Raw genomic sequence first — 72,089 nt, forward strand, 5'->3', positions numbered from 1 at the left:
TATTTCTGTTTTTTTTCAATTAAAAAATGGCATAAAACACCATTTAACTAGTTGCCAACTGATGTCTCATGCTTACTAAGCCAGTTCTATGATTGAAAATCTTACATTAATTCTGTGCAAAGTGTTAATTTACATAGCCTCCTGTTCTTATCGTTGACTAAAAGGGCTTATTTCACAACTGCCAAATGGCAAAGGGTTTTTGGCTCTTTCCATTAAGTATTAATAAAACATTCTGTAATACAGATTCCCTTCACCTGGCTCATCTGGGAGTTGTTTGGAAGAGATCCATTTATTTCACTTAAAGTTTGTTACATTCTTCCATTTCCGTGGCAAGTCCCAGGGCACCACCATGGCCCAGAAAGGTTGGTGTTCATTTGTTTAGAAACTTAAGAAAGATTACTCTTTGCTATCAGTGTCAGAATGTGTCAAAAGCAGGGTCCCTCTTTTATTTTTCCTTGGCAACCCCAAGAATGAAGACAATCCGATGTTTCTAATGAAAGTGACTTCTATAAACAGGTCATCTCCCACTGCTTGCCTGACGAAATACCAAGGCAGTCCTAGGAAAAATTGAGAAGCTGAGAAAGTTTGTTTTTTGTTCTTGCCCAGCATTGTTTTCTGAGCCACATTGCCTTCTTGGAAAACATCCCTTATTGCACAACGTGCTTATTCCTTCCCTCTCTGCCCTTCTGCCCAGGTCTACCCTCTGCCTTTTTTTCTGGAGCCATCTCTCTCTCCCTTGACTTTTCTCCGTTCCTGCTACCTTAATGTAGAGGTAAATAAGTAATATATCCTGATCTCTTACCATGACCCTGGCACTGTGCTAAGCACCTAATGTGTATTATCTCATCTGTCCTCAAAGTAATCCCATGAGGTGGCTTTTATTATTACCATCATTTTACAAATGAAGTAAAAGTCTTTGTGAGTTTAAAAGATTTACCTGAGGTCACACAGCAAGTATGGTAGATGGTTATTTCCACAGATGTCTGCATCAATATCTCTCATTCTGCATGTTTTTTGAAACGTGACCTTGTGACTTCTTCCATTAAAGAATCAGACCTATGTCCCTTCCCTTTGATTCTGGGTTACTTATGAGCACCTCACCTAACAGAGTATGGCTGACGTTTCCATACTTGGCTTCTGCATCTGGAACAAAAAAGGCAATGTGGCTTCTGCCTTGATCACTGAAACACTTGTGTTTAGAGCCCTGAACTGCCATGTGAGAAGTCTGATTACCCTGAGGAGTCCATATTGTGAAGAAACCAAGTTACACAGAGAGGTCATGTGTGAATGCTCTGGTAGGCAATCTGAGTCTTTGAGTCATTTTATGTCCAGTAACAAACTTGTGAATAAAACTGTCTTGAACCCTCCAGACCAGCTCATCTGCCAGCTGAGAATTACTGAGTGATCTTAGTCAATGCTACAGGGAGCAAAAGGATCACTGAGACGAGCAATTCCCAAGATTCTTGACCCACACGATCTATCAGAAAATAAAATGGTTGGTGTCTTCAGTCTAAGTTTTAAAGTACTTTTTAATAGAACAAAAGTATTAGTAAATGGTAGACACAGTATGGGAGCTACACCTTCTGACTCCAGAACTCTCACATAAAGCTCTACATATTAAGGATGAGCTAACCCTCAATAACATGTGACATTCTTTCTACCAGGATCCTGCCTAAACCACAAAGGCTGATTTCTAATGGTGAAATTTCTGGCACCATTAGAAATGTTGATGAGATTCCTCAAATCAAAGTACTCATTACCTATTTCACAGTTGAGAAACAGCCTTCATCACTGAATACCGAACATAAGTTGTTCTATTTTTATTTCGCGTCTATTGGAAAACAAGTTCTCGACATTTTTGTTGGAGTGTAACACACAGACAGAATAATGCACAAAACATAAGTGTATGGTTCAATAAACTGCCATAAAGTGAACTCCTCCATGTAATGACCACCCAGGGCAAGAAATAGAATATTGCTAGCCTCCAGAATCCTCCCTTGAGCCACCTTAAAATTCCTTTCCTCTTCCTCTTCCTCAGTGGTAGCTACTACCCTGATTTCTGAAGTCATAAATTAGCGTAGGCTGCTTATGAACTTCATGTAAATGCAGCCATACTTCATCATGATGTTTTTGAAATTGACCCATGTTGGTGAAGGTCGTGGTAGCTCATTTATTCTTAGTGTCTATTCCATGGAATATCCATGGGATGAATAGATCACAATCCAGTCTTTGTTTATCCAGTCTACTGTATACTTAAGTCAGAAAAAAAATTAGTTTTCTTTTAAGTTTTTACTTAAATTTCAGTTAGTTAACATTAGTTTTTTTTAAAAAGCTCTTTGTCAAGTTATAAATATAGAAGGAACATAACATGTGAGAAATAACCACCAAATGAAATAAAACATCCATCCATTTTTATCCCAGAGGCAAATGAGAATAAAGGTATGTGAGCACAGAGGGAGTATTCATAAGATCTTGGAGGAAGGCCAAGATATGGCCTGACAGGTTTATGGAGGTGGGGAGGATAACAGAGTACATATGTGTGGGGGGAATGGACAGGTCTCCATGAGGGCAATGGAGTAGTCAAGTCCTGCATCCAAAAGTAGATTTACAGCTACTGTGAAGGTGGAAGATGAAATTCAACGGGAGAGATGGGGCAGGGTCTTCAGCAGAGGCCTCACGGTGGGTGGTACTGTTGGTAGGCTGTGCTGTTGTTCTGGGTGATGAGCAGTTCAGTATAGGACCCATGCCAGAAACTGCAGGTCTGGGGCAATGACTGCCAGCTCCAATACCATAAGCAGGAAGAACCAGGGAGAGCTGGAAAGGATTGGAGTCTGTGTCGAAGTGGCTGCAAGCTCAGTGCAGCCCTCTAGAGGTCATCTGGAACTTCAGGCAGAGAATACAAAGCAAACGTGGTAGGAGGTAAGGAATAATGGGGAACTGGAATGAAGTGGCTGCCTAAACTTCCTTCCCAGCTTCTGCCCGCATTTGTTCTGATTGGTTGGTGCTCAGGGTGTACACCCTGTTAATGTTTTGATTATCACTCTTTGGGCTTCAGGCAGGGAAGAAGTATAAGTAACAATTATAACTATTGTTGTAAACTTATCCAAAATGTTCTTTTTGAGATCTCAGACTGGAGAATGTTAGAAATAAATCAGTGCTTTCCTTTGCCTTTGATTTTTACCTTTGTTGTTATTGGGTTTGAATGTGAAGTGGCAAAGAAGAAGAAAATTAACCGTGAGTCATTATACCTGGATCTGATTTTACTTCCACTACCATACATTTAGCTTATGTGGCAGACAAAGAGCAAATCTGGGTCTTATTGGCTCTTTCTCAAACGGTCATCAAAACATGTGTGTTTGATGGAACTGCAAGTGCTGAGCCATCCCTTCAGTCTCAAAGCCTGAGGAGGACAAGGGGCCCTATCTCTTGGGGTTTACAATGGATCACTTCAGCTACTGGTCTACTCACAAACATCAAAATTCACATTAGCCAAAGAATGTGGATTTAAAGATATCTCAGGGGGGATTTGATTCCATTAAGAGTTTGTAAGGCATCGCAGTTCAAGAGGATGAGCCAAGAGCTGAAGTAACAGGACTATGGATTTAATTGCCTCTCTCCCATTAACTCACTGGGGCACAAACTCTCTGTGGTCTAATCAAACACAGGTGGAAAAATGTTGACTTCCTCCATATGATATTCTAGACAATAGAGACAGATACACTGGTCATTTTGTCCAAGAGAAATATAATGCAACACACAGCTCAAGTCAGATGCTAAGTGTTCATGAAAAATAGTTGATCTGTATTTAGATTTCCAAAAGGTCTATTGAAACAGTTAACCCAAGTTGTATCAAATACATTTTAAAGTTTTCCAATCACTGAAGTGCGTATCTGCTTTTAAGCTTAAATTTTAACTCGAACATAAATAAAGCTAAAGAGTCATGTCCTCAGTCATAATAACCACATTTCAAGTGCTCAATAGCCACATGTGTGTAGTGGCTTCTGTATTGGACAGTGCAGGTCTAGACCACATGTGTAAATATTATATACATGCTGGAACAGAAATCCAGAGAAGTGAGAACTTCAGCTATGCAAATATATAGGGAATATGCTATTCTTTTTTTTTTTTTTTTTAAGATTTTATTTATTTAGGGGCGCCTGGGTGGCGCAGTCGTTAAGCGTCTGCCTTTGGCTCAGGGCGTGATCCCGGCGTTCTGGGATCTAGTCCCACATCAGGCTCCTCCGCTGGGAGCCTGCTTCTTCCTCTTCCACTCCCCCTGCCTGTGTTCCCTCTCTCGCTGGCTGTCTCGTCAAATAAATAAATAAAAATCTTTAAAAAAAAAAAAAAGATTTTATTTATTTATTTGACAGAGAGCTAGAGAGAGAGAGCACAAGTAGGAAGAGCAGTAGGCAGAGGGAGAGGGAGAAGCAGGCTCTCCGCTGAGCAGGGAGCCCGACGTGGGGCTCAATTCCAGGACCCTGGTATAATAACCTGAGCCGAAGGCAGCCGCTTAACCGACTGAGCCACCCAGGCACCCTAGGAAATATGCTATTGTTTTTAGATTATTTTCTCTCATTTGCTGAATATTTATCCCTTAAGTACCCAAATTCTTTCTAATTCTGGATAGACTCTTTGTAGTACACTTTACAAAATTTCCTGACTTCTTAAATGGAGAACACCAACTATAATTAAAATATTTCTTGCTGAGCAAAGCTCATAATTATAAATGTCAGTTATGGTATTGTGTTTTAATACAGCACCCCCTTCAGGGGGCATTAGACGAGGATAGTAACCTACAGCTGGGACCAATGTGGCCCTCTATCTGCTCTGTAAATAAAGCCTCATTGGAACATAGTCATGCCCATTCATTTGTGTATACTGTGTGCCTGCCTTATGCTACAATGGTGGAGTTGAGTAGTTGTGACAGATACTGTACAGCCTACAAAGCCTAAAATACTTACTATCTGGCCTTTATAGAAAAAGTTTGTCAGTTTATGGAGTAGATTATATTCAGTGACCCAAACTGCAGAGTATTTAGGTCCTTATGTCTGCTGTTTATCCTTCCTTACTCCCCTTGTTAGCAAGAAGTTGTCTCTTCATTGCTATCAGGGCTCCTACATATAACAACTAACTCATTGACTTGAACTCTCATAGATATAAGAAAAGTAACAAAATGTGTTGACTTTTTTTTATACTTGAAGTAAATTAACCGTCTTAGATTTGGCTTTGGGTTTTGTGGCATCTACTTGGCTATACAGAAATTTTATCTATATGTCCAAGTTTTCAAACATACTGGCCTCTGCTCAGCCTGCGTACCTCCTGATCCACCAGCTCCCACTTCAAATAGCATGCTCTCCTTGAGCCAGGTACTTAGTTTGCACCTTGCATATTTACCACCTCCCACATCAACCATGAGTTCCTGTCTTAGAACACCTTATCCTGCCTCTTGTCCTTGTTAATGCTGCTCCACCATTCTCACCTCTGGAAGATCTTCCCTGACCTCTCATCCCCCAATCCCCATCCCCACTCAAGCTCCCAGTGACACCAGGGTCATGTGAAATCACCCTCCTCAGGACTTTCTGAACATATCTGATTATCTCAACTGCAATGTTTTTCATTCTGGTTTGCCATTATCTGTACACATTTCTACCTGTCAAAGAAAGTATGGGCCCCTAGAAGGCAGGACTTAGCTGGGGTGTTTCCTGACACACAACAGGAAATCAACAAATACTTATTGAACTGCTGGAGTCATTACAATAAGAGTATATCCTTTTTTATAAATAAATCACAAATTATAGAATAATCATTAGGTATGAAGAACCTCCACTCAAGTAATTTTTTTTGTTTTTTGTCGGTTTTGTTTTGTTTTTTAGGGCAAAAGTGGGGAGGGGCAGGGGGCGAGGGTGAGAGAGACTCTTAAGCAGGCTCCACGCCCAGTTCAGAGTCAGGCACAGGGCTCAATCTCACAACTCTGAGATCATGACCTGAGCTGAAATCAAGAGTCAGATGCTTAACCAACTGAGCCACCCAGGTGCCCCTCAAGCAATATTTAAAAGATATTTTGCAACTTAAAAATCTGCTTAATGTAGTCAACTAAAATATCAGACTAAATGTTACCTATAGCATGTTAATATAAAACTACCATATTTTCTCCTCCACTAAAACAGGTCAAATATTAGTTTGGTAAAAAGATCTGTAACATGGGAATCTTGTATTCTTCTGGTGTGTAATGTGTATGTCTAAATTTCATCAACTGGTGAGAATAAAGTGTGGGCCTATTTAAATGAGGTCACATTTCCCTTAATATAGAAATTATAATGACTTTGGATACCTGCTTTCCAATACAGATACTCAAAACATTTCCGCATTTCCCTATGTCTCAAAGTTTCCTCTGAAAACAGTTTTCTTCTTCAGTCTTGGGCCCACCGGCACAGGTTGTCCAACAGCTACTTGTCTTCTCCCATCCTTCCTTCCCTTTTCCCTTCCTTCCCCACCCCTCCCATCTTACCTCTGTCCCTCCCAGACTCCCAGAACAGGCACAGGGAAACTCAGTCCATACTAAGAAAATGAACATTTCTCTGAAGGGAATATAACTTGCCAAGATCCAACACTGTCTCTACAAGAAGCAGCTTTATACTACCACCCAGAACAGTTTAGCTCTTTGTAGATGCTAGTCTCAAACATCTCCATTTCAGAAGAGCGTCTATGCATGTTTGAAAAACTGAAAATTTGGATGATTTTCCTGGAACACAAGGAATAGTCTGCCCCGAAAACAGTATCAAAGAGTATTAAATATTGCTTTTAAATGGTAATTTTCCCAGCTACTTTATTTAAGATTTTAAACATCTTTAGGGTTCAGTTTTAGCAATGGCACCCCAATTCCATGTGGGGCAGAGAAAAACATTGTGTAACGTATATATTCCCAGGAGTCTGTCTTCTGTTGTATTGTGAATATTCCCTCAACTATTACAAGGAAATGTTAATGGAGGAATATGAACTAATCCCTTGGTAATTTTGTAAAAAATTCACATTGAATTAAGCTTTTCATAAATCCATTTACTTCTTGGCATGGAGAAGAAATTTCATATACATGGGACATTAAAACTTCAAGGTACTGGGAAAACTGCATTACAATAACAAGTTGAAATCAAGAAGTTTAAGGCAGGTTCATTTTCAACGACCAGAGCCCCGAATGCTTTCTGTCTGGAGAAGCAGCTTCTCAGAGTGGATTTTAGGATTTTCTCCGCATAAGTAGATGTCTCCTCCCTAAATCCCTGCATATGGTTGAGGATCAAAGTCAGGGTTCTGAGAAGGTTTATGATCTGAATACCACCATTTTCTGGTAATAAATAATTCCTTATTTAGATCAGAAATATAATAGAACAAAAAGGTTAGAACTGCTGAGCTCTGTAATCGGACACAGAAGAAAACCTCATTCTTCAAATTGTTGCTCACCAGTCTTTTAGATGCAGCTTGAAAGATTTTGTTTGCAAAAAGCTGTTGAGGGGTTAGAAGGTCATCCCTAGCTACAAAGCTCCTTAGGGTTTTCAAAGTGCTTACCCATTCCCTGAAAGTGCCCTTTCCCTGGGAGTGTTCAAAGCTTCCCTAGAAGATTCTTCAATATTTCTTTTCCTACAATCAAACTAGGCTCATTGTTTAGAAGAAATGGATTGGATGAGTGTCTTTAAACTGCACTTTGAATGGACTATGAAGTCAAGTGGCTTTAAACAGATACATATAAGCAATTTATAGTAAAGATGGATTTAAAAAATGTTAGCTATCATGATGGGGGGGGAATGTCATTGGGGTGGAGGTATATTGTGTCAGCTAAAAAGTGAACATGCCTTGTTGGGAGAGCCAGATTTCAAGGGTTTTATCCTGTATTTTCCACCTATGGCTTGACTCCTGGTCATTGGCCAACCCTGCCTTTTTGAAGTGTTGCTCTTTAATTCACGGTAGCTCTTATGTTCTAACAGCCACATGTACAGAATGGAGATTTAAAGCACTATCAGGACTGGTCAGGCCAAAAGATCCACTGCTACCAAATAACTTACTAGTAAATACTTATTGAGCACGAACTATGGTCAACAGAACTTTGTGCTTTGTGGTCCTGTTTCTCTAAATCCAAGTCTCATTCTGCACTTTCCAAGGCTTGGTAAAAGAAAGACACGTCTCAGATTTGTGTAATTAGAGGCGAATCGGGCTAACTTTACCAACCAAGTTTTCACAGGATTGCATCAGACCAGTAATTGGTGTGTTTATATCTGCAGCTGTAGAGAGTTACAAGTAATGCAGCTTCTATGACATGAGATAATTCAGAAAACCTTTCTCCTTGCCTTTGTTGCTCAAATTAGTGCTGTCACATACAAAAGGTCCTAAGTTTTAGAAATTAAAAGACAAAATAAAATTGAAGAAAGCAGATTTGAAGTGAATCTCCATCTGTAATTTTAGCAATAGGAGATAAAAGTTCTCTTACCTTTCCAAAAAGCTTGGACACAGTTTTATAAATACTTACCTAGTTATTTTCAACTTTTCACATCCTTCGGAGCAGATCATACACCACATGAATAAATTATGGATAATGCACATGAGCACTCATGTGCCTACACTCACACACACTTACTTTGTTCTCACCACTCACTGTGGGGATGCAGGGAAGAGGACAGGACAGCGGTCTAGTTGTAGACTTATCAAACAAGAAATCATTTGTTCTGACTGTCATTTTGTTCATGGAACTCTGAAGTGTGAAGTCTGAATTGTGCAAAAGCAGTCAGTTATCTGGGGGCAGAACTAAGACCAGACGCAGGGATCCTGACTCCCAGTTGAGTTTTATTTTTCTCTGTCACTTTTCATTCAAACCCAGTTCACACCACAGGTAAAAGTTGAAGACAAAGAAAAGCAAGAATCTAATTCTAAGTTTCTCCAGTTTGAGATCAACACTTCCAATGGTGCCAGAAATTTCGCCATTAGAAAATCAGCTCTTGTGGTTAAGACAGAATCCTGTTCTATGCAAACACTGGTAGAAAGTGTCACGGATTTTTGGGAGTTAGCTCATCATTGCAGGGTAGGGCTTTAGTGGGAGCGCTCTAGTCAGAATGCCTGGCTCACATTCTGGTTTTACTGTTTATTAGCTATGCCAGTATTTCAAAACACACACATCCTGATGACCCTTTGAGAAAGAGCCAAGAAGACCCAGCTTTGCTCTCATGTGTTTGAACATTCCCCCACATAAGCAAAATGTATGACAAAGGGCAAGACCCTTTGTTGTTGTTGTAGATGAAGAAGAAACCACAATTTTACCCCACCTTCCTTTTCTTCCCACTAGTGACTTTTAGTCATAACTATGCATGTAAAGATGCAATATTCCTGTTGGTGGAGCTACAGTCAATAATCTGTCCATTCTTCCTGTGTCATGTTGCAAGTATGACAAATAAGCAGAAACACTAGTATGCGAATCCAATTTTATAAGGTGATGAATTTCACTGTGTTGTCCATAACCTAAATAATAACAATAATAATAAATTACGTGCCACAAAATCACATGGAGACAATCCATTCACACAGCACAAATTTTACAGGTGAAGAAATTCCTCCATATATTTTTCTTAAAGCCTTTGTTCACTTTTTTATTCAATACTGTATTAAGACATACAAGGGCATTTTGAAATATGCTTGAGTTTGTAGCACTATTTCTCTCTCAAAAATAAATAAATTAATTAATAAATAAACCCAAAACTGTCAGAACCAAGTTTGTGAGTTATTGCTTAAACATCTTGTAAACTTCCATTCTCATATGAAAATTTCTCATGGGAAAAGACAGATGTATAGTGGTTAAACTTGAATCTGAAAGCAACTTTCATAATCTTTTCCTCCTCTTTTATCTTTACCACATGTGAGGCAGTGCAGGAACATTGGGAGCAAGGACTGGTGGGTACTCCATTCCCTGTGCCCCGTGGCTTAGTCCTCCCAAGGTGGTAAAGAGGATTATGAAGAAATGGAAACTGCAGGAGTGGGAATGGGATGAGGAGAAGTTTGACTGCAGATTAATCAGTTGAGGGAAACTAAAGGGCAAAATATGATGGAGAATCAAATGAGCCAAAAGTCAGTTAAATATGTAATATTATAAAATAATATTTATATTAAAATAGCTTTTGATGATTTAAAAATAAATAACAATGCTCACCTTATAATTATTTGTAAAGCACAAAAAAGTATAAAGAAGAAAATAAAAATCACTGGAAAGTCCTATTGAGATAAGCATGGTGACATTTTGTGGTGTTTTCTTTCCTTCTTTTATCCACACTTTTATATACAAAATATATGTGTGTGTCCTTTACTGAAATGAAGCCAGTGTCTACATACAGTTTTATGTCTTGCTTTTTCAGTACACCTCTCATGAGCATTTTCCCTGTGTCATGAAACATTTCTTAAAAATGATTTTTATTTTCTATATATTATTCTCTTCTATGGAATTCTAGAATTCAACACTTTTCTGCACATAACTTATCAATTAAAGGGAGTTTTCCATTTGGAATACCTCAATTAGCCAGTGGCATCCAATTAACAAAATTACTTCACTGAAGTATTGGTTTTCTGTAGCAGGGCTCACAGGGTCTCTCTATACCCTTTCAGAGGGGGAATTGGTGGTAAAGGTGCAGGTGGCTCCATCAGCTGGGGATGAAAATGACCAAGCCTCCGGAATGGTGATTCAAACCTTAATTCTCTCTGAATGGATGCATAAGCCTTATCTGCCCCATCTCAAACTTCAGAATCTTTCTTCAAAGCACTCTGGATATCCATGAACCGATTCTTTTCCTTTTCAAAACATGAAAGGATATCCTCTACACCCACATTCTAAGTTTTCTGGTTTACTTTTCTACCTCATTCACACAAATTACTCACATCCTACCTTAATCTAGATCATTCCCCAAATGCCTGAAATAGTAATGAATTTTGCTAGAATGAAAGTTTTGTAACTTTTCTTGCCACCAAAAAAAAAAAAAATCAGTTTCCTCTTGATATTCAGAGTGTAAATGTTTGCTATATTATGTATGTCTCTCATGTGTCTTCACTTGTCTGCATCTTAATGTTCTGCCTTTGCTGCATAAGCAAAGACAGGGCCTACATACCATACAGTGAGTAGATTTGTGCCGCAATGAAAACGCTGGTCTGCACTGCTGTGTGTGTGTATACATGCGTGCATACCAAAAGCTCCCTTTTAATCCCTTTCCTCATTTTTTTTCTCTCAAATATCCTTTACAGTTATATTTTCACAAATTATCTTTGGTCTCAAAAGCATTGTACAAAGTCTTCTTTGTGTTAGAACTAAGCAGGGGTGAGGCTGGAGCTAAGGATAGGCATTAATGTGGAGGCCAAATTTGGACTAAAATGGAAATGCCTTTCTTGATCGAGTAGACATTTTAAGATACTGAATGCTCCACTCTGCAATGAGTATTTGTCTAGTCAGTTTGACCATATGACCAAATCACTTATGACTGACATTGGTTGAAGTTGTCGAATGTATTTATTGAATCCTCTCAATGGACATGTGATTATATGCTATGTCTGGTTGCTAGCAAGAAGGAATTGGGAGATAGGCTCTACGGTCATTATCCTTAAGTGAGTTCGAAAAATATAATCATACAAGATTTACCTGAGAGAACATTATGTGTATCATTTATTAATGAAAAATATCCCTAATATACGGACAACTCCTGTACATTAAATATAATAATGGGTAGAAACTATGAAAAGTGGTCCTTTCAAGGAGAAAAGCAAAAGGACAATGAGACCTGCCTTCACTAGCAGTCAATAAATGCAAAACAAAAGTGTGAGATACCATTTTTTGCTCTAATCCTGATCCTAACCCTTTTGTCTTGCTAAATATCAAAAAGGTTGATAATATTAGTGTTGTCAAGAGTGTGAGGAGGTAGACTTTGAAATATGCAAATAATAGAATGACTTACTAAATATTTTGGAAAAGAAAACTGGAAGTATCTTTAGTAATTCAATTTTGCAAGACAACCTTTTACTCCACAGTCTTACTCTGGGACTTTACAAAGAAATAAAAACGTAAGTACAAAATGACATGGATAAATTTATTTATTGTTATATTGGTTATCATGTTGGAATAAGTGGCAGCAAGGGAAATGACTAAATAAATTGTGATACAACTACATGATGGAATTTTACCCAACTATTTGAAAGCATGAGTTGAAATCTATAGGTATGGTTGTGTAAAAAAGAAGCTATAGACTAAAATGTATAACAAATAGGTAAATATCCTCATATATTTTAGTGTATATGTTTATGTGTTTTGTAGGAACACTGGACCGGAACACCCTATAGGGCTCCTTTAATTCCTGCCTCCTTGGCTGCTAAAATAAGCAGGGGTGAACCATGCTGGTCAAATTTTGCCATTCTCCTTCCAGTTCATTATGATTACAAAGACCCAGCCTCAATTAAGTAATTTGCTCTGTAATGGGAGGGGGTCATTTTGTGAGTGGATTTGAATGTCTGCATAGATCAGCATTATTGTTAATCATATCTGCACTTACATATATTTATATGCACACTCACAAGTGCAAAGATGCAGTTTCAAACTTAATTAAAAATAGAAAGCAACCTAAAGTGTGCTAGCATTTCCCCTGACTTCAGCATGATCTACCACTTTGACAAAATTTCATAAATCTCCTGCAATAGAAAATTCTACCGCACAGAACCATTTTATGCAGCAATATAGGTACTTAAAATATTCAACAACTTTCATCATGTTTTGCCTCTTGGTACATGGGATTTTTATGTATTTAATAGTTACATATGTTATATATTTTAAACAGTATTTTTTACTAATAGTCCCCCACAGTACATTTTTCTGAAACTCTAACATCTGTGTTTTGTTCTTGTAGCTCATGATAATAATCTTAAATTGAGCACATCCAACCACAGAGGACGGATTAGTTGGCTATTTTTTTTTAAAGGTGTCTGGATCCAGTGATGTAAGCGTCAAAACTTATCAAGTCTTGGTGACAGAAATGCCTCCCCCCTCACTTTTTGAAGAGCAGTTCCGGCTCTGGCATCCGCGCGGCTCCTGCTGTTGCCAGGCCTGTAGCAGGTACACAGAAATTCAGAGGAGAGGAACCATGGGGAATGTTCATTTGTTATTTATTTATAAACTTGCCGTGCCACATCATGTAAAATTAACACCTTTAATGGGCTCCTGCCTCAGTTGCTTGAAGGACGGGCTTTCACCGGCCAAGGCCACCCACCGGTTTCCAGGCAGTGTTGCTGTGTGTTTGCTTTGGGCTGCGAGCTTTGTGGAATCTACCTGCTGAAGTCATCCTTGTGCTAAACAGGTCACCAAAGGTCTGTCCCATTAGACAGGACGTTCAGGAAGCGAAGTCTTTGGGGCTTTTGTGGCTGAAGAGACGAGTGATTACTTTGGAGCGTAAATTCCTTTCTCTATCTGGTTAATGAAGAGATTTACTCCAACATTCATTTATTATAAATTGGGGGGGATGGCTTCTCCCATGTGCCAGCATCCAGAGGGTCCCTTTCCTATAAGAGTTCATAAATAATCAACGTTTACAATGAAAAGGTTTTGTAAGCATTATCTTTTCCTGTCACAAAAATTCCCTCATGCTTCTAAGGGAAGACCAATATAATTTGCCGGCAATGATTCTGGAACCAAAATGGCTTTATGCATAGAGTAGATGTGTTTGGGGATTTGGGAGAAATATCTCACTTTTCACCCACACTACCTCACTGCTCCTGCTTCAGTGCCTAAAATTTCAGTCTAATTTTATAGCAATATTCAAATACAAATGATGTCTGGGAAGGGGAAACACATTAAGTCGTTCAACAAACATTTGTCAGCTTACTATGTGCTGAGTATTGCAATTGGTAGAAATATAGACTCCTGAAGAATTCATGATCTAATGGAAGAGAGAAACAAGTGATAGACAATTATAAGCCAATTGAAAGTATTATAGTTGAAGTGCTGAGTGCTGGGGAGAGGCAGAGGAAGGAGGAATTTTCATTGCCTGAAGAAATCAGGAGAGCGTTCACAAAGGAAGTGATATTCAAGCTTGAAGAATGGATATGCACTTACCAAGATGAGAGGAAAAAAATAATTCCAGGTAGTTTTCAAGGGAACAACATGGGCACAGGAATAATAGCGACTTGTTTTTGAAGGCCTGCCAGGTGCCGGTTGCCGTGTAAAGTACCAGGCACTGGGCGGCATGCTTTGGATAGATCATCTAGCCCAATTCATATATTATCACTTTCTTATGTGAAAAAACAGAGGAAGTTAAATAGTTTGACCAATTTGGGAATTCAAACAGGTCTATCTGTGCCCAAGCTCATGCCCTTGCTTTGCCCTTGCAGCATTCATGACTACCTTTTTGCACAGCCATAAGGGAACACGGACTGCTGAAGAAGGCTGAGATCCAGTGTGGTTGTGAGGTAAGAGGGAAAGGGCTCAGGCAAGCCACGTTGTGGCCAGATTGTGATGAGCCTTGAATGCTGTAAGAGATCTGAACTGCACCCTGTATCCAGTAGACAATGGGAAACCAGCCATGGAAGTCTGAAGTGTGTGTGTGTGTGTGTGTGTGTGTGTGTGTGTGTGTGTGGTGACCATGTGGCAGATGAACACAGAGGAGGATAGTGGGTGGTGGGTGGGTGGAATGGGGAGGGCAATCCTTCTGTGAGATGTAACACAGGCCTAAGCATAGGGCTTCGTTAGCAGCAGTATAGAAAAGTTGACCACCTTAGTATGTAAGGGTATTCAGATTTGGGAAGTGCACAGGCCTGCGGCGTACTAGCTGTGCGGCCCCGGCAAACCCGGGCAAATGGCAAACCATTTGACCTTCCTTCACATAGTCCAAAATCATAGACTGCATTTAGCCTCTTCATATATAAAAAGAGGTTGATAAGATCCTCCTCACAACACTGTCATGAAGACCGATAACATAACACACGCAGCACATTTGTCCCATGCTTGTCATTGCAAATTCCTGATTACCAATGGCTATTACTCTGTGAACACCCTCCAAGGAGTTACTTTATCAGACTATCATCTCGTGAGTTACCCACGAAGGCCCTGAGTAAATGGGGTTTGGACACTCACTGCTGTGTGCAGTGGGGTGCCAGGTGCCTGGAGGGTAGAGAAAAGTGAGAAGAGCCTAGAGCATTTTCCCAGAGTGGGAGTTGGGTCTGGCTTCTGTAGCCCAGAGTGGGATGAGAAAGAGGAAACCAAAAGTAGACTGAGGGCAAGTAGTCCTTCCCAAAGTGGCGCTTGAGATGAACTTCGTACGCAGGTAAATCTTTGCCTTTTAATAGTGCTATATTCATTTTAGTGGCGAAAATTAAATCCACCTTTTCCCCTTCCATTCACTGTGATGGTATCAAGTGGGTCTCTTTAAAGATAAATATTAAATAAATAACAGTGCAGGTGACACGTGGAGATAGCAAAAATTGTGAATATGGCTGAAAGTTGAGAGGCATATGGCAGTAATGAATGTGGCCTTCTCCAGGGCAGGGCCCTCTTTGTTTCACCAAACCATGTGCCCTGCTGGTGCTCTGGGAGCACTTTGATTGAGTTTTAGCATCAAGCTTTGTGTGCTACTGGCATCTTAGAGATCATTTCTTGCCCTCTTTGCCCTGAAACAGAGGCATTTCCACTAACAATGTGAATTCTAAATTCATAATATGTACTTGCTGAATTTCCAGTGAATTCATGATGGAGGCACATAATGCTCTGTGTCGTATTCAGCAGGGAATTATAATAAATGATTGAGAGCACAGGTTTGGAGTCCCTGTTCTACCGGTTACTAGCCACGGAATCTTGGATAATTCATGTAACCACTCGGAGACCCAGGTTCCTCATCTGTAAAGTAGGGATCTGATAACAAGAGCACCGAACTCACAAGGCTCTTATGGCCATGAGATGATACAAATGATGCAGAATACGTTGCATATGGCTTGTCAGAAATATTTAATAAATATTTATTATTATCCTATTAATATCATGCTAGCTAGGACCACTGAAAGTGGGTTTTGTAGGTATGGTACAGTTTGTGTCTGCTTTGGGAGAACGTTCCTCTATTGCTTAGCACACGTCCTGCCACATAAACATTTGATGAATAAATGGACAAGTGAGTAAGTCTTGGAAGAAGAAGTGGGTTGATTTGGGGGCAATTAGAAGACATTTTGTTCTATATGTTTTAACCAGCTTGATATGCAAGATGGCTTGTATTTGCTGAGGCAAAAGTAAACGCCTCTCCTCCTTTTAAAGGGTGGTAGTTCGTCAGCATGCACATCAGCCAATATCACCTTTGTTTTTTTCACTTCCAGGGATATCTTGGGTGAAACCAGGACAGAGGTGGGGCTCCTCAGAAGTAAAAAGCACTTGGGGCAATGCAGGACTTGGCAATTATAACGCAGCTCACACTGTGTTATAATCCCAGAGTCTGAGAGGTTGAATTATTTCACTCATCTAAGAACCGCAATAATTCCCTCTAAATATGCTGCCTGAAGAATAACATTACTCATAAAATTTGAAGTGATTTTTAACCGAGATGGCCGAATGTTCTGTTCAGCTTGACTAACCTTTAGACAGGCTTCTTTCTGACTTGAGGCCCTTGACCTCCCTTTTCTTAGAGCATTTACTTTAGAAAACTTGCATTTGTTTACATGTGGAACCTAAAAACCTAAAAAACAGAACAAATGAATAAACAAACAAACAAAAAATAGAACCAGACCTAGGAATACAGAGAACAAACAGATGGTTGCCGGAGGGGGTGGGGTGGGGGATGGTCAAATGGGTGAAGGGGAGTGGGAGATACAGGCTTCTGGCTATGGAATGAATAAATCAGGGGAAGAAAGGGTACAGCATAAGAACTCTACTCACTGGTATTGTAATAGTGTTGCATGGTGACAGATGGTAGCTACACTTGCGGTGAGCATAACATAATGTATAGATTTGTGGAATCACTGTATTGAAACTCATGTAACACTGTCTGTTAACGAACACAAAAAATGTATTACAAAAAAATTATAGTTGTAAATTCTTTCTCTGTCTCTTTGAGATGTAAATCTTCTGCAACTTAGAAAAATTTCTCAAGGACTGAGGTCTTGTAACCATAACTGACATGTAACCATTGAAGGAGACAGTACCCCTGTGTCCCCAACTTTGTGGGACAGAGCCTCACTTCAATAAGGGCCAGTTAGCAAATACAGGTAGCCTAACCACATTGACCAGGCTCCCCACTAAAAGTTCTCCACTACTTTTCCATTAGCCCACCTCAGGGTTAAAAAAATTCCTCACACCTTTAATTTCAGTAGCGTTGGGTTCAATGTCTCTCCTATTGCAGTAGTCCTGGCCCCTATTGCAATAGTCTTGAATAAAGTCATCATCGACATTTATTACAAATGTCTGGTACAATTTTTCTTTTACAGTTCTATGATTTAAAAAGGGGAGATGGAGACTCACTCTGTGAATTTACTGGCTATCATGGAAGTGGGCATTGTACCTATTACAATTAGACAGGTCTCATAATGCCCAAAGTTAATGCTGAAGTTCATGATCAATTATGAATAAGGTGTGGATTGCTTGGCTTTAACGTGCACTGAAGATGGGGGTGACGGGTCTCAGGATGAAGCCCCAGCACCATGCGGGTAGCTGGTGCAGAATTAATGCTCCTTAACTTCCCCAAGTGAAGGCTTGACTAATGTTTTTTAAAAGCATTCTGCTCTAAGAGAGTTAAGTAATTGAGATGCAGGTCTGAGGTAGGACTGAAGGCAGGACATTTTGGTATTTTCACCATGTTGGGCTCAAAGAATTCTGGAAATCAGATAATTGATTTTACCAATTAGTTTTTATCATTTTTTTCAGATCTATTTTGTGGCTGCATTAACAAGTTCTTTTTATTGAGTTATAATTAACATATACCTTAGTTTTAGGAGCACAACATAATGATTTGGTACATATATACATTAAGAAATGATCATCATGTTAAATTCAGTTAACGTCTATCACCTCACATAGTTTAATTTTTTTTTAAAGATTTTGCTTATTTATTTGACAGAGAGAGAGACAGCCAGTGAGAGAGGGAACACAAGCAGGGGGAGTGGGAGAGGAAGAAGCAGCCTCCTAGCAGAGGAGCCTGATGTGGGACTCGATCCCATAACGCCGGGATCACGCCCTGAGCTGAAGGCAGACGCTTAACAACTGCGCCACCCAGGCGCCCCAGTTTAATTTTTTCTCTGAGGATGAGAACTTTTAAGATCTACTCTTAGCAACTTGCAAATATACAATACAGTATTGTTAACTACAGTCACCATACTATACATTATATTCCCAGAATTTATCTGTCTTACAATGGAAGTTTGTACCCTTTGACCACCTTCTCCTGTTTCAGCCACCCCTTCCCCCTCACCTCTGGCAACCACCCATCTGTTCTCTGAAATAACTTAAGTTCTGAGGGTCACATACTCCTTTCCCCAGAACCTCTGATAAATTCCCTTTGACTTAAGGATATCATGTAGCCGCCTTAAAATGGCATGGCTTTGTCTCTATCTCTCCATTCTTACTGCTCCCCTTCTCATGCCTTGCTATTCAACCACGTTGAACTGTTTCATATTCTCCGGACAGACCATGTGCTCTGCCCACATGAATGCATTTGCTATCAGCTCTCTCTTAAATGCTCTTCCACCATTCTTCACCCGGCCAACCTAGCTCTTCCTCTTGGAAGCCTCCCCTCACCTCATAGAACAGGGTTAGGGTCTCCTTCTTGGTGCCCTCAAACTATCCTGTTTATATCTCTGTGACAAGGGACTTATGAAATATGTCATTATTGCCTTTTTATTCATCTGTATGCTCCACTAGGGCAAGAACTCTGCCTTGTACATCCTCTGTAGCCCCAGGAGAGTTGCCTGACCCAGAAGAAATATAGATAATATTTTCTGAAGTCACTGTCAAGAATTCAGGCTGAGTTTACAAACTGCAGAGAAAGATGGGTCTGCATCTAGTGCTAGTATAAAGTATACCAAATTAGAATCAAACGCTAGTAGCAGTAACAATAAGAGTAGCAGTCTCCACAGGGCTTCTTGAGGTTGGCTAGGTTTTAGGAAGCCTCCTCTTACTCCAGTAAATCAGAAAAGTACAAGTTATGATTTTTTCTAGATCCAGGGGAGGGGCAGGGAGGAGGGCAGACCGATTTTTTATTGACCATAGGGATTCTGAGAGCACCTAGAAAATGAACTTAGAGGACTGAGATTGGGATCAGGCGGGTTGGTCAGTGTGATGCTTAGGTGATAAAGAGACCCATTTTACCAGAATAGCGAGATCTACTTTCAGATCTTGGTGCTTGACGGGGCTTGTCTCTGAGCCAATCTGGATCATCGCGCCCAGGCAGGCCATGCCTGCTGGCCCCGGGGCCTGCTGGGGGAGTTCAGCTGGCTGCTGCATACTTTTCTTTGCTCTTCAATTTCCTTTCCTGCCATAACCCCCATCCCCATTCTGAAAGACTTACCCCTGCCCTCCATTCTTCTCTGTCCCTCCACTCTGGTGGATCTTCAGTCATTTTACGGAAGAACTCCTGCTCTGTACACCGAGGTTGGCCATCCCTGTGAGAAAGAACACCCCAGCTTCAGTGCCATGCTGGGTTCTCTTCTGTTGTGTTCAGGCGGCTTGCTTGCAGCTCTGCGGCTCTGCTTGGGATGATGCTTCATGGCCCTGGGCAGGGCAAGCAAGGGGGTTCTTTGTGGCAGCTCCAAAGCGATGCCTGACCTGGCATTGCAGCGGGTCCCCTTGTTCCGGCACTTTCTCAGTTCGAGCTCGTGGTGGTGGTTAGGTGTCTTCGATGTGACGACTGGGTGGTTAAAAGAAAGACGAATGAGTCAGCGCTTTTATAAAATAAGATTTCACCAGTGAATATTGATTTAAAGAAAAAGAAAAGATTGATGCTCTAAGTTTTAAGTGGTATCTTGGATCAAACTCTACCTGCCCTACATGAAAATGCATTCGAGGTGTGCCCACCTGTGCACATCTGTATCAGAGGTAGACAGTCATCCCGAGACCACATGGGCTGTCAGTGTCCTCAGTCAAGGCCTGATGCTTCAATGGGGAAGAGATGCGGAGCGCTTGGTCTGAGGTGGGAGTTGTCTATTTCTTCAGCCTTACTGGTCAGCATTCCCTCCTCCAGCCTGCCTCCTTAGCTGCGAAATCCCTCTCAACATCCTGTCCCCAAGGGTCCCCCCAAATCCTCCCACAGGACCCTCCCAGCACAGAGGACACCGCATGGTAATTGTATATTTACTGTCCTCTCTTCACAGGACGGGGAACGCCCTTGAGAGCAGGGGCTGTATCTCATTTATCTCTAAATCCTCAGAAACTAGAAAATGTTTCAAGGTTAGCACTCAGTGAATCCATTTTTAAAAGACTAGTGAATGGGAAATATTATTTTTAGTTCAACAATAGATTTGCATATATTGTCTTTAATATTATTTTGAACATCTAATGATCAAATATTCACAAATTAAAATACAATTTTGTAAAAATTTTTTAAAAAGCACAAAAGCTTTCATAAAATAGAGAAAAGAAAAAAATATTCCTATTCCCAGTTTTCTTTTTTCTTTTAGCAGTATTTTAAACACTTTCCCAGAATTATTTCAGAATAGTTTGTCAAATTTGTTTTTTTCTGAATTTGTTTTCCTAAAAATTCCCACTGGGACTAGAAATGCATTAAATGTAGAATAGATCTGGGGAGACCTGTTTACTGATTTTAGTGTTTTTGTGTTTCATGTTTACTGGTTTTTGTTTTTGTGTTTCTTTGGGGTTTTTTTTAGTCTTCCTTAACATGATCGCTCGTGCCAGTTATGCAAGTCCTCTTTTTTTTTTTTTTTTTCATTTAAGATGTTCGGGAGTTTTGTTCACTGAGATTATTTCAAGGTATATTGTTTTCCATAGTTTTGAGTTCAGATTAAAAATATCATTATGTTGGCCAGGATGTGGAGAAAATGTAACGCTTGTACTTTATTGGTGGGAATGTAAATTGGTGTAGTCTCTATGGAACACAGTATGAAGGTTCCTCAAAAAATTAAAAGTAGAACTACCATATCATCTAGCAATTTTGCTTCTGGGTATTTACTCCAAAGAATTGATATCGGGTTCTTGAAGAGATACCTGCATTCCCATGTTCACTGTAGCATTATTCACAGCAGGCAAGATAGGGAAACAACATAAATGTCCACTGGTGGATGAATAGATAAAGGAAATGTGGTATATATGTGCAATGAACTATTACTCACATTTAAAAAGAAGGAAATCCTGCCATATGTGACAACATGGATGAACCCTGAGAACATTATGTTAAGTGAAATATGCCAGTAACAGGATAAATACTGTATGATTCCACATATATGAGGTATTTAAAATAGTCAAACTCATAGAAACAGAGGGCAGAATAGTTGTTGCCAGGGACTGGGGAAGGCGGAAATGGGAAGTTGCTATTTGTTGGGTATGTAGTTTCCTTTATGCAAGATGAATAACTTCTAGAGATCTGCTGTACAACATTATGGCTATGGTTAATAATACTTTTTTGAAAAACGAATTTATTTATTTGAGAGAGAGAGTGGGGGTGGGTAGGAGGGGCAGAGGAAGAGGGAGAAGCAGACTCCCTGCTGAGCAGGGAGCCCTGTGTGGGGCTTGATCCCAGGACCCCGAGATCATGACCTGAGCTGAAGACAGATGCTTAACCAACTGAGCCACCCAGGTGCCCCTGGTTAACAATACTTTATTGTACACTTAAAAATTTAAGAATGTAGATCTCATGCTACATGTTCTTAGCACAACCAACCAACCAAACAAACAAACAAAAAGAAAGCCAAGCTGAAGAGAGTTACTGGAATGTACTTAGTACTTGTCTTATCCTGAATAACTTCCTAACGTATAAGTGCGTCTATGATACAGCAGAAGTTTTCTAAGTTCAGTTTTCTTGTCTGCAAAACATATAAATAAGTGAGCAAACAAACAAAAAGGATATCAAGACTAAATATTAAACAAAACAAAACAAAACCCCATGGCCTCAAATTTCAGCACTCTGTCCCCAGTAATCCAGTGTTGAAGTACAGTCTTGTGCTTCTCCACTTCCTCCCCAATCTCCAGTCTACTTGTGCGAGTGTCAGGACTCCAGAAGAGAATGGGAAAGCTGTGTGAATCCACACCTTGTTGGGCCCTTGTTCCTTCTTCCTTGTTCCTTCTTCACTACTCTGCTCAATAGAAGTTGGAGACAAACAGTAGTTTGTAAGACTCTTTTACCCTGTTTCTGGTTTCTTGTCCTGGAGAGCAAAGAAGGGCCTGCAATTGGGAGGGGCTTAGGCATAAAGGAATAACTGATCCCTGCCTCTTATTTACAGGACTGGGAAACAATAATGGATAAAGACTGAGCAGAAAACTTGTGTCCCAACCTTGGCAGTCTACTTGTGTTTTTTTCCCCTAAGCCTTCCACAGTGTATAGATCTGATTTTTTTTTTTCTTTAAAGAAATCAATTCGCTCCACTACACAGATTCCATTTCTCCAGCAAGTGCAGGCATTGTTGTCAAATCACACTTTCTTCAAAGATCATAAGAGATAACTCAGACATGCTTTTCTGATTCAACTGCTGAGCCCCACCTACACTGCCAATCTGAAGATACATGAGCAGATAAATAGTTGTAGTTTTAAGTCACTTGAACTTTGTTGTAGTTTGTTATGCAGCAATAGCTAGCTGATACATACTCCTTATTTTCAACAACGCTCCATAGTCCATGAGAAGTTAATATTTAAAAAAATAATAGTCATTTAATACATTTTTGGGGGATGGGATAAGTATTTAAATAAGTGAATGAATGAATGAATGAATGCAAGAAACAGTATAGTCATATTTTTCTCTTAGTCAAATTTCCTATTTAAAAAAGTCTACTTTGGTGCCTTTATTTTTTATTTTTTTAGAGATTTTATTTATTAATTTGACAGAGAGAGAGACAGCCAGCGAGAGGGAACACAAGCAGGGAGAGTGGGAGACGAAGAAGCAAGCTCCCAGTGGAGCAGGGAGCCCGAAGCGGGGCTCGATCCCAGGACCCCAGCAACACACCCTGAGCTGAAGGCAGACACTTAATGACTGAGCCACGCAGGCGCCCCTACTTCGGTGCCTTTAATGTTGGTTTTCTCTCCACTGCTCTATCACTTAGCATACACCTTTCTAACAGCAGAAATTGCGCTGAGTTGCAGTTATTTATGTGTGTGTTTCATTAGATTATATGCAATTTAAGGGCCAGGGCTGTTTACTAGTCCTCCCTGTATCATTAGTGCTCATATACCCAATGTATTTAAAAGGTGATTCGTTTGGATTTTAAAAGAATGTATGAAGTTTTGGCCTCTGGAAACTGGATGGCAGTCCTATGGGTATCAGTGATTTTAGACCACAGCTGAAAATTAAAATAATTTGAAAAGCTTCAAAACCATCATAGTTCAGCCTCACTTCGGGCCAATTCACAATGCCCAGGGGTAGGACTAGGCAATGCTAATGTGCAGCCAGGGTTGAGAACCTCTGAGTTCAAATGTCCTTAAAGTTTATTAGTATTCTAGCACCCAGAAATGACCTTCTCCTGCAACAAGGGGAACCTATTAAGAAATAATTTGGAATCACTAAATATTCTAATTTTCAAAGTTAAAATATGGGTGATAATTGAAGTGCTATATTATGAAAGCATGAATTGTGTAAATAAATAGGGTAATTCATATCAAACTGCTGTTGTTTTAATTTTTCCTTTATTTTTTTCACCAAAGCTCTAATATATTTATCAGAGATTTTTTTTGTTTTGTTTTTTGACAAATACCGATTTCATCTTTCCATTTTATTTTCAGCTAAGACTTTTAAAATATTTTAGTGTTTATGCCTTGGTTTTAATTTGGAATAATTTGAAATGGCTCATTTAAAAAAGTTTTTGTTCAACAATAGCTCGTCTAGAACAAGTCACTCAAGATTACCTCCCACATGAATATTTATACCTTAAGGTCTCAATTTGATAACATTAAGCTCTGTATTCTTATTTCTTAAACAATCAAAACATATTTATAGATTGATTTTAATGCACTTTTTTCCCCATTTGAATACACTATGATTAAAAGTTCACAGCGCTGGTTACATTATATAATTTGAGAAATAACCAACAATGTCCCTAGTGATTAAATATTCAAGTTTGCAATTATTTTGTAACTTTTGTTCTGCTCTTCGCTCACTCTAAAAATTATCATAAAATTTTGAAAGATGTCCTCAGTGTAGAATATGTCCATAAAATATTAAATATTCAATTTTCCTCTATCATGGCTTGAAAAATTCATAATTACATGATGATCCACATAATAACTCATTCTGAAAAGTCATATATGGCACTCCCTCTGTGACTGAGTTAATAATTTACTGCTGTGTGGGATTTTCACTCTGCACTGTTAGTCTTGGGAACATTTATTAAGCAAATGTTCATTTGCAAAGATCAGGATGTGAATGAAGAGGGTAAGAATTTAATGAGGAGTGACAGACAGGTGAACTGATTCCATATAGAACTTTAGTACAAGGGAAAGCAGAGAGCTTTATCTTTCGTTGCCTCGATAGACACCTGAAATGAAATATAGAAGACAGAAGGCAGGAGGAAAAAAATGATGCTCTCCTTCAGGGGCCAACAGGGGGATAAATCAAGGAAAGCGAGGAATACAATGCAGGCCATTTGAAAAGATGCCATCGAGTGTGATGCTTTGAGCTTATATAGTAGAGGGGATGCTGACTTTTTATTTTAAAGTCACCAAATGTTGCCAAAGAGAAGATTTCATCTCTTCTCTTTTTTTCCTCCGATACTCCAAATTTACATTGACAATAGCTTGAGTCCATTTGAAAGATGGGCAGGTGGAGTAAGAAGCTTCTCTAGGACTGGTTTTCTTAGGGCCTAGAATTGCTTACAGAGACTTTGGGAAAACCATGTGACTTAAATAAAGGCCTACAATTTTTATGTAATATCTACGAATAAAGCTTAGAAATGAATAATCCATATTTTCTTAATTGGGGAAGTTCTTTAGGGATGGAAGCAACATAAGTGAAACGAGCAGTTTGTGTTTGATTTATTGCATAATTGTATTATGTGGTAACTGTGACTTCACCTTTCCATGTCGTCTTGGGCAGATATTGGAATATTCAGAGCAGTGATGGATCACCAGGACAAGTCCTCAGATGCGATGAAGAAGGAAAACTGCCCAGTTGCCTTATTCTATTAATTTTTGACTGATGCATGTTGAGGTTTGACAGAAGGAGTAGAGAACCCATCCTAGGTAATTTCTATGCCATTTTAATTTCTTTTTGGAATATGGTGAAGGTTAAGTAAATACATAAATGAATAAAATGAAAATAAATTTACAATAAAAAGTAAGAGGCCATAATATAAACTAATGATTTAAATTTATTGAAGCTTTCTCTGTAGCCACCTGTTCTAACATCTCCGCACTTTAGCTGTTTGTCTGTAATGGTCACTTATGAAAACCATATTGGGCCACCGAGGAAGATATGAAGAATCAAATTTTGTTGATTGAAAATAGATTTAATTTGGTTTGTTTCCCTTTAAAAGCAAAGGCTACATTTGATATCTTTGGCAATGTTGAACTTTGCCTGAGCCAGGTGGTCCTGAAAAATAGCAGAACTTAAGATATACATAGATACAAGCAGACCCTGGTTCAAGTCCTGACTTTGCCATTGGTTGGCTATGTGATGTTAGACACATGACAACAACTCTGAGTTTGTATCCTCAAATGTGAAGATGTGTGTCATAGAGTAGATAGTCTCTTCAAAATTCTTACAGCTCTAAAATTTCATAGTTAGAGAATGATACTGGCGTTTCCATATAGGTTGATAATGACAATTCTAAAATACTTTTTCCTTTTTGCCATCCCATTAATTTTTTCAGAGACATAGTTTGATAGGTCTAATGTTTTGTTTTAATTCTTTTTATCCATATGAAGATGCTATGGATTCTTGAATTAGAGCATTTATTCTGAGGGTAAACCAGAAATATTTGTGCTAAAATATATCTTTGTACTTCCATTCCATTGCCTGGAAATATTTGCCATTTTAACCAATAATGAATACCAGAGATTTCCCTCCTGTGAAATTCCCTGGGGCTTCAAATTTATATATGACCTTGGGTGAACTGCCTAGGTGTTATCATTTCAAATAATCAGGTACTTTGAGGAGACTTGTCTTCAGTATTTTCTTCTTCGTGGAGATGTGAATAGAAGCTGGCCTTAATTAGCACTCAGTGGGGAATCAGTGAAATATTTTTTTACGATGTAAGGAAAGGCTTGGCTTCTGGTTTTAACATAGGCCCAGCTTTTTAAGCAAGGTTCTTCCATTTTAAAAATAGAGAACAATAATTTTTACAATGGTATATTTCACAGGTATTTTGAATAGGCTAGGGAGCCTGTGCTCTCTATACATGTTCTAGGAGGAGGAAGTATATCGATTGCTACATTTTGTGTGCATGCATTTAAGAGAAAAATATTTGATAATATTTATTTAGAACTCAAAATGAATTCTAGTCTTTTTAATGTCCTAGCTTTATCCTCATCCTTGATCTCAGTCTTCACTTTCAAATAATATAAAATCTAAATGCTATCTGTCCTTGCTGAAACTCAAACTGTACTGGTGGTCAATTCACTCTTGTTTGCTACAACAAAGTCACATCCCAAGAAAGGCTCAATTTTTGAGACTGGTAGAGACTGGACAAGGATTTATAACCAAGTTCTTTGAATAATAATAAGTCAATTTCCTCATCAAAAATATTAGTTACCAAGGTCTAAATGAGGTCACTTTCAAATGCCAGGCAGAAATACAGTACTCAGTGGCCACCCTAAGTCATTCCTCTAACTATAAATTTCAAGATGAAGTGAGGCCGGATTTTAATCATAGCATTGAAAATATTCAAACTTCTTGTATCTCTCCTTAAAAATGATGGTTAAGACAATAATGACAGTAACAGATATTGGAGAAACAGTCTTTGAGCTAGCAAATACAATGAGTTTATCGTTGTTATGTGTGCTTGTGTGGTGACACCAAAAGCATGCACACATGTATATAAAATATACACCCTCACATATATATCATTAAATGTTGCCAACAAAGTATAAGACTTTGTAACTGCAATGAAAATATTTTGTAGGATATGTAAACTGGAGGCTCCACCGAGTTGCTCAAAAATTATTTGGTTAAAGGGTAAATACACCTTGTACATCATAATGAAAGTCTTATAGGTAGGGGTGGAGATGAACACTTCAGGCTGTCTACAGAATATTAATAAAATTCAATATATTTTCTAAAAGGTATAATTTATATTTTGTGGAAATGAGACCCTTTTCTAATAAAATTCTTCTGTCCTTCATTCTGTTCATATAATTTTGCTATAAATCATCCTGTAGGAATTTTTTCCCCCTAAATATTCATCTCAGGGAGAACCTATTTAAATAAGCCCTCTTAGCAAGATCTTTCAGAATTAAAATTATACCACAAGCGATACTTCATCCAATATGTTTCCTCCTATAAAATTTTCTTATGCCTGAATATTTTTGTTGAATTACATTATCTTAAAATTGTTGATTTGAGGTGACTTCAATAGGAAAGAAACACTGCGTTAAAAGATCAACAAATTATCTGAGCCTTTTTAATTGCACGTCTCTGAGTCTGTGCCACGGCAGCTCCTTCCTGCTCCCCATCTACATACACAGTGAGAAAAACCTAAGGGCGTTATTCTCAGCTTCACCACAAAGAAAGAATAAGAAAGAAGAAAAATTGCTGCTGGATATACTAGGTTTCCTTGGTTTCTGGTAAACTAGAACATTATGCTCTTTCATAGTCGTCTGAAGCTCATTTTACTCCACTGTCTGGTAGTCATTAGAATAAATTCTCCTATTTCATTCCTGGTAGGAATATAGTAAGTAATTTGATTTCTTAGGATGTGAGGTATAATATGAAGAGTAGATGGACATGTCAGGCATTCACACACACACAGACACACACACACACATTCATGCACACGCAATACATTAATGTCAGGTCCTATGCAAAATCTCATACTTGGGGTGTCCCTTGAGGATATTACAGGAGGGCTCCATGGGTCAAACTGCAGAGCTCAGAGAAGGTTTTTGATGGGGTAATTAGCAAAGTTCTTGCTTGTATAAATTATCAGGTGCTTGATAAATGCATATCACATGTTTTACTTCATCTATTTCTTATACTGATGAGGTGGGTGGGGCAGTCTTTATCACTTGCATTTTCCATATGGAAACTGAAGTTTAGTTAGGTTAAGTGACTTCCCAAGATTACACCACTCATATGTTTTTGGATGCAGAGTTCAGGATTCCATAACTGTGATTCTGTCAACTCACCTTTTAATTCCCCTGGGCTTTCCAGGGGCCCTCACATCATCTCAGTCCTAAGCACCAAGCAGGAGATGAAGCGGGTCTCAGATTAAATGTGTGTTGTGGGTTATACAGATGAGAAGCAGTAGTGGGCACAGCCTCCATCATCCTTGCGAACACTGGGCATTCTGTGTTGGACAAGGGGCATCAGAGGCTGTAGCATAAATACATCTGGGAGCAGAACTCACTGCCCTTATATAAGCTCCATTTGGCTCCCTAGAGAAGAGGGTGGGCTCAAGAGCCCCTGCAAGCCTTCCGTACCATCCACAAATATTTACTGCACGCCAATGCTAATTATACAAAATAATATTTATTGGAGGCATACTATGAGTTGGGACAGTGTTGTAAATATTGTACATGAATAGACTCAATACACACAGCAATGCTATTGGTTATTATTACTATCATTGATTATAGCTGTTGTTATCTCTCCCACTTAATAGATAAGGACATTAAAGCACAGAGAGGTTAATTATTTGCCCAAAGTCATACAACCAGGGGTGATGGAACCAAGATCTGAATCCAGCCAGAACTTGGGGTGTGCTGTGCTGCCTCACTGGATCTTTGAAGCTACACCAAGTGATGAAGATACAAAATCAACAAGGTTTTGTTCCCCAAGGAATCCGGAATCTATATGGGAGAGCAGACATGGAGTGCTTTTCATTTGAGAGTTGCCACAACAGGGGTCCAGGCAAGGTTCAACTAATACCCGAAATGTAATGCACCATTTCTGAGTGCTCTCGAGTGCAACAAGAATCGAGCCTTTGTATGCCAGACCATCTGAACAAATTACTTAAATTTCTTCATCTGCTCTTTAAGTGTGCCATTAGACAGGGTTAGCAAGTCTGATCATGGTTTCATGTAAATGGGGTTCAGACTGGAAAGGAAGTAGAGGAAAATAGTTTTTTTTCGCCTCAGGAGATTCTGGTAGAAAGAGAGAGGGGCAATAAGACTGGGGATGCCCTGTTTTCCCTGTTGGGCTGGTTTGGGGAAGCAGCAGTGGTGCTGTCGTGTACAGGGGGTGCGCACTGGCATTGAGTAACTGACAGGAAGCAGTGATCGAATGATGTCCATGTTTCACCGCCCATTTGGAATTTTGAGAGGAGACTGCTCAGCAGAGAGCCTTATGGAGGGGGAGGAAGTGTGGTCCAGACAGAATGAAGATCTAGCTCGCTCTCTTTAGGCTCTCTCAGTTTCCATGCATTGTAAAAGCCGAGTTGACACATAGCCTTCTTGGGGACAGGACAGTACCCCAGGGGTCTGTCTCTGCATGAGCCAAAAGACTGGATATTAGACATGGTGGAGACCTAGAGTTTGCAGGAGCCAAAAGAATAAACCAAGATCTGCAGGACTCCCAAGCAACAGGTAGATTCAGGACATAGCAGCAGTGTGCAGGTGCCAGCCAAGGCACCAGCCTCCACCCTCCTCTGATGTCAGGAAGCCACGTGCCCCTGCCTTTTTATTTGTGGAGGCTCTATTTGGTAGAGTAGAGTATCAGAGTCTGAACCAAGATAAAGTGCGAGTTAACACCACAACCCTTCTACATGGTCTACATGGAACAGATCTCTGGGGCAGTTAGAGTTTTCATGAACATGGTTTCTTCTTCGCTAAAGTCTTGTTTCCTCTAATATAGGATGACATATGAGATACAAACATGTTTACAATAAATCTGCTTAGGAAAAGAAGGAGAAAAACGTTTAACAAACCCATATGATGCCTGCTCTTTTCTATAAGAAAATTTGGTTTATTCCTATAACATAAGAAGGAATACTTATTACGAATGAAGAACATTAACTTAACAAAAGGAAACGTTTGTGCTAAGGAGGTCTTTACTAGGAAGGATTTACTGAGATAAGGCCTAATTCTTTCATTGCCATTAATTTGTACCCAATTAAAGTAGGGACTGAAAATTACAGTGAGTATAAATGAAGGAAATCAAAGTGGTGAAAGATTGGAAACCCTGGGGAGTTTCACCGCAGAAGATAAGGCAGTAGGAAAACAACAACAAAAAACTGCCCGCTACAAATATATAAAGGATTATGTTGATAAAATCAGATAATAAACATAAATTTGCTTTTATAAGTTCTAAAGTGTTACGGAGAGCTAAGTTCTTTCTATCTTATTTTATTGTATGTAGTTCGAGAGGATGTAGTCAACCCAATAGGTCAAAAGCATAAGGGAGCAGATTGCATCTCCGCACGTGAAACTGTGGGCTCTCCAACAGTGGAATGCGCTAACCTTAAAAACGGAAGCTGAAAGTATTCAAGTATGGGATGGCTCTGTCTTTCAGGATGAAACTAGGTGTGCATCATAGCTGTGTAAAGCCTGGAAGTCTCTGCTGCTCCAAGAAACAATTTAACTCTCTCAGTAAAGAATTTGTTCAGTGTGGGTCTTTTCTGTAGTTGGTGGGATTTATGCCTGTGAGGAGAACTGACCGGAGCTGCTTGTCGTTTAGGGTGTGGGCCTTGGACCAGCAGCTGCCACCCCACAGGGGAGAGTGCTGGAAATGCAGCACCCTGACCCACCTCCAAGATTCCAGGGCCAATCCCACTTGCACGTTAAAGTGGGACAAGTGCTGAGTTAGATACTTAGGGAACTTATAACCAAACTCCTGGTGGATGAGAGACCTCAGACCTGGGGGACCCGAGGGTTCTCCAAACCAGAGAAACTCAGTTCAGACTCCTGCCCACCGTTCTATCAGGACAAGTAACCCAAACCTCAGAGCGAACCCAGTGGGTTGATTTCGGGTTAAAAGCAGTGGTGCCCATTGTAAGGACAAATATGACTTAAAGATAAGGGGCTTAATTCTTCCTCTTGAAAATAAAGGAAGAGATTCTTCTCCCCTCCTTTTTTCTCAGAGCATTTACCTTGGAAACTTGTCATTGAACATACTTTGTCATCTGTTTGAAATGTATATGAATCCTCTTGAAAACTAGGTAAGACTTGTCAGCTTTCTGACCTGGGGACGTCTTTCTCAAAGACTGAGGGGTCATCTCTTTAAAATGTAAATGTCAAGGAAGATAGCACCCCTACCCCCCAGGGTCTGTGCCAGGGAAGGAGCCTACCTTCCACACACTTGTTCCAACTTCCCAAACTACTTCTTGTCAGAGAGATCTGAGAAGTTCTTTTTGGATAAGGATCTGGATAAAGCCAATTAGTCACCACAGACGATCACCCCAACTATCAGGTGAAGTTAAGATGAACAGATGCTGCTGTCAAGTCCTCTGTCTTAACTAGTTACCATGTATCTCAAGAACATGGATGCAATGGGTTGTGTCTGCGTGGCTGTGTAAGGGCGGGTCAGTTTCCTTTGTGTTTTTGCAATCTCTCAGCGGATTGCCTGCGATGCACATCCCATTCTGGCTTAATGCTTATTCAGTAATAGAAGTGTTTCCTTTCTTTACTACCTTTGTGGAGAGGTTTTCTGTGTTGGAAGAAGATTTTGTCTTTTAATTATATTTCCCCAACACCATACTGTTATGTTGATAAATTATTAAGTATTCTACCTGTTCATCCTGTATTTCTATACCTCCATAATCCCTCACTTCTTCTCTTCCTCCCTCTCTTCCTTCATTCCCTTCTTCTCCCTTCCCCACCTGTTATTCATCTTTTCTTGTTTGTTTTTTTCCCTTTTTTCCAAATTGGTATGTAAGCTATTCTCCGATTTAATTAATCTGTAAAGATGGAATAGTACCTTTATGAGAGGATATGTGTCACAGGTGTTTTTTTAAAAAGTGACAAAATGGACCCAAACAATTAAAACATTGGCTTAATCCAAAGTATGCTTTTTTTTTTTTTTCAGGGAGGAAGTTTTGGGCCCTCTGATATTTAACCTTGAAAATTCAGAACGAGGGATGTTTCCTGACATCACAAAAGTAGGTGTTTATTTGAGGAAAATGGTAAATCTAAAAAATAGGAACTCCTAACTCAGAGAGGTGTTAGGTTAGAAATTACAAAATGCCCTTAGTGTGGTGTAGTATATAGTAGAGCATGAAGGTATATTATTATAGTATAGTATAGTATAGTATAGTATAGTATAGTATAGTATAGTATAGTATGTATAGTAGATTGCATTGTATTATAATCAGTCCTGTACATGTGTGTGTATCCATCCATCTAGCTATCAGTCTGTCTATCTATCCATCTATAGTCTATCATCTGTCTATCAGAAGCCATTTTATTTGTCCTTTTCAGGATGGAAAAAACATTCATTTGAGTACTGTGACAAATTCCATGTTCTAGCAAAGAGGGTAAATGCAAATTTTTACCGTTGTTCATTTCTAAGGCATCATTCTTTGGTTATAAATCTACCCAAAGAGCATATTAGCAAAACAGTCAATTCAAAAGTACACATTAAACAAAAACACAGAACCTCCATAATGATTTAAGCAAGTGATAGGATTCTGTTTCTACTGATATAAGGTAGGAATTGATGAACTAATGTGACTCCCTAAATCTTTGGTGGGGGGAGGTCCCTGGGAGAAACGACTTAGCTTAGCCTAAAACTCTGCCATCATTTATGTCTGTGAACTTTTAATAAGCTATAGCAGCAGTATTCCTGATCGAATACCCCCCCTTGTCAGTATCAATAAAGACTTAACCTTTTGAAGGCAAAATGTGCAACTGAAGTAAACAATGAAATATCTCTAATTCTCTCAGAAGGTTTAGACCCTGAAACTGTTTGCACAATAACGTGACTTAATTTCTTGAGTGTTGCCTTTGTCACCCCTGCTATTTTGACTCTGTCCTTGCCAGAGAGCCGTGAAGCGTCTTCTGGCTTACAAATAAACACAAATAAAGTCTCACATTTTGCATAAGCACAGATAGAATTCCACATTGGACAGCACTATTTAATACTATCTTTGGTCTACTGAAGATTCTATTTTTACCACAAATTCAAAGCTATCCAGTGTTACTTTTCTTAATTAAGCTGGGCTGCTCTCACAATTCAAAAAGCTTCATTTTTTTTTCCTGCTTAAATTAAACTCCCTGTGCAATGCAGTGACCAAAACAAATAATCTATGACCTACAAACAAGACACTTGCATTCCCTGAAGAATTACGTTCTTGTTTCCTCTAGGTTATACATCTTTGAACCTCTCTTTGCTGTAACGACCTTCTGGTGCTCATTAGCATGCTGATTACCATTAACACAGCTATAATGCAGCAATTTTCTTGGTGTATGTCGAGGAGAAATGCTCATCTGAATGCAGTCAGGGGACAAAATTAACTGCATAAATCTACAGCACAAACTGGATCTCGTCCAACTTTGCACGCGTCGTCTTTTCTCTCCTGGCTGTGACATCATCAACCAGATTCCCACTGACGGCTTAATAAGTATCTCAGGGTTTCATATTTAATTTCCTTTCATCTCTGTATATTACATTTCAACTTAATTTCAAGAGTGCCTGACCACCTTATTACCATGTCTCATAATATATATTTACCTTAATCTTTTAGCTATGTCCCTTAATGGCTCTTTTATGAGATTCATATCTACTTTACTTTCTGTATCTTTTTTTCACATCCGTATCTTGTTAAAAATATTGGCTAATAGAGTAGGACCTCAGTACACACATGCATTGATACTTTGGTGGAACTCAGAACAAGGTGGAGATATGCAAGCAATTTGTATTTTAGGAGGGAAGCATAAATGCTACTCTTTCGTGAAATAGAATTATATGAATAGTCATGAAAGGTAGTGAAGTTTTAATGGAGAGAACAAAAGATGTGCGCGATCTGGGGTTTTTCCTTGCCACTGTCTCAGCCATTCAGTGGTTCATTAGCAACACTGGTCATTGAGCATTGCTGACTCTCAGCTTGCAGGTTACGAAGCTGACAGAAAAGCTCATGGGACCCTCTGAAATTCTTTTCTGGATTGTTCTTTGAGGGTGATATTTTAAGTATTATAGCCATTGAACAAATGGCATGAAGAAGATGATGAAATTTTGTTTCCTTGATAGTTACATAACTCAAATGATAAGAAATGTGTCAGAATAAAAAATCACGATTAACATAAAATGAGGCTTGATGTGATTACAAAACAAACCAGTGTGAGTAATCACTCTAAACAGCGGAGAGAAAGTTATGCATTTTATAATCAAGAATGGGCTAAAATTCAAAATAATGTTCTTTGAACACAATAAGCTGTGGCAATTTTTATTTTTAAAACATGAAATAAATTCTACTGTGTGCTTTTCCGGTTTAAGAAAGCAGCCTGAGAGCCATTCATTTGCTGCCTCAGGGTGATTAAACTCATGATGGGTAGCCTCCTGGTAGTTTCCTAGCACTTCCCAGCATGGAGAGAAGCCATGAGAGGGTGGGGCAAGGAGAAATAAACTAGCATGTCGCTTCTCATAATACACTTCTCTTTATTAGCAATATGAACGAAGTGCTGTGGGTGCTCACAGAAGGGGAGATTCATTCTGAGTCTTTCTGTGGGAATAGAGTTGAGGGACAGGACAGAGAGAATGTGGGGGAGCGTCAAGGGAAAAGGAAATATTTGAGTCAAGTTTTGAGGATGGGGTAGAATTTCATTAGACTAAAAACAGTGGGGAGAAGAGAGCCCTGTCTTCTCACTGTGACTATGACAGTAATAGCAGTAGAATCGCTGAATGTCCAAGTTGGAAAGGACTTTAATGATCCATTCTCTCCTGTTTACCCCTAATTTACAGGTGGTGAGAAGCACTAGTTCTCCCTGCTTGTGAATAGGGGATAAGTCAGTAGGTTTGTAAATATATCACTAATACAAAGAATGATAAGAAACTACTATTCCTAATTTGCATTTTATAAACAAATAAAAAAACTGTAAAATGATGAAGCAGAAAATAAGCTTGGACTTGTCATTACTCTCTCATAAAATTCTAGAAGCTAGTATTTCAGAGCATTTACTTCCCGAAAGGTGCATCAGTGCAGTTCAAGTTCTAATTCTCCGTCCCTCATGCATTTAGACTCTCAAGGCATGATTTCTTTAATAATAATAGGAACCTCAAAAGATAAATGTAGCTTCCCAGCATTCCTGACTGATTCCCAAGCAGAAACTCATCTTCTTCAGCAAAATAGCTCAACAAATTCCAACGGCATCTTGTACCCAGTCCGGAACACTCAGGTAAATTCTCTGCAACCAAGAGAGTGGTACAGATTTGCTGCATGAAATGGTTTGCCCCAAGCTAAAATTCCGTGAATGGGTCTGTGTCTGGATTTGTGACATTTCAGCAGTAAATGTATCTTTCTACCTCTAATCGTTCAATTATTCAGTCATTCATCCAACATCTGACATCCATCTGTTGGATTTCTGTCCACTATATTCCAGTCACTCTGCCAAATACTGGAGTTATAAAAACATACCATGAACAGTCCACATGGAGAGGCAGTATAGTATTATTTGAAAAAAAAAATAAGCGAGGATTTAAATGCTGGCTCTGATATTCAACAGCATATTTGTCTGCTTGGGCTGCCATAACAAAAGCCATAGACAGGGTGCCTTAAAAAACAGAAATTTAGGGGCGCCTGGGTGGCTCAGTTGTTAAGCGTCTGCTTTCGGCTCAGGGCGTGATCCTGGAGTTCTGGGATCGAGCCCCACGTCAGGCTCTTCCCATGGGAGCCTGCTTCTTCCTCTCCCACTCCCCCTGCTTGTGTTCCCTCTCTCGCTGGCTGTCTCTCTCTCTCTCTCTCTCTCTCTCTGTCAAATAAATAAATAAAATCTTAAAAAAAAAAAACACAGAAATTTACTTTCTCACGGTTCTGGAGGCTGCAAGTCTGGAATCAGAGATTGGAGTGCTGGTGTGGTCAGGTTTTGGTAAGAGCTCTGTTCCTGCCTTGCAGACGGCTGCCTTCTTACTGTGATCTCAGGTAGAGGAGAGAGAGCAAGCTCTCTGGTGTCTCTGCTTACAAGGGCACTAATCTCATCAGGAGGACCGTACCCTCATGACCTCATCTAAACCAAATTACATCCCAAAGGCTCCATCTTCAAATACCATCACACTGGTGATTAGGGCTTCAAAGTATGGATTTGGATGTTGGGGGAGAAAATGCAGTTCATAGCAAGCAGCTGTGCTACTTTGATAAAATTCCATAATCTTTCTGAGAGTCTACTTGCTCCATTATATAGTAAAGGTAATACTGCATGCATTTTAGATTATTTGATAATAGCAGAAGGTAGTATAAGTAAAAGCACCTATTACAGATGGTGCCTGATGAACAGTAGGGACTGAATAAGTGTTAGGGTCATTTCTCTTTTCTCCCTGCTCCTGTCCTGCTAAAAGCTCCGAATGGTAGGAGTAGATTAAAAAATGGGGCAAAAAGAAATAAAATGGCAAGACACCATCACAATGCTCTCTTACTTATTCCATCTTAGCAATACCATGACGTAGATGCTCACGGAGGGGAGAAGTAATTCTGTCTCTGCTCTCTGGAAATCGTGAGGGACACGAGAGAGAGCTGTGAAGTATGTAGTGTCCAGGAGAGAGGAGAAATCTGGATTAGGTTTTGGATGGAGAAGAATTACCCTAGGGTAGGAAGGTGGGAAAGACCTTCCAGCCTAAGCAAAGACACGAAGGTACGACCCAGCCCGTGGCAGGGGGTCTGGCGGGACAGGACCCGAGCATCTAAGGAATTGCCGCACACTTGGAGGTGGCTTGCTCTTTTCCTTCAAAAGATCTTCTATCGTTTCATCTTCTCGTCTTCATAGTAGATCATCTACAGGGAGGGAAAACCTACCCCGTATATCACCGAGTACAAATTGGGAAGGCTGCAGCACCCTGGGTTTTGGAGTTGCAGATATAAATGGCTTCACAGGGACTTCCAGATGCGAGGAGGCACTTGAAGCAAGTCTCAGCCTCCTGTGAGGCCCGACTGAGCCTCTGAGCAGCTGCTAGTTTATGTCCTTGAAAGGATGTCTTGTTAGGGAAAATCCTTGCACATACAGTCCTGAATGCTGAAGGTTCCCTTTTCCAGATTGAAAAAAACATTCTTTATTTCACAAAGAAGGACCAAAGTAAGAGAGTCTCTTACATTAACACATAGGGAGTCAGAGTTTTCTCCTAAAACAAAATAAATAGAATACTTCCTCCTCTTCTTAAATTATAATGGAAGTGCATTTCACTTTACAAACTACAAACTACAGATCAACAAAGGAGAACAAAATAAGCCAGCTGCGTTCCTACTACCTGAAGGTGGCTAATGTTTAAATTCTAGGAGACAGTATACTGTTTAATCTTTACTTTATGCGGATAATATTTTACTTTCCTATGTAGCTTTTAATCTGTTTTTATCAGGTTTTATTGGAAAGAAAGTGTTTCTCCAGTATAATTGTAATGGTTAGTTGGTATGCAAGGTTGAGCTATAATTTGATTTAACCAAAATTTCACATTCTTGTTCACTTAGCTTGCTTTGTTAAAAAAAAAATTCTGTGATATATTCTTAGAGTTCTGAGTTTTGCATAAGTTAATACTTTTTAAAGATAAAGTTCTAGAAGTGGAATATTTCAACTTAAAGGTGTATACATTTTAAAGGCAGTTGATAAGTGTTACAAATTGCTTATCACAAAGGATGTACCAATATAAAATTTGACCAAACTATTATGAGATTATCTATGTCCCTATATTTTTGCTAACACTGGACACTAGTATTTATTAATTGCTTACTTGACATCTTTTTTTTTTTTAATGAATAAGGTTTAATAGGGAAGGATTACTGCAAATAGGGTGAAACAGGTAAAGGGGATTAAGAGTACACTTGCCACGATGAGCACTGAATAATATATACAATTGCTGAATCACTGTATTGTACATCTGAAATTAATATAACACTGTATGTTAACTATATTGGAATTAAAATTTAAAACTTAATAAAAATTAAAAAAATTAAGAATTTAAAAATAGGGAGGGATTACTTGAGCTTTAGAAAAGGCAGAACTGGAGGAATGGAAGTCAAGAGAGAAAGGTTTTGAATGTTCAAGGATGCATCTTGCCTAGTTGTGTTTTTGCCTGAGGTTAGCCCTGAGTTGCAAGATGTGTGTTCTGCATTTAATCCAAGAGGTCATGATATACTTATTTCGAATTCTCAAAAAACAAAACAAAACAAAACCGCCCAAACTTTGGAAACTTTCTCCATTGCTCTATCTCTCTGCAAGTATACCCGTTCTTTCTCATCGTGGTTGCTCTTCTATTGAAGCAATTAAGGGCAAGGACCAGGGCTCGGCCTCTCTACAAGGGGTGTCCCCATGCTCCACAAAGACCGCTGTGAATGGGGCCACGGAGATGCCCCCTCTGCAGGCAGGATTGCCTGTTGCAGTTTGACGTGTTAATTTTTTATTTATCTGATGACACAAAGAAACTGGAATTTTCCCAAGGTAGATTATGGACGACGTGATCATGAAAATAAAACCAACAAAAGGGTACTTTTTTTGAAAAAACAATGTTTTCAGGAATGGCACCTGACTCACCCATGGTTTACTAAATCACAAACCTGGACCGAGTATAAAGAGAGGGCTCCTGCCTTGAGGTTGCCCCAAGTTGTACATAGTGGCTGCAGTGTGGTGAAGAGGACTGTGTGTGGCCTAGTGCAGTGTGGGGAAAGGACTGGTTACAGGGTAGTGTAAGGTAGTTAAGAGGACTGGTTGGAGACAGAGACCTGAGTTAAAATCCATTTCCAACACCCACTAGCTGTGGAACGTGGGCGACTGGCTTCGTCTTCCTATACCTCAGTATCTTATCTATAAAATTGGGGTAATAAAAGCCTCCTCCAAGGGTGTGGGGGTCAAATGACATACCTGTATAGTACTTAGCAAACGTCTAGCTCATGACAAGTGGTCCATGAGTAGTGGATAGTTGTAGCCAACTGAGATCTGACAGCCTCACACACGAGTTAATGTTGTATGAAGTCAAGAGGCTACCTTCTATTAACTCTTTCTTTATAGTTTAAAGATGTCCGCAAACAATAAAAACAAGAGAAGGAGGGGTGCCTGGGTGGTTCAGTCTGTTGGGCATCTGCCTTTGGCTCAGGTCATGATCTCAGGGTCCTGGGATCGGGTCCCACATCGGGTTTCTTGCTGGGCAGAGAGCCTGCTTCTCTCTCTCCCTCTGCCTGCTGCTCCCTGTGCTTGTGCTCTCTCTGTCAAATAAATAAATAAAAAATCTTAAAACACAAAAAAGAGAGAGAAGGAGTAGATGCACACAAAACTGTTAAGTCCTCACACTAAGAAAAAGATATAGGTCATTGTCCTGCTCAGTTTACTGTGATTTTTTTCCTCCCATTGTAACCAGAAAATTGATCTTGGCTGGGGCAGAACATACAAGCAATATCGATATTTTTTTGTTTTTTCAAAGGACAGGTCTCAGTTCCTATAGGCTCCCTGGATTAAGGTGAAAGACAGCTGATAGCTGATTTCTTTTTCCAGGGGACAGGTAAAGAGATATCAGCCAAACGATAAATTTACAAATAGGCTTTATCTATTCGTATCTTGGGAAAGTGAGAATTCTGGCCAAATGACAAATCAGATCCTAGAAAATGAATCCAGACAAGAAAATTATTTAACAGGAGACTGGAGACAACTGATGAGCAATTCAATGATATTTATCTCTAGATTAATGAATCAAGGTTATTGATGGTGTTATAAATGGCTGGACACCAAAGTGTCTTGTTTATCCTTTTTATTCTCCCCCAGTGTCCAGTAGACTTCACAGGTATAAGTGCTTGAGAGCCACGCATTTCTAATTAATCCAAATGCATTAGATTTCATCTTATTACCATGCCTTTAATGCAATATGCTAATACTTCAGCATAGAAAGAGTGGAGTATTATGTATGTACCAACCAGTTTAATGTTTAATTCCAGGAACAGGCAGTTGCTTTCATCAAGAATCCATTCTTCAAAGACGGTGAGCTAACATTCAGAGGGGCTATACTCCAGAGATGGCTACCCTAATGTGTGTAGAAAAACGACCCACATTCCAACCAACCCTGGAGGTGATGGAACATGGTGAATGTCAGGGATGGGTTGCTATTAATGAAATTAATGGCTTGTTGCTTACTATGTTTAATGTCAGAAATGGGCTTTCACTGTGAAGGATGCAAAACATATGAAATGGCTAAAGTATTTACAGGATATTCCTGCTTTGTTCTGCTGGCATGAAGATGGATTAAGAATTGAACAATGTCTGTAGCCAAGACCTTTCGGCATAGGCCATGATTCTCCAAATGGCCCTGAGCTCAGGTCCTGATTCCACCTATAAGGGTAAAGGACATCTGCTGCAGGACCACGGTCACACCTGGTGATCGCCCGAAGCCACACTGGGGCCACAGAATGGATTGTATGCAGTACACTGGGGCTGACTTGCGAAGGAGAGCTTCTTTAACAAGTGGCCGCATGCACAGAAGAACCGTGCTTGGCAGAGTTTTCCTCAGTAAAGCTGTGTGTGCAGGGTGGCGATGGAATCTGCACCCACCTCGGATTTCTTTGGGGGCTACCGTTGCCTACCAAAAGCCTCTGAGAGCTACGCATGACCAAACTGGGTTAACTGAAATTCATAGTGCTCTTGCTTGCTCCGTACGGTGGTCTTCTATGACTTCCTCTGAATTTCAAGGAGATTTTACATTTCAGGACTGTTTAAAGCAGATTATAGATATCACTCTACTATCCCCAATTAACATTGCTATTTTATTTAATTTTTTACTTTCCTCTATGTATACTGGGCCCAGAGACATTTCCTTGTAATGGATGTGGAATAACATTGCCTTCAATTTTCCCCAAAGGAAATGTTGCGAGAGGGAGAAATGGTTTCCCGTCTATGCACAAAGGCTATGGTGCAGAGGGCCCGAAATGGGAGGAGGGCCAAGGAAGGGACCGAGAAATGAGTCTCGTGTTGGTCGTGGGAGAATCTGGAGAGGATAAGATGTAAACTTTTCTCTAATAATCATTATTTTTTTATGGAGATGCTGTACTGGGGGCTCAACATGTGTGAGGCAATGTGATAAACCTTCAGCACGGATTCTGATAGAGTTACTTAAAATCTCTGTGAAGTGGTTATTACGATCATCCTCATTTGACAAAAGAGAAAACGGTGAGATGTTAAGCATCCTGCCTCATGAGTTCGAGGGCGACAGAACTCACACCCAGGTCTGCCCCATTCTAAAACTCATAGCTCTGCCACTTAGCTGACCAAGAACACTCCTTCAAGCTCTCCAGACTTTTCTGTTATATGCATTCAAGAATAGAGGTTTCTACTTACTTTGAGACAATTCTATACACTTTATACATACATTTTTATTTATTTTATATTCTTTCAGTAACTTAATGACTGAATTCCTATATTTGCTTCTACTGCTATTTGCAAAGTTTCTGTGACCTGAGAAAGGAAAGGAAGCAAGTTTTCCATTTTGTGTGTGTGTGTGGTGGGGGGAACTCTCATCGTAACATCTTAGCACAATTTTGAATATTTTAGATGAGCTCCTACTTGCAGAAATGTTAAGAGCAGATTGTGTAGATCATTTTACCATCTCTAAAATGGATGAAAGTATTTCCTTTTCTTCCTTTTTTTAAAGGAAAATGGGGGAAAATAAAGGACAATGGAAAGTTCATGCTTATGATAGAAATACAGGTATCACCTGCTTTTCAAAATTTCCCAAAGCACAACTTTGCTCTTTGAAAAACCTTTATTAGTACCTGTTTTCGCTAATCATGAGAAATCCAAAGAGGATTTGCACTTTTACAAAAAAAAGACAAAAAGAAGAAAAAAAAAAAGCCTTCAGTGTTTGTTTTTCAGTGAGCTCTTGTCGAGGCAGCGCACACCCCGAACACCGAGGAGCTGCCCCCAGCATGTCAGCATCAGGCCACCAGACCTGTGAGCTGTGTCTGTGAGCGTCTGCACTTTCTCTCAATTTATTGTGTGCATCTACTAGCAAGATGTGTCCTAAGGTATCAGGAAAGCCCAAGAGAGGTTATTTATTTTTGGGGTCTGGGGACACTCCAAAACTTCTCCATACAATGGCCATCGCTTCTTTCCTTTACGACACTTTGGCTTACCAAAGGTTTCATAGGAACGCTCTGCTTTCAGAGAGTGGGGAAACCTGTATTAGAAAACATGGACAAGTACAAAGAAAAAGAAGCAATGATAAAACTATCACTCATATAACACCATTATTAAATTTCTGGAATATATATCTTTTAGATTGTTTTCCCCCATACATATATAGCAGCAAAATAGAATCACATTATACAACTTGTCTCTTATTAACATTTTTTTTTTTTAGATTTTATTTATTTATTTGACAGAGAGAGAGACAGCCAGTGAGAGAGGGAACACACTCAGGGGGAGTGGGAGAGGAAGAAGCAGGCTTCCAGCGGAAGAGCCTGACGTGGGGCTCGATCCCAGAACTCCGGGATCACGCCCTGAGCCGGAAGCAGACGCTCAATGACTGCGCCACCCAGGTGCCCCTGTCTCTTATTAACATTTTATAAACATCTTTCCATGTCACCAAATATCAATATGTGAAATATATAGTCTTTTTTAGTCTAACAGTACTGGGAGAATATGTATGACATTGTTAATCCAAGAGAGAATAAAAGTTGATTATCAAATGCATCTGTACAATTTTCCCCCTGTTTTGACAGGAACCATAGTATTTTCAACAAAAATATTGACACAACTTGAAAATCAACTTCTCCTTGATCATCCTAGACAGTATGACCGAAGCCATTTGAAGATGCTGTTGTGTAAATTTTGTTACATTTTGTTCTGGGAATGGGGTGAATATGGTCGTAGATCGAAGCCTGGGCACCTCGGCAGCAGTGAAATCAATGCTGTTCTGCATTTCCTTTATCAGTATGCTCTGAAGGCTCACACTTAGACCCGACTCTGCATTCATGTTGGTAAACATTTCTCTAAAAAGTGGATATTAACTCTTTGATAGCTGATACAAGTAACCAGCAGCACGTTCCTCCTTCAAAATGAGAGAATTATAAACTATCAACAAAAAAATGTTCACTATTTTATTTCTTAGATGTCTGTGATATTCTACCCTCTTCCCTCTTTGTGAACCTGATGGTTATGATTGTTAAGAAATCAATACACAAATATATTACACTACAGTCTTTTAAATTACACTACTGATGATACTCAAATAAGACAAGTAATTTACAAGTAAGAAAAAAAAAAAAAACCAACCCAGAAACGAACCCCAAATCAAACAGGAATACCAAAAAGAATTCAAGGTTTTTATTCACCAGCTTAAGAGGAAGGCGATGGCACTTAGTTGATCTTGCTTTTTGCTTGTGTTCAGTCTCTCAGGCCCTCCTCAATTTTCTGAACCAAGAGCCACTAGAGGGAAATAGGAAGTTGAAACATATTAATATGTCAAAGTGTGGCAGGGCGAGTCTCAGCATTCCCATGTGGATGTGTTTTGATTTCATGTCGATTTGCTTATTTTCTCTTCTTACCTGGAGCTTCAGAGGCTAAACCTGAAAGTGCAGAGCAGATCCTGACTGAAATGCTAAATTACTCCTTCGGCAGCTAGGATTTAACAGAGTCTAGTACTCCAGCTTTAAAGTAGCCCTGGTGGAGGGCAGTTTCTTTCTTTGTTTGTTTTTAATTCTCAAACTATCACAGACTGCTATTTTGGTAAAATACAAAATCATGTTCTTGGTCTTCATGGCATATGCCAAATTGTTATAAAAGGTTTTATACCCTGGGGTGCCTGGGTGGTACAGTCGGTTAAACGTCAGGCTCTGAGTTTCAGCTCAGGTCCTGATCTCATGGGCTGTGGGATCGAGCCCCATGTCGAGCTCCCTGTTAGGTGGGGAGTCTGCTTCAAGATTCTCTCCCTCTCCCCCTCCCCCCTCTTATGCTCCTGTGCCCCCCCCCAAATAAATAAATCCTTAAAAAAAAGATTTTATATGCTTATTCTCAATTTCTGTATCTGTAACAAACAGAGTAGTACTGGTCTAGTGGAGTAAACATTACCGTGAAAGTTTAGAGACTAGTACTAATTTCTCCTTAGAAGCCAGAAATGACCCAGTTCGATTAACTAGGTTTTCTAGGACTTTGTTTTTTTCAGGCTTTAAGTTTTTCAGGGTCGTTTTAGAATTATATGAGATGTTAGTTGCTAATTTTTTAAAAATTTCAGATGCTAAATGGTTTTGATTAAAAATGTTTCCAGCTCTGTATATAACCTGATGGGAGAATTTGTTACCAGCTCATTTGATAACTGGGGGCAACTGCGGTACATCTGTTTTCAACATTTCCTGTGGAAATTCATTTCTTAACTGAGCTGCTGAGAAGAACCGTTAATAACAGGTAACATAAGACTAAGAATACACACACACAACACAAAAACACGCGTGTGCACACTCACACAAGTAGTACAGCCATCATAAATGTGTATGACCTTGGAGAAGATTGGACTAAGAAACCTGAATGGATGTAAGATTGACTTTGTCTTCTTTTAAATTCCTCTAGTTTTTTTTCAAAGGAAGGTGAATTTTCTCATACGTGAGAAGGCTTGAGGATCCCAATTATGCATAACTATTGCTTTTCCTCATTCTGAGGCAAGGACCATTGGAAAAGATAGGTATGGCTTAGATGAAAGTTTAGTAGAGCTTGCAGTGGGAAATGTTTCATTTAAATTGGGGAAAACTCTCAAGCATCTGAAAACTTTTCGAAACCCACTTCTAGGACCAGATCACAAATCTGTGAAATGTTTCTAACTATGCTGCTCCTGGGGTGTTAGGCTGCTGTGTATCATCACGTTTCCTCTTCCCAATGTTCATGGCACCCTATAAACAGGCAGCAAGCTTGCCTTTGCTGAGTCAGAAGAAAAAAGGTAAGCGCACCCCATCCAAAGGCATCAGCAGCCAAACAGATGTGGTAAGAATGATGTTTCTGATGTTACAGGCACCTGGCTACCGCCTCCCAGATTCAGGAAAACTGTACCCAGAGAGTTCCTCTGGAAATGAGTCAAGTGATCCATGTTGGGAGAAGCTGATTTACTCATCTAAATTTAGGCAGGAGGCAATGAAACTACCCCCTCTCATCAAGGTTTATGCAGGCCATTATAATATTTCCACATTATCTCCCCCTTTATTAATTCATCCAGCAGTCTATTTGCTTTTTTGGCCCAATGTAGCCCATTGAGCAGACATCTTAATTGAGCCGTTCATAATGCTGCCTAGATCTTTTTCGCAAAAGGTGCCAGCTAATTCAGAGCCCATCAGACCCATTAGTGTGTGGGAACTTTAAACGGTCTTTGTCAATATGCATTACTTTGTGATGAACTACGTGGGAGTGCATCGGCCATGCATAAACCAATCAATTTCTCTTTTACTTTCTTTGGGAATACCACAGAATGATCCAGTGTTTTAGTGAGCCTTAAAAGTAATGTTGTGATCTCACAGTTAAACCAACTGGCCACATTTCAATTCCTCTTTCTTTCAGGACTTCCATTTTCAAAGTTTGTGCGACTATGAAAACTAAGGTTTTTATTTCAAGCCAAAGTTGTATTTGAAGTCTTTTTCCTTTTGTTATCTTAAATATATCTACCTGAAAAAAAGCCTCAGGAAAGTTCTATCAATCTCCAAAGAATGAAGGAAATCAGAATGAATAGAAATCCCACGTAGAGGAGATACATTTTCATATTCAACCAGGATAATGGGTTCCATGACGGAAACCACACCAAATAATTCTGCATAGATTTGAATCTAGCTAAGCTATCTTTTTGTTTATAGTCTATGATTTGAAATTTATTGAAATGAATTGGAATTGCTTAAACGTTTTTTAAAAATTCTCCATCAATAATCTTGAGCATTTAAGATGGAAGCAATCTTTAGGGTCCATTCTGCTAACAAATATGATTAAGTTTTTCTAAGGATATGGACATCTAAAATATTATAGAAGAGGGAGAATTATGTTCTGTGATATGATGATTCTCTTTGCTTTAACCTGTACCTTTATTAATATGAAGTGAAAACCAATAATAATATTTCGTTCTCTGGAATGTGGAATATTTAGATTAATAATAAGGTGAACCTACTAACTAGGCCTATTATTTCAACCTTGACTTGAGAATACTTCAAAGCTACATAGAAAATAATTCAAGATTTTTCAAAATCATAATGTGGTTATTGTAGAGATAAATTTTTACTCTTTGTAAAGAAATGGAATTTGGCTGTGGTTCTGTTTTTTTCTTTTTAAAGATTTTATTTATTTATTTGACAGAGAGAGATAGCCAGCAAGAGAGGGAACACAGGCAGGGGGAGCGGGAGAGGAAGAAGCAGTCTCCTAGCAGAGGAGCCTGATGTGGGGCTCGATCCCAGAACGCCGGGATCACGCTCTGAGCCAAAGGCAGAGCTTAACGACTGTACCACCCAGGCACCCCTTGCTGTTGACCATCACCCTTCCCACCTGCCTACCCCAATGTCTCAATGCTACCTAGGTTTTGGGCTTTGCCTCATTTTCCAAAATCATATATAATAAAAAAACTAAGTACTGACCATGTATGTTTTTGAATGAGTTAATTCTGAGTGACTTAGGACTCAATATAATATGAATAGTGGTAGTAGCAAAAATATACATCACTATCCATAACAATATAAAACAGCAAATTACTGGTATTTTGAGAGTAACTTTCCCAGGTGATAGATCAAGGTCAATAGAAATCATTTGATTCTTCATCAAAAATAATTTAGACTTGGAAGTGACAAAAGAAAGCCACTAATATTACATGTGCCAAGGACATATAATGCCAGAAGTCCACATGTACTTCACCAAATTCAGATACCCCTCTGTAATCACCAGGGAATTGTGATTGCCGAGGCTGATCAAGTGAGCAGTTGTTTATTGGAAAAATTTCTCTTGCAGGATAGAGGCCAGACATCATGCTCAATTGGCTGTTTAATAAATGATTTTGGTGGTAATGATATCAGTTTTACATGTTGTCACCATTTTTAAAGTCCACTTTGGCATGCAGTGTGTCTACTCACATCTTTCTGTTGTTAACAGTTACTTCCAGATCCTAGGATCCCCTCAAACTCCCTGGAGAACGATTGGCACTCACTGGCACACTGGCACCCAGTGTCATCGCAAAAGAACTAGCAACAAAGAAAAAGATATACAATGACCTTTCAGTGATTTGATTATTAAAATAAATATCTGTGCTGTAATTTACATAACGATGCATTGAGAACTCACAACATTATACGTGAAAAGGTAATATATTTTTAGTGATATTTCTTGATATTTTTCACACTGATACAATTTCACCCAACTTAAAATTGTGGAATTAAAAGAGTAGATAGAGAAATTGTTTTTTTATTTTCTGCTTCCTTTTCTTTGTATTGTATCTGTGGGAGATGTTGGATATTAACTGATCCAATGGTAATAACTGTTTCACAATATACATCAAGCACACCATCATGCCGTAAGCCTTAAACATATACAGCGATGTATGTCAATTATTTCTCAATAAAACTGGGGGGAAATTTTCTTCTCTTTTTTTTAAATTCTTTCTGATCACTTTAGAAATCAATAATGACCTCATATCTCTTTTGAGTGTTTTCCGGAAAAGGAGCAGTTATAGGGAATTTAATACTCAAATGATGAATGGGGGAAAACTGAAAAGCTGCTTATTGTAATTATTGTAGCAGCGCAAGAGATGCTGGACGATCAGAGCAGGGGAAAGAGCAGCCCCGACAGCGGATGCTGTGTAAAGGGAAGCTACTTTCCTAAAGGAGTCTCAGCGTTGAGGTTGTAAAAGCCAACGGAAACAGTCAACAAAAGAACGAAGGCCATTAATGCATAGTGTGGAAAAGCCTCTAGCCCTCCAGGAATGCAAACAGTAGCATCATATTTGCAAAAGGACTTCCGGTTCTTTGAAATGTGTGTGTAGTCTCCTAGAGGCAGTCTTCTTTTTTGAATCATAAAAAGATTGGCCCCAAGCCCAAAACAACACATAGCCATAGTTTTGAATTGAGTCTGAGAGAGATACTTTACCATTGTCTTTGAAATCAACATGCTTGATGACTGAGTGCATAGAAGTAATCACAAGAAATCTTGTAGTCTTGATCTTTGCTGATATTCAACCAATTTGATTCCTTTTCTTATGTTACGTAGAGTAGCATAAGAGCACTGAGTTGACTTAAACAAAGTGCCCCCCAGACAGGAAAAGATCATCACAACGAATTACTTATTGGTAAAAAGTGTTGGAAAGAGGAGGCGCATCTTAGACTTGGGGCCCCATAGGTGATAAGCACATGGTTTATAAGACTGTGTCATTTTATAAATACTCAAATAAAAATGTCTCAGGAATACTTAAAAAAATGTAGAACCTAAGAATCCCTCATTTCATTCATGACCACACATAGATATTCGACACTTCTATGACAAACCAGAAATAGAGACCATTTTTGTGTTTCATGTCCTTAGCAGTCAAGTCATTGGGGGGCCAAAAATTATTTTTTAACATTTTGTTAATGACTCTTGCAAAAATGTGGGTTATTAATAAATTTTATTGGGGAAAAAAAAGGATCAAGATGGAGAAACAGTTATGCCATAGAAAATGTCTAATGCCTGTGTGCGGTTAGGGATCTTCAGTCCAGTATCTTAATCATTACATTTGGAATATCTGAGTAGTCCCTGGAGTATGCTATCATTCACCCAGCTCAGCGCAAATGTCTATGGAACAAACTGCAGCAACGTGCATTTCATATATAGAGCAAAAATAAAGTAGCTGGCATAAGCCAATAAAATCCAAATTATGGAAAGGAAAAAGGGGGAATGAAGAGAGTAAATTTGATGTAGTGCTAAACTGCAAAAGATCAAGAATTAAAGGAATGTCATAAGGAAAAAAATTTCTTCAAATTGGAAAAGGCATATTTTAATCCCTACAGTACTGTTAGGACGTGCTTATAAGGAAAGAAGGCAAAACTGATTTGTGTAATGGGAGTAATATTTCAGTACTGTCCTGTGTGTGAATGTGTGTATATGTGCACACATACATCTAAATATTTTTAATCAACTTGTTGAGGTATAATTTACATATAAGAAAATGCACATATGTTAATTATAGAGTTCAGTGAGTTTTGAAAATACAGACCCCTATGTCATTCCCACACCATCTAGATACAGAACATTGCTTTTTACCTTAGGACTCGTTTACTCATTGCAGGCAGCATCTGGAACAGCCTGCTTTGAGAAAAGGAGCAAGAAAGCATTAACTCTTCAGCTAGAGTTTTGTAAGTTTTAACGGACGCTATTGGTTGAAGAAGGAATTTAAGACTCGAAAGCTTGAGCATTGGAATATGAGAGCCGGAGTCTTGATTAGCCAAACAATAGACTTGGGAAGAATACTGGATGAGCTTTCTGTAAGCTCATCTTCCTCTTGCTAAAAATTTCCTTGGGCTGTGGAGATGGCGGTGAGTCAGAAAAGCAAAGATTTAGCCTATTTGCTCCAGTCTTGTGGCGCACTAGGGTGGTGGAAATAGTGCTGTGGTGTTTTTTCAGCACACGGGGTCAGTTTCTCAAATCTCTAGCAGTGCGGAGTGAGGGAATCCAAATGCTTCTCGTGACTCCAAAAGAGGAAGCGAGTGCTGGAGAGAGGCCCTATGGGCTGGCAGAAGAGGAGGCAAGGTGCGCTGGAGGCTGATGGGAACTCAGCATCAGCAGTGGGTGCCAAAGTAAGGGTGATGTCGGCCGAAAACCGGGAGTCTCTCTCCTACCCTCTCTCCCTGCACCCTAGCTGTGATATGAGTTCCCCAGAACATAAATGGGGCCTGGGGAGAATGGAGTAGGGGAAATCCTGAAATGTCAGAAAACACCAACTGAACAGAGTTTGATGAAAATGGTACTCTGGTACTCTGTTACCTGGTGGAATAAGGCTCAAAGCAGAGATTAGATTGAGTTTTAGAAAAAGAATGTGACAGTCTCTTTTTATGCACGTCTATATTCTGAGCAATTTGCATAGAATAAATAAATCCAGTACCATATTGGAAACTAAAATTAGTAATGAATGGATAGCGCTCAACGATATTGAGTAACTGCATCTGTACGGCACTTGAGAGTTGACAAGTGGTTTTATGTACTTAATCTCATTTGGTCCACTCAATAGCCTGCAAGGTAAGCAAGCCAAAGACCCTTCCTCTACATGAAAGAGACAGCTATAAAATATCATCCCTGAATATTCACTGATTCAATTCATCCAAGAAATCAGCGAACTGCCATTACTTGTCACCTACTTGACATCCCATCTTCCCTGGAGCACATTTCCAAGAGGCTGTGAGGGCTATGGAACAGGGTCATAAAAGCATCATCCGGAGTAAGAATGACCCTTGGTATGACCAAGGAGTGACTGTGATCATAAACAGAAGGAGGTGTGGAGGGAAGTAGTGAGTTCTTGAAAGCTTTTATGTTAGTATTACAGAAAGGAAAGAGAGCTCAAGTTAGTGGCATCTTAATCCCTGCTGGTGGGAATTAAGATAGTGTGGAGAAGGAGCAAAGGTTGACAGAAGTAATAGCCTTACTTACCTGACTCAAGAGCCTACAGAGGTGTCAGTGGCCCTGAATGGTGGTGAGCAAGAGCCTGGGCAAGGTAAGAATAGAGTTTGGAAAAATGAAACTGATTTTAGAGACCGATCCTTGCAAACAGGGGGGCATTCTTGAGCCTGGTCCGTAGCTGGATAAGTCCAGATGCAAATACCTGGACAAGGTACTTGTAGTCTGGGAGCAGGTGATACCAAAGCCTGACAGGTGGCTGCTGGATCCACTCAGCATCAGCTCAGCTCCTGCCTGGGATGAGAGATTCATCCATGTCACTCAGGGAGCAGAACAAGAGTTCCTGTCCCAGCTGCAACTAGAGGGAAATTAAGGCAGAAATCCAGTCTGTGTTCCAGGCCAAAGCAGGGAAGAAATAACAGAGATGAGGTTGACGGCAGCAGGACCCCTAAGCTGCCACTGTGGGCTGAGACTGGTGCTGACCTTCTGACCAGGTCAGGATGACCATGGAACTCCGGGGACCCTATCCTGCAGAAGGAGGCCATTGACAATGCTGGTGGAAGGGTCTAGAAAAGACAAGGATTGAACATGATGGTACCGGTACAGCTCTAATTTGAGCTAGACTACCAAGGAAAACCCAGTCTAACAGAATATACTAGTCATCCATCTGACACGCTGCTGAGACAGGAGAGCTAATCACGAAGCCACGCTTTGACCGGTAAGCTATTCAGTAAAAAAACAAAAATAATTTTAAACAGACAGCTAATGCGTTTTGAGAGTTATTTGTAATTTTAACAAGAGAAAATAGAAATACAATAGAAAACTTCTAGATAGACAGTAGGAAATTTTTCTAAGCTAGACTCAGGAATGACATAAATAACAAAATCATTTCTGCTTGTTTCTAGCATATACAGAAGAAAGTGATCTGTTTGACTTCATCTGACCAGCCTGGTGTCACAGAGAACTAGCCAGGGGAGTCCCATGATTCTGATTTCTCCACTAAGACCTTAGATCCTACAGTCAATTTTAATAGGGCACCAAGAGGGGCATCCAGGAGCATCTGGTTTTCTCTTTACTTTTTCTTTCTTTTCCTTCCCTTTTCTCTCATTACTCAGACAGCTTTTATTCTCCATGTGTGCAGAGCAAAAAAAAAAATATATATATATATATATATATATATATATGTGTGTGTGTGTGTGTATATATATATGGGGGGGGACTGGGAGCAAGCTCTTAGACACGTGTAACCCCCACAGCATCTATTCGTCCCATACAGCATTAGGAACACCCAGTGCACCAGATGATGGATCTTTAATTTTACTTACTCCACTTTTTAGAGACTTTTGAACCAGCTTTTCTTTGTAAAGGCTTTTGTCCCCTCCCATGCAGCAGAAATAATAAAGATGATAAGAGAACAAACACCTGTGGGACGTGTACTGTGTGCTAGGTACCCTGTGAGGTGCTTTACAAGGAGTAACTTATCGTGTCTTCGCAGCAAGCCTGGAAAGCAGGCACTGTTATTATCCCTAAATCCTAAATTATAGAATTTTAGATTTGAAAGGCATGTTCATAAACACTTAGCTCTGTTTTCCAGCTAACTCTCAGGACACGCCAGCAGCTCACTCGAGTAAGACACCGAAGCCCAACTCGGTTAAGTCAGTTGCCCACGGGCATATTGCTGTTATGTGACAGACCTGGGATACATGTATGTTATTTCGTGTTCATTTATTTTTCAACTATACCATACCTTCTCTTAATTATAATTTAAAAAGAGAAGTAGAACCCTTACAAAATACAAGCATTTTAAAAATGAGGTCTGTTATGACCACCAGGATTAAGTAAATAAATATCTGTGGAAGCTGCAATATTTGCTTGTGTACATAGATGTGTGCGTGTACATGTATGTGCACACGTACGTATGTATGTATTCATATGCCTTTCACAAAACATCAGCAAAGAAGATAGAAGAAAGCTTGCCAGACTTCCCGATGACCAAGTTTGTGTCAATGGTTTGGAGCCACTTTGATCTCAGCTTCTACAGAAGACTCGAAGAAGGTACCTATTAAAATTTCATAGGTCATAATTAATGATCCCACTCATAAAATTGCTTCTAATAACTCTGGCTCGAGATAGACAGTTTACCTGCAGGGAGAATTTTCTTTGCAGCAACACACGGAAGATCATAAATTGGCCTGGCTCAGTAATTTAGTGGGTCTTGGAGAGCTAAAGCCTCCCTCTTTCTAAATCGATGATTTCAAACTAAGTTTACTGCCACCAGAAATTGAGAGCTTGTTATATACCTGCTTTTTAAACCTACTACCATGGCCTGAGGTCTTGAAAATTCAAGGAAACTTTCGATTTCCATCTCTCGTTGCTGTTTTACCCCGTCCACGCCCTTGTGTCTGTGCTCACACTTCCACAGCTATGGGGTACACATGTGAGTGTGAGAGAAATTTGCTTTTTTGATGCCTCTGCTGCAAGTAGCACAAGGTGAGGAACAAGGAGCACTTGCACCCTTGTTGTGCTGAGAGGCCTTCCTTCCACCCACTGTCTTCTTCCTCCTGTAGTTCTCCAGCTCTTACTTTCCCCCCACTTTCGCCATCCCACCTCACAAAGCCCCCACCCTTCCCCTACAACAGTTCCTGAAATGCCAGTGTACAGTTGAGCCAAGAAAAGCATTTCATCACCACGCTGGCTTCCTCCCACCTCTTCCGAGAGGTGTTCTTTGGTCTCTTCTCTACAGTTAGAGAAAACAATATACGTGGATAATGTGTTGGTTTGACTATGTTTCTCAAACAACTTTAATGGAATGCATAAAGGGAATTCTATTAGGGACAAAAAAAAGTCATATTTTAAATAAAAAAATAAGGCCCACTCGCCCATTTCACATTTCTGATTATCTGCACTGGTCCCCTTCCATTAGGTACTGTTGACTGAACCTAACATTTTATCAGTTTTACGTCCTTCATAAATTTTTTAATGGCAATGCATTACAAGTCATTAGTGGGCAAACAAACAAAAAAAGGAACTCATTAAATTTTCTTTAAATAATAGACCCAGTGACACACCATACCAAAAATGTTGACTTGGTTTCCCAAACCTCACTGAAATAGCATTAAGAGGAGGGAGGGAAGGATGTTAAGTATGAGAGTGAAGATATAATTTACACTTGGTTATTAACTTAACCAATGTTGTCAATAGTGTATTTTTTGCTTTGCCTTGAGGCTAGTTGGAAATGGTAAAATTATCTCCAATCCAATCAACTGGCACCTGCCATTCATGGTGTGAATAAGGCTGTGAATAATGCCATGCTTAAAACTTGAAAGGACAACCCATCTTGTGTAGACTTTGAACCATCACCACTTGGAAATTACATCTCAAGAAACCAGAATCAAATATGACACATCGACCTAAAGTGGGAAAGGGTCAATAGCCCATTAGTGGTTCCCTAGAGATTTTGTGTTATAAGTGACCTTCTGTTTCTGCTGCCACTCTTACCCAACTGCATCAAAGCTGCTTGGGGAAGAGACAAACTAATCACCTGCATATACTAAATTTGCTGCAGGCCATTGTGTGATAAATTGTTCAATTTCACTAAGCAAGGTAGCTTGTAAAAAGAAAGAAAATTCTGTCTCACACCGTATAAAGTCATTGACTGGTCAAGTCTTCCGCTGTAACGCAGGACTAAACCTCTTCAGGTTTGCTGGCAACCTCTCCTGTTTGCTGGGGGTGCGGTGTGTGGAAAGAGTGACTGTTAGGATAATTTCTCCGTACGATTCAGGAAACAGCTGCCAGATGAGTCTCCCTAGCCAGGAGCACCTGGAGTTTTTTTAATCGATAGATCATCTCACTGATTTGGAGGTTGCACTTTTATAATTTTATTCTTTGAAGAAACTGAAGCATGGAATATGAACCCTAAGACTAAGGTCAATTTGGAATCCACTATATGACTAGTCAACCGGCTTTAAAAATGTGAATCGTAATTTGGGTATTAGAAATGATGATATAATAAATTCTACTGCCTGACCCAAGGATTAAGTAGCCAGGCAAATTCTAGTGGTTTTTCAGCTTACATAGGTGGGCAGTTCAAAAGCTTATTTCAATTTAATCGTGGTTGCTAATTTTGCCCCAGTGTTTCTAGTCAGTACTGCTAGGGATATCAACTTTTTCTGTTGACCAGCTTGAATAGATGGTGAGTGGGTTGTTCAGTGGGATTAGAGAATGGAATGATCGTATCTCTTATCACTCCTGTTTGATCTTGGCCCTTGTTCGCTGCACTATTCCATCAGAATTGGCTTTCCTTTCATTTGTGGATGACCTCGGCCAGGCTTTGCCGAAGTGTATGCCCCACCCCCCAGCCAGTTACAGAGCACCGACACAGGTGCTACTCCAAAAAGGGATGTGAAGTTGATTGGGAAGCTGGGTTCAATGCAGTGAAATGGGTCCTCTCTACAGGACTTCCAGAGCTTCGATCTACTAACGTGCATTGCAGCTAACCATGAGGGAGAGATAGTATGCAGCATTTATCAAAATTATTTGTCCAAATGTTTCTTTTGATCTAGGAGGACTTTGTGGGAGCGGTGTTTCCATGGAGCATATTTTGCCAAACATTTAATTTGCCCAATTTCAAACACATGCTGTCCTGAGAAATATCTGCAGTGCCTTGCACAGTGAACCTACTATAAAAATATAAATATCATTTGTACGGCAGCAATACAGAAAAGTAACACTTCAGGGGGAACTGCCACCAGGGAGTAGTTTTGGAAAAACCCCCAACAAGTGTTTAGAAATTCAAAGGAGGGAAAAGACATTACTACCTCTCCCTGCCCTTCCCTCCCACAGATTGCCTGCTCAGCTTTCAGGGGTGACATGGTTTTAAGAGATGTCCCCACAACTGTGAAAGTTGGGGGAGAGCATGACAGTCTTGGAATTTGCCTTCTTTTTGTAACAAAGCAGCTCCTGGGAATTGTGAGCAGACCTGGAGGGGAAAGTCAGCGGGGGAAGCCTGTGGGGGAGGGCCGTGTCCTGTTGAGATGGCTCTTCACCCGCAGGAGAGAGCATCAGCAGCCCCAAGAGACCAACTCTCTCTCTGGGGAATACTTAACAAGATTTCCTCTTGCTCTAGGACCAGACATATCCATGACCCATCAGAACGCTCATGAATATGGTTGATCTGGGTATAGAAAAAAATGCATATGAACTGCTGTTCCTTATGATTTTTAGGCTAACATTAATAACTTCAAAAGCTACATAATCAAATGTTCAATAGAGCAATAAAACCTGCTTTGTTATTTACTTATCCATCTATTATTTTACTTATTTTTTTGAGCTTCTTTTCACATTATCAGCTCTCTTATAATCTTTGGTCTCTTTTTTGTCCATGTTTTCTGTTTCTGTTTCTCTTCCCTTTATCTCCCTGCCCCTCCTTTCAGCCCTCAACACACCTCATTGATGGATTTGTAACAAAAGTCCCCAATATCGTCACATTAACAAGAATACAAATAAATTCCCAACTAAAAAAAAAAAGTACAAAATGTTAAAGTGTTAACTGATTCAGAGAGGAAGAGAGAAATTCATTGAGGCGTTTTCTGCTTCTTTAGGGAATAAAGACCCTATATTCTAGGTAGCTCAGGTGCACTTATGGAGAGAAATTTTTCAAAGGTCAGTTTTCTGAAAATCAAGCTGATACATATTCACAACAAAAAAACATAGATAAAACCGAGTCTGCAAATATACATTTCTTTCCTAAATTAAGTCAAATTCCATTTCAAAACATGAACGTATCAATGGGCAAGCAATTCTTCAAAGCTGCGTTTCTTTGCGTTTAAGTAGAAATGCCTGTTATTTCTAAATTTCATAACTAAATCAAATTATAGTGTTGTTTGATTTTTGCTTAGTAGTTGAATATAATCCTCTTTCCTCCAAAACTTTTTTTGTTTGCTATTCAAGACAGTGATGGATAAGTCCTTCCGTTGCAGTGAGCCTTCAGACAATGGGGGTAGGAATGAGTTTTCTTTTTTAACAAGTGAAGGAATAGAACTTTTATATCTTCTTTGTCCCAAATTAGGGATTCTATCAATCAATATATACTGCCACTTCCAAAGATCTAATGCTTTTAAAGCCAAAAGCATTTTGTATATTCATCATTTCTCACCAAATATGAGAACTGCCAAAGAAATGCCTTGCTTTTAAAATTCCATAGCAGAATTAAATAAGCTCAAGTCTACGTAGAAAATAAGAATACAAAAGCTAGAAGAAGAAAAATGAACATAGCCTAGTTTGTTTCTGCTGACAAGCCTATTTCTAGTCTTCCCCTTAGGCCAGAGTCTTCCTACAAAGCTCTATGCTTCCAGCCATGCACTGGAATCCCAGCTTTGATCTCTGGACTGTGCCGGAGCTGAGCACATCTGCCCAGTCTGACCCACGGGGAAAATACCAGCTCTTCCTCTTTCTGACCTCCCGAGGTGGCCCACAGGCTGTTATGACAAATGCAGTAAGCCGAAGTCTCTTGTCCACACCATCATTCCACAGCAAGGGCAATAAAGCCAAGTCGTGAGGACACTTGCCCCAGGTTGCAGAATCAAAATCAGCCTGAGATCCTTGACTAACAGTGGTGTTCAGGGCTCTTCCACGCTGTTGTCTCTCAAAATTGCAAGCAGGACTAACCATGCTGATTTTACGAAGACAGTTTTAGCTGTCTCTATTCCAAATAACTCACCAACTGTTCTGATGGAGACATCAGACTCAACCTTTATGAAAAAGTGCCTCTTGTCTCATAACAATAGCAACAGTGCCCAAGCCTTGAGAGAAAGACCTGCATGGTGGGAAAGTACAATGGATGGAGGAGTTGCTAAGAGTCGCAGAGGTCTTCGGAAGGTGGAACTATGTTTTGGCAACAACAGTTCATTTCAACTTCCTTAAGAATTATGGATTTTGACATCCAAGTCTTTCTGATAAAACCATCTTAAATTTCAGACTACCAAGCAAATTGCAAATGCCTGCATTAAGCTAGAGAAACCAGTTTAAAGGAAAGAAACGGTCAAGACTAAGAACTCTTTCTAAAGAATGAACTTTTTAGGTAAAATTCGATAATTCATTAATAAGTTGGCCGTTTTATAGAATGTCTAGGTGGTAGCATCCTGCTAATGCTCTCTGTGTCCAGAGCTCCTTAACAGGAAAACAAGCAAGATTTTATTAGACCCAATATATAAGTAGTTTCTATTGCCTTTTCACTTGGACGACTTTACTATTATCATTATTATTATGAGCTGGTAACGTCTTTTTAACACAATAGCTTCCTACTATCCAGTGAGAAAGCCTTTGGAGTCATGATTCTTTGGAGCAGACCAGCAAGGTGAGACCTGAGGAGCTCAGATGACTGATCTCAGAATCAAAATTGAGTCCTTGGCCGGGTGGGGATAAACCACAGGTCCTTAATCACATGAAGTATTTATACTTTTTAAAGATTTTAAATAAAATTTTTCTTGCTTCTCTCCACAATATTCATTAGTTCTAATCATATTATGGTCCCAATGTAGCTATTTTAAAGTGAAATTAAAAGGCAGCCTAGCTTTGGAGGGTAAGAGTTATTGAAAGAGGTGTCTGGAGAGCCATTTAAAATTTTCAAGTAAAAAAAAAAAAGAGTGTATGTGTGAGAGCTGTTCTTTTCCAGTTAAAAATTAAGAAATCAAATATAGAAATAGTCTAATTTACATTAATGATCTGCAATCCATGAAACAATTTTTAACCATTTTAAAGTGAAAGGCTGGTGATTATGTGGGTGAGTGGATGGCGATAATAACCATAAATCTTTGAATGCCGTGGATGTGCTAGGTATTAGTACATAAAAATGAGGTTGGCTAGGCTCCTGGCCTGAGAACTTCCATGAGGAAGGCCTGCGCAATCATTCTGAGCTGTTAAGGGTGGAACTTACTATTTCTACTTGGCTTTACCTTTGAAGGGTTGGTCTTTTTCTTCCTTCCATCCCCAAAACTCTGGAGCACATCAGGTAAGATATAGTTTGGTCCCCGGATGAGCACTGGCCCTCTCAACCTCCCTCCCAGGGAGAGCAGGGCCAAAGGCAGTTCAGGCAAAGGGAATGCTGCGTGTGTGTGGTAAAACCCGTGGGGGCTGCTACTAACCTGCGTAAACACCAACAGAGGATTCGCCCTTTGTGTTGCTGGGGACCGGGAGTTCCTTTCTCCTGGGCTGTGCCACAAAAGTATGGTTTCCTTGGCCGCTAAACCGTTTTCCTTCCTGCTAGGCCCCGTCTCTTGTAGAGACAAAAAGCAGTATTGCTCCTGGGGGCACAGGGACTGCGAATGGAGGGTGGAGGAACGGAAGATGCAGGGGGAGGAACGGAACATGCCACCAGGGGGCCGAGCAAGCCCCAGATCATCTACAGAGGGAAGACCAGGGGCCACCAAATGATTTTGCTAAGGAGAAGCAGAGGCAGTCAAAACACGTGCAAATCGCCTAGCAAAAAAATGCTTCAAATTACAGACCTGATTGAAAAATGGGGTGTACTTGTGCCTGTGCCCCAGTGCCCCAGTTTCAGATCCCACATCATCACTGGCATAGAACACCCCATGGCAATCCACATGTAAAGCACAGTCAGAAGCCAACCGATTTTCAACGTACTCGGTGATACATTCCAATACGCCATGACCAAGCTTTCAAGCAATGCCCCTTCCGTTGCTGGCCTGAGAACTCCACAAAGTGCAACAGAAAGTATGCGGGCCTGTGCTACGATAAATAGTATGGCTCTTAACAATCTTAATAGCTCACCTACAACCCCAAGTCTCTTAAGATCAATAGTTAATGGTCACCATAGGTGAAAGCCGTATTTTAAGGGATGTCTGTGGCATGGGTTGGGTTTTGCATGATGGCTCAATACTATCGAAAGAATTCCAACTTTCAACCTTATCTTTAAAGATAAGAATGGATTTTTAAGAAAGTCTGCAGAAGATTGGCTCTAGCAAGGGCATTATGTGTTACACATACGAGACAAGGGGGCATGGCATGTACTCAGAGAGTTTTAGAGGAAATTAGAAAGCGACAAATGATCCCCTTTCTTGAACCCTGAAAAATTCCACTTTGATTTAGCACTGGTGGAATTGTTAATAGAAACTTCTTTGCACATTGTGTATAAACAGCACAGCCTGGCCTGTATCAACTTTATGCTCCAATAAACAAGACAATAATGACAAATTATCAAAGCAGGCCTCAGATGTGACCCTCAATTGGGGGAGCAGCAATTTAATGAAGACAAAAGCTAGGTGAAAGCTGCTAATATCATTTACTGATAAACAGATTTTCTCGAGAGGCTCCTAGCTGAATCCCCTAAGGACCCATAAACCTGCATAATTCCATTTAAAATATTGTGCAATTCACTAAATTAGTCTTTGAACATCCTTACTATCCAATTACGAAGCCCCAGCATGGACAGAATAATGAAATTTTTCAAACTGTGGAATGCATGTGGTCTTAACAAACTTATGACAAACACCAAAATTAGCTTTCAATTTTGAGGCCAATGTAGCTCCTTTAATACCTCAAGTCAGAGTGGCAACAATAAAACACTATTGCAGGGCTAAGCAGAACAGAAGAAAAATAAATCTTGACTTACTCAGAATTCTGAACACGGTCTACCTTCAGGAAAAAAAATCATAAGAAGTTGAATGATGTTTTGCATTTGCAAGCTATTTGGTCGCTTAAAATCTAGTAAAAGCTTTACTGAATAAAGGGTACAAAATACCTCCTGGACAGTTCTATCTTCCAGGCAGGCAGAAAAGGCGAGAGTTTGAGGAAGTGAAATTTATTTCTGTTCAAGCATTGCAAGCTGCATTATTAAAGTCATTTGTCATGGTTTGAATATTTCTGCCTGATTCACCATTAAATTGGCCTTCTAATTACCAACTTTGTCATGAAAAGTGGTCTGGCTGTTTCATTCACCAGAAAACTTCAATTCTTTAATCATCACTTGCTTCATGTATAGAAAAAGGAAGAAAAAAAAAACAACAAACCATATATTTTTATCCTTAAATCTTAAAATAAATGGTGTCAGCACGATTATGCTGAAGTTATCACATAGCTTATACATTTTTAAGATGTTGATAAGTATTTGGAAAGTGAGTTATCATTTCATCTCTGTAAAGAAACTTGTCAACATTTATGTATGATCTGATTACATGACTCAGTGTTGCTGTTGACCACATAACCTCTCATCATGGCTTCCGAAACAACAGGTACCAGCTGTAATCATTATGGGACAGGTGAGATATTTCTCCTTCTTATATTTGCTACCTTCTTGGCTTCTTGGTTACTCTACTTAACTCTACCCACAGAAAAAGACCTGGACTTCAAGCAGCCTAGTGAGGTCTTCAACCGGTTTTTATGCTTGCTTGTTCATTCTTCCAGGTCAAAAACGAAAGGATGTTGTGGCTGACGGTCACGTAGGTGAGTATCTTCCCTTCTATATTCTCTGTTGGCTAGGGGAATGGCACACTATGCACTCATATTTTAAACTACACAGTATGGCTTCCTCCAGTGTTTGGGGGAACAAAGACTTAACTTACATTGTTAAGACAACTCCAACAAAGGCTTAGTAAGGCAGCCATATTTGGAAAACATCCATATAACAAAATGTAAACAGAAACACGTTTTGATTCGAAGCACACCAAATTGTACCTCATGGATGAGGAAACTAAGGCAGAGAGGAATTGTGTAAATATCCCCAAAGTCACACAGCTAGTCCGAGCACTGGACTCTGAAGCCCATGAATATAACCATCCCTCGCCATGCATGGATAGCGCTTCGCATAATGCCCAGGGTAGGGCAATCTCTGAACTAGTTAATTTTTCTGTTTGGCCCATCTTTAAAAAAGTGTATACACTTTAGATATTTTCATTTTTAGGCTTCAAATAAAGAGATCCTCATTTTAACTGTAAAGACAACTGAGGGTAAACTGAAGAACTTGAAGATTACATCATGGGGGTTCGTGTGCTAGCATCTTGTGATGACCCTTACAGATGACTTGTATTATGAAAGCAATCTTTGGTAAGCATTTTCTATTGACCTATATGAGTAGCAAAAATGGGTAAAACATCCCAATGAAATTTATGAGTGTTGGAACTTTATTTTTATATATTCTTCTTTTGTTTAATTACTAACTTTACTTGGAGGAAAGCTACATCTGCTAATGAGAGGTTTACTCATAATTATTTCATAGTTTCAAGATAATCATGTGTATTTTCTGATCTGTTTTTCAGATTGTATATAAATTAAGCCACTGTGTGCATCATGGTTTTTGACACTGAACCAAAATGGAGAAATTTGGCTAAAAGTCTTGAATATCATAAAATGTGAAACGATATATCCATTTTTTAGAAATAGCTAGGATACCTTTGAGGATAAAAGGAGTGCTATTAATAATTATGCCAAAACAATTGGGCTAAACCAAGACTGTTCCAAACAAATCAGAACATTTTTTCACCCTAGCATTTGAGTGTTTATAATCTGCATTTCTTCTCTTGATTCATTTCTTATTTTTTCTGGATTATAACTTGCAGTAGTTTCCTCAAAATGGCTGATGGTAGGTAAAATTTTGGGAGTTCTGGTGTGCGTAAATATATATTTATTCTACTCTCAGACCCAATTAAGAATGTTCATAATATAAAATTTGGGTTTTAAAGTCATTTGCTGTAGAGTTTTGAAAGCAATTTTTTCCATTTCTTCTACCTTCCAATGTCACTTTTGAGAAATCTGACGCCATTCTGATTCTGTGTTCTTTCTATGTGATATATTGCTATGTCTTTTATCTTTTTCTTAATCTATTTCTCCATGTTTTTTTCCTTTCCTTCTTTCTTGAATTTAAGATATAAGATTTTGTGTTTATCCTTAATGTTGTGAAAATTCATGTTGATATACCTTGGTTTATTTTGTTGCTCTCGTTGTTTTGTTTCTTTCATTTATGGGTACTGGGTACTTAACAATATTCTTATAGCCTGAGGACAAATGCCCTCAGTTCTGAAGGCTTTTCTTATGTTATTTTTTAGATTTTTTTTTTTTTTACAATTTTATTTATTTATTGGACAGAGAGAGAGACAGCCAGCGAGAGAGGGAACACAAGCAGGGGGAGTGGGAGAGGAAGAAGCAGGCTCACAGCGGAGGAGCCTGATGTGGGGCTCGATCCCATAACGCCGGGATCACAGCCCGAGCCGAAGGCAGACGCCCAACCACTGTGCCACCCAGGCGCCCCTTATGTTATTTTTTAGATAATTTCCTCTCCTTCATTCCCCCTTTTCTCCCTAGACCTTTTATTAATAAAACATTATATCTTCTCAATTGACTACTTTCTTTTTTATTCTACTATTTTCCATTTCTTTGTCTTTTTGACATATATTCTGGGAAATTTTCTTGTGTTTATCAGCCTTTCTATTACATTATTATCTTGGCTTTCCTAGTCTCCATTTATAAGAGCTCTTTCTTGTTCTCTGTTCTTTTTCAAAGCATTCAGTTCTTGTTTTATGAACAATATCTTTTCTTGACTCTCCAAGAATATTATTATTTTTTAAAGTTTTTTCTGTACTCTGCATTGTCTGCTCTGGATTCCTTTGTTTGTATGATTATTTTTATCCTCTTTTTCATATTGGAGGCTTTACTCAAATGCCTGATGATCTCCTATTGTCTGTCAGTGTTTATGAATGAAGCATTAAAGGCAAATCAGAGGCTCCATGTGTATGGATGGGATTTTCCACTGAAGGATTTCGCTGTGGACTCATCAGGAAGCAAGGTGACCTTTTTATCAAAAGCTCTCTTTAAAGTCAGTTCTGTTTCCCCAAAGAAGAGTCCTTCCATTTTTCTCTTTTTTCTGATTGGTGGTAAAGATTCTCTGAACCTGCTTCTCTTAATCAAATCAATGTTCGCAGCCCTACACCTTGAGCCTGACCCCTTGTGTGTCCATTGTACCTGAATTCTGGAGACTTTCCACTCAGTTTCTCTCAGAAAGTAAAACTATAGTCTTCTTGGGAAAATCAACGACTGGATACACAGACCTTTAGCCCCATCATATCTTCTTGGCTTTGCTCCCATCAGACACCTGATGTCTCCGAGTGTGGAACCTCTCAGGGGCTCACCTGTGTTCTTACTCCACCTCTGCTGGCATGAATGTTCTCGCTTCCTCCAGTCTGTTAGTCCCCTTATCACCTCCCCATTTGCTTTTGAACATCTGATGAAGACCCGTTTCACATTTTTACAATTTCAGTGTCAGTGGAGCCCACATATGCTCTAAGCATCAGCTCCTGGTCTGATTACTAAATTCAGCTGGTAACGAGCTGGATATCTGGTGATGCCCCAGTTTCCACAATTGTTTCAGATGCTACTGAAAATCTCAAATCAGGCAAAAATCCAGATCAGAGATCTGAAGCCAGGGAGCACTTCTGGCTTCACAAGATCCCCGCTGAAGTATCAAAGCAGGCAGCCTCCAGCAAATTGGGGGATGCTGATCTTGAATCAGAGAAGGAATTGGAAAAGAGGGGGTGAGTTTGCAGAGAAAAAAAATAAGTAAAACAGAGACCTGCAGTGTTAGCAGTTGACATTTAAAAAAAATTTAAATGATGAGCTTGTGGCTTTAATATCATTGCTCTATCCAACCCTCTGAATCTTTTTATCATACCTCAAGAATTGTTCATTCATCTTTCAGGAATACATTAGAGCAGGAGAGTTTTCCCATAGGCAAAAGCATTATACATATTTGCAAATGTCTTACATAATGATGCGAATACTATGCATAGGGATGTTTTGATGAAAGGTGGAAACAATGCAGCAATTTCCAGTCTGTATCATTAGCTATCACACTCCTAAGTAAAGGGAGTTTTCTTTGTTGTTTATGCTTTTTCAAGTGTTAAAAAGGCTGGTATTTAGAATTCATGGTAGTGGGTGTAAAGAGGAAAGCTGATTGTTACTTGATGGAAAATGTTCGTGTCTTAATACAGATGTGTCATGTCACACTCCTGTTTCTGGTCATTATTTCTAATAACTTTATTCAGGAAATAAAACCAATTTTTACTGGAATTCAAAAGTATTTTCAATATATCATAGAGAGAAAATAAACTTGCAAATCCCAGCTGTGGGGATAAAACTGTCTTTTTATTTAGCTTGTTATGGTCAACTCAGCTTCAAAATTTTATTTTTTGCCTTAGATGCTTAAACAGGATGACTTATATTGAGTTCGTTGTCAATGTAAAAAACAAAATAAACAAAAATCCCAACAGTTTAGTGCCTGCTCTGCATCGACATAAGAATTCCCCTTTCATTACACCCCAGCTCCTTGCAGCTTATTATGGCCATTGCTTAATTTGTGCTCTGTTTTTACAAATGACGCTTGTCCGGGCCTCTTGGGGCTGCTGAGAGAAGCCAGGCCCCTCTCTTTCCCTTGTGTCAATTCTTTTGTGAACCTTTATAATTAGCCACTTAACAAATGGAGGGAAATGAACCTTCAGCTGCAAAGTATATCCTGAAGTTAGGTCAACCATGTGACAGGCAAAACCGATACACGAAAATCTCCTTAACTCAATTGTTGAGTTGCCTCAAGGGTTAAGAGGCATTCTACCCATAATAGCCTAAAAGAGCAGCCTCCGAAGTGGTGTTTTTGATGGTTCACTCTCCAAACGCCTGTTAGCCTTTTCAAGAAACAGCACATATTAGAAAAAGCACATATTTCAAAGCATGGTGGCTACTTTTTCCCCCCCCAAATCTTTTACTTTGCAGGAGAAAAATGTCAAAAGTCTGACTTTGAAAGTAACAAGATCCCCAGGCTTCAAATTTACAGATTAAATGCAAAGAAAAAAAAGGAGGTAGGGGAGCTTACATCTTTTGGGCTGAAATATTTAAGTGCAGAAAATGACACCACGTATATTAAGATATTAATGAATTTGTTTTCGGAATGTATAATAGGGACCCTAAGAGCAGGGTGCTATCATTATGAACTCTTTCCTTTTTATTACTAATTAGACTTCTAAATGTGAGTGTAAATGTACCTCAGAGAGTATGTATTAAAAGTTGCATATGCATAAGAGATCATTTCAAATTCATCTTCCAACAAAAACTTCAACTTTGATATTTTCTCATGTTCCCATTTATGCTACATTAACATAGTCTTTTGGATTTAATTTCTAAATTCCATTGTGATCATTCTATCAAGGTATTTACTTTTGGGAACTGTCTGATAGCCTAATCCCAGTTCAAGAAGCAACAGTCAGGTATTACCAAGTTAACGTACCCTATTATTATCACTGATTCTTTTTTGAGTTAAACGTATACTGCATCTGATGTCTACAATGACATTTATCCGGTTTAGAGGCATATCCAAATCAAAAATATATATGATGCCTTTTACACAGAGCTGGGGAGACATAAATAGAGTTTATATTCGATGGGGGGCTTAGAATATTATAATATTAGAAGATAAAAAATTTTAAGATACTATAATTGATACCAGCATGCTTCATTATCTTGAGGGTAATAAAATGGAACATAGTAACATCTCTGTAGGGTCAGTGAGATAAAAGAAGGTTTCACTTCGAATATGCTCAAAGTGTTATTGTAAATAAAAATTTTGTTTTTATTTTAATATATATCCCATATATCTTTTTAAAAAATATTTTATGTATGTATTTGTCAGAGAGTGAGAGAGAGCACAAGCAGGGCGGGTGGCAGGCAGAGGGTGAAACAGGCTCCCCTTTGAGCAGGGAGCCTGACTTAGGACTCCATGCCAGGACCCTGGGATCATGACCTGGGCTGAAGGCAGACACTTAACCAACAGAGCCACCCAGGTGTCCCTATATCCCAAACATCTTAATTAAAGTTTTATGGCAACTTGCCATTGGTTTCAAAGATGATTAAATTTGCTTTCTAGTCTGTTGAGTTAGGGGTTGACATTTCTCTACTAAAGCCCCATCTATACAAGATGTGTTAACTCATCTATGCTTACTTTTTTTAAAAGTCTCACTTAAGTATAATTGACAAATAAAAATTGTACGTATTTAAGGTGTACAACTTGGTGTTGTGACAAACATTCCCGTTGTGAAATGATTACCACAATCAGGCTGACTAATATATCCATCACCTCCCAGAGCTATTAGTTTCCTTTCTTGCTTTCTTTTACTGTGTGCGTATGTGTTGAGAACTCTTAAGATCTATCCTCTTTAGCAAAATTCAAGTATAAAGTACAGATTTTTAAACCGCAGTAACCATGCTGTACAGCAGATCTCCAGGACTTATTCATCTGGCATAACTGAAACTTTGTACTCTTTGATCAAAATCTCCCCATTTCTCCCTCCCCTGAGCTCCTGGCAACCACCATCCTACTCGCTGCTTCTATGACTCTGACTACTTTATACTCCACATGTGAGTAAGATTGTACGGTACTGTCTTTCTGCATCCGGCTTATCTCACTTAGCATGATGTCCTCCAGTTTCAGCCATGTTGTGGCAAATGACAGAACTTCCTGACTTTTTAAGGCTGAATAATATTCCATTATATGTGGACCACATTTTCTTCATCTGTTCATCTGTCAATGAGCATTTAAGTTGTTTCCATATCTTGGCTATTTTGAATAATGCCGCAATGAACGTACAACATCAATAGCAAAAAAACAAATAACCTGATTGGAAAATGGGCAAAGGACCTGAATAGACATTTCTCGAAAGAAGACATAAATGTCTAAAAGGTATATGAAAAGGTGCTCAACATCGCTAATCAGGGAAATGCACCTCACACCTGTTAGAATGGCTGTTAGCAAAAAGACAAATGATAACAGCTCTTTTCGTGCCTAGCACAGCTGCGGCTCCTGGTCCCAAGAAGCGTCTGAAGTGTGTAGTGGCTCCAAAGCATTGGCTGCTGGATAAACTGGTGTATTTGCCCCTTGCCCATCTACTGGTCCCCCTAAACTGAGAGGATGTCTCCTTCTCATCACTTTCCTAAAGAACAGACTTAAGTATGCACTAAAAGGAGACGAAGTAGAGAAGCTCTGTGTGCAGGGTTTTATCAAGGTTGACGGCAAGATCCGATCTGCTTTAACCTACTCTGCCGGGTTGATGGACGTCATCAGCATCGGCAAGACCGGGGAGAATTTCTGTTGACCTATGACACCAGGGGTCACTTTGCTGTCCATCAGATTATACCTAAGGAGGCCAAGTATAAGTTGTGCAGAGTGAGAAAGACTTTTGTGGGGACAAAAGGAATCCCTCACTTGGGGACCTCATACCATCTGCTATCCTGATCCCCTCATCAAGCTGGATGACACCACCCAGATTGATCTGGAGACTGGAAAGATAACTGATTCATCCAGTTTGACACTGATAATCTGTGTATGGTGACTGGAGGTGCTAACCTGGGAAGAATTGGTCTGATCACCCATGGAGAGAGACACTCTGGTTCTTTTGATGTAGTTCACACAAAAGATGCCAGTGGCAACAGCTCTGCCACCCGGCTGTCCAGGGCTTTTGTTATTGGCAGAGGCCACAAACCATGGATTGCTCATTCCTGTGGAAATGGTATCTGCCTCAGCACTGAGGAGGAGAGAGACAAGAGACTGGTGGCCAAACAGAGCAGGGGGTAAACTGATCTCTCTAGGTGGCGTGACTGGAAGTCTTTATACTTGATGAAAGATGATCCGACATGGAAAACAAAAGAAATGATAACATATGTTGGTGAAGATATGGAGAAAAGGGAACTTGTGTGTTGTTGATGGGAAGGTAAATTGATGCAGACATTATAACAACACAGTGTGGGAGGTTCTTTAAAAAATTAAAAATGGAACTACTTTATGACCAGCAATGCCATATTCTGGGCATATCCAAAGGAAATGAAATCAGCATCTTGATGAGGTATCTGCACTCCCATGCCTACCTTTTTGGATGAGGTAGTAATGAGAGCAAACCCTTACGACATCACTAACAGTGTGCCAGGCACTGTTCTAGGCACTTTACATATATTAATTAATATAATCCTCATTGCAATATTATGAGATAGATACTCTTAGCATCCCTACTCTACATCAAGGAAACTGAGTGAGGATAAGGTCACATGGCAGGAAGTGGCAGAACTGGGCTGTAAATCTGGCTGGCTGGCTCGAGTCTGTGTCCTGGACCACCAGGCCACACTGATTTGTGTCCCTGACTTATCAACCATCTGGCTGCATTGACCAAACTGTTTTAATATCATGTAACTAGCTCAGGAAGATGCTCTAGCAGTTTTCCTTGGTTGGAAGGATTTTAACCTATCCAGAAGTCTTCTTTCCCAAATTGTTGGTGGATTTAGAGACGTATTATTCAAGGCTGAAGTCAGCTAGTATTAATTGACCACATGATTTATCATGTCAATAGGACATTTTAAAGGAGGAAATTAGGTGCTATTAATAATTACACACTTGGATGGGGTGCCTGGGTGGCTTAGTCATTAAGCGTCTGCCTTCGGCTCAGGGCATGATCCTGGCGTTCTGGGATCGAGCCCCGCATCAGGCTCCTCTGCTGGGAGCCTGCTTCTTTCTCTCCCACTCCCCCTGCTTGTGTTCCCTCTCTCGCTGGCTGTCTCTATCTCTGTGTCAAATAAATAAATAAAATCTTTAAAAAATAATAATAATAATTACACAATTGGAAAACTGATAGGACCTGGACTGTCCCAGGCAAATCTGGGCATAGAGTTGCCCTGGCATAGTAACTTGAAGCCTAGAAGCTCAACTTCCTTATGGTACAGACAGGAAAACAGATGGCAATTCTTGACAATTCTCTGGATGCCCTTGGAAAATGAGACCAAATAATGTGTACAGATGGAGTCACCTCATTGGCCTCCTACTTTGTACATTGAAACCTATTTTATTTTATTTTATTTTATAAGATTTTAAAAGATTTTATAAGACTTTATGTATTTGAGAGGGAGACAGAGAAAGCATGAGCAGGGGGAGGGGCAGAAGGAGAGGAAAAGGGGAAGTAGACTCCCCTCTGAGTGTGGAGCCCAATCCAGGGCTCGATGCAGGACTCGATCCCAGGACCCTGAGATCATGACCTGAACCGAAGTCAGACGCCCAACCAACTGAGCCACCCAGGGACCCTGAAACCCCATTTCAAAATCAATTTGAGAGTCCTAGGTAAGCCTACTTTTTGGAAATTGTCAAAACAAGCCTGGACTCTAGGCATCCTTAAAAGCAAGCTTAGCCTTCCAGATTACCAGTTGGAAAACAGCTAAGAATTTTCACAGGCAAGGGTCTCAGTAGGGGTTAGTGCTTCATTCAGTTAAGGCTCTCTGCTCTCTCCTCCTTCCCACCACCATCACCCACCACTCCCTGGTCACAGCCTGGGACATTTGCCTTAGTCAACTAATGTCATCACAGTCACTAGGTGGTAAAGATAGCTAAGCAGCATTTCTCTCAACTCACTGAAACTGCTTATAACTTAGCACAGTGCTGGATACATGGTGGGTGCTTAATCCAGATGGCTGAATGAATGAATGAATGAATGAACGAACGAACATGAGGAAAGACTGTTGCTCTCTTGGCACTGTTAGCAGCAATAACGCACTGCACAGCTAATGGGCTTACAGGTAGTATTTTCACAGCCCTTCATATTTTAGGGAATAGGTTATAAAATATTCTAACTGAAAGTCAAGTTGCCTATAAAAAATAGAAACTCCACAATCTTTATGCCTGAGTGGCCTATTAGAATAGATTAATTCTGGTGGTATGGCTGCTAAGACACCTATAATTTGATGGTAATGTTCCTCTTGTTCAAAATGTTGTTCCAACTTTGACAGCTGGATTTAGGAAAAGTGCGATCCCATAAATATGTAAGCCTGACTGCAGGGTTTCCACCTTTGAACTTTTGGTGGTTTCTTCCTGCTTAGGATGTCTTTGGCCCCACTCTATTCATCTAAGACCTGCCTTTTCTGGGGAGTCTCGTCAAGTTAGTCTTCTTTTGTGTTGCATTTCTCCACCACCATTCATGGCGAACTCTCCTCCGTCTTCCACCTGAATCCTGTGACACATTCCGTCTGCTCCATTGGGTAAAAGGCCCAATGTGTATAGCTAGAATTGGTAGGCACACATTTACCTACATAATAGGTTATAAAATAATGTTTTTACAGAGCAGATTGTGTGTCTTTGTCTTGTCCCTGCTTATGGAGAGATATATGTGTTGAAGAATTAAGTCTCACAATTGCTTTTATTGTAATATACCATTAGGTAGCAAAGTTTTGAGGGGGGAAAGAATTTTAGCCTTCACCTACTTCTAACTATTAGAAGCTATGTTTATCTACCCAAAAGAACCTAATAATTGTGAATGCTCAACTAGGCCTCAATCAGCAACAAGAATATTAATCAAAGGCACAGGGACTTAAGTGTTGTAATCATCTTACAAATAGTAGACAATGATTGCTTGGCTTATAGTGAGCACTGGATCGATATAGTTCATTTCAATTAATGACTAAGCAGACTTGCACATAAGTAACATGTATTTACAACATTTATTATGGAAGTAGGTAAATGCAGTTGTGCATAGCAGTTCGGGTAGCACATGTGTTCTTAATCAGAATGGTATCGGCAATAGGCGAGATAAGACTTCAGGTAAGTGACCACTATGAATTTTTAAGTTCTTTCCTAGCACTAAACAGTGCCTAAGGATGTAACGACTTTTTCCAAATACCCACTTAATGATAGAAGGATGGGTATTTTATATTGATTATAGCACACTAAGCACAGCCCTACTGTTCTAAAAGTTAGGCATCCCCCCTGTGCGTCCAACATATACCAGAATGCAAAGGAAAACAGCCTGTGAGGTTTTCTCCCCTTGGTTCTCCAGTTGTGCTAGGTAAGAAGGAATAGATGAATCAACTCAGGCACGAGGATGCTTCTCACTTCACAAAGGCAATACAGAGAGGTTTCCTGAGTCCCCGGTCAGGGTTTTTTTTTTTTTTTTTTCATATGTCACATAATGAATTTATATTCTTTTAATGGGTGAGGCACACAGAGGACATTAGCTAGAGGATGAATGCCCGTGCTTCCCCTTCTTGCTGTCCCCTGATAACCACGCCAAATTGGCAATAGCAGAGCTTAACATACAGGAT

At 39.6% G+C, this 72,089-nt stretch overlaps 1 long non-coding RNA gene and 1 pseudogene across 1 annotated transcript; both read left to right on the forward strand.

The window, feature by feature from the left end:
• The first annotated feature begins 10,984 nt into the window (after positions 1 to 10,984).
• LOC123000712 (uncharacterized) lies at positions 10,985 to 35,323 on the forward strand. The gene is made up of 4 exons (XR_007188943.2): positions 10,985 to 14,463; positions 25,216 to 25,361; positions 32,299 to 32,371; positions 33,576 to 35,323. It is a non-coding gene; the product is annotated as an uncharacterized LOC123000712 (long non-coding RNA).
• A 24,312-nt stretch (positions 35,324 to 59,635) lies between these two features.
• On the forward strand, positions 59,636 to 68,592 carry LOC113251122 (40S ribosomal protein S4-like; annotated as a pseudogene).
• Positions 68,593 to 72,089: the final 3,497 nt, after the last annotated feature.

This window comes from Ursus arctos, unplaced genomic scaffold (assembly GCF_023065955.2).
Source record: "Ursus arctos isolate Adak ecotype North America unplaced genomic scaffold, UrsArc2.0 scaffold_10, whole genome shotgun sequence".
NCBI classification, from domain to species: Eukaryota; Metazoa; Chordata; class Mammalia; order Carnivora; family Ursidae; genus Ursus; species Ursus arctos.